This window comes from Haemaphysalis longicornis, unplaced genomic scaffold (assembly GCF_048455015.1).
Source record: "Haemaphysalis longicornis isolate Haplotype H1 unplaced genomic scaffold, Haemaphysalis longicornis Haplotype H1 scaffold_5, whole genome shotgun sequence".
Classification (NCBI taxonomy): Eukaryota; Metazoa; Arthropoda; class Arachnida; order Ixodida; family Ixodidae; genus Haemaphysalis; species Haemaphysalis longicornis.
Genome location: NW_027526385.1, coordinates 152,755,475 through 152,827,563, shown reverse-complemented (window position 1 = coordinate 152,827,563; position 72,089 = coordinate 152,755,475). Strand labels below are relative to the sequence as shown.

Genomic DNA, 72,089 nt, shown 5'->3' with positions numbered 1-72,089 from the left:
TCTAACCGCCTGTCCGTCGTTTTTGTTGGTTGGTTGGTTGCCTCCCACAATGGCACATACCCACGCGGGGGATTGGCCAAGAAGTTTTGTGCCTAATGAGGATGTGACCTATATTATTTTAGATCCCAAAATTTAGAAAAGAAAATACCCAACAGAATTTTTTAAATATTTATAATATGAAAGTAGATTCAGGAAGAAAAATGAGGTATGTGTGAATGTTTAGCTCCAGCTGCCCTGCGGAACCTTCGCCGCTCGCTCCGCTTCCCAGTCCAGCCCTCCATGATGATGATCCTCCCCTCGCTGGCACACACCCTCTAAGGGAAATTGGCCCGGTCTCCATCTTCTCCTTCCTCTCGAGGCACCTACTCTGCGCCATCGTCCGGGTTTTTCCCCACTCGTGGCACGCCAGTCACCACACCGGGACAATTAAAGGGAATCGAGAGATTCGACTCACCGCGACAACAGTCATCTCCGGGGGCGCCGCCTCAGCGCGCTCGCGTTAGCCTCGCTGGGACGCCGATGGCAGCCATTGTCGCCGTCCTTTTTTGCCCGACCCTCGAAGGAAGGATATGCTGGGCACGTCCTCTCGCCTCGCTTCCCGAGCTCCAACTTTTCACGCAGCCCGCATCCCGCGCGCGCTCGCCGGCCGAAAAGACATTCCTACGGCGAGGAGGTAGATCCCCCTCGCCGACGTCTTGCCGAGCATGTTCCCGCGAGGATCAAGTGGTGTGGCAAAGCCGAACCAAAGGGGACGTGCTAAGGTCGCGTTCCCACATCCCTCCAACCTTAAACGTTTACGTACGGTGCAAAGAATAACACGCGGGGACATCTCGACGCAATGTTCATAAACATAAACAAAGCAGGAAGGTTCGCCACGCGCAGTAGCTGTTCTCGCACTCGCCGTCATCCAACAGGCATCGTCAGCCGCATGCACAACCTAACAGCCATTCACGATCTAACAATGTAACGCTCAGGTGTCGCAGGTGAAACCGAGGTTAACACTGGTGCTATAGACGCTGAGGTGACGGGGAACAAGTTGGCCCGAACAGGCATGCCAAGCACAGATGCAGTCTCGTCGTTGACAGCTGTGTCCGGGGCTGCTTGCATGAAGACCCGCAGAGAAGGCATCAGCAGGCCCAAAGCACCAGTGGCTGCAGAGTTCTCAGCCCAGGGTTCGAGTTCTCAGCCCAGGGTTGGACGCAGCGCAGCGCCGGCCAGTTCGAGCAATTGTCACTCGCACTGGCGCCCTTCTCAGTCGGAGGCGGTGATCAGCTGGTCCCGTCCGGCCCTGGCCGAAGACAGAAGGCCAGCCCGAGCAATTGTAGCAACTGCGCTGACCGATGATGCCCGTACACCTGCTGTTTTCAGCCCGGACGCACCGATGACGCATCAGCAGGTCTAGGAGCCTCGCGACCGCAAAGTGCGGCCCAGCACCGAAGTGACGCCAAGCCATGAAGCTCACGACGGCACCGCCCGCAACTACACGCCCTCCATGGTGGAAGACACCAGCCGTAGGGAGCTCCCACGGTGCCGCGTCTAGGCCGCCTTCAAGTAGCTGCCACGCCAGGGCAGCTGCCAGTGGTCCCCAGCTCTCGAACGCTCGCAGACCGGGAGCAGCAGGTGGCAGCACAGACATCGCGCAGCAAGCAAGCCTGGGTGACTCAACTCGCATTACGCATCACATCACCATTCCCGCAAGCCCTGAACTCAGGCAAGGAAGAAATGCTATCCTTCAGCATCGGCCGCGCGGCACGACGCTAAACAAATGCGGCTGTCAAAATACGGTTTTCAACAGCGCACAAAAAACTCACTTTCTTGAGGTGAAGGAGATTTCTTCCCCGCTTTGTGCAGAACCACTTCAAACAAGCATTCCGACGACACGCACCTCGCCATTCAGGGAAGAAGAGGGGCCGTTTCCCGTCCGTCTGCTCCGGAGCTATGTCCCCCTTGGTCGTGCCCTCTCCCACGTGGTGCCGGCTACGAAAAGCCTTCGGCCTACTCGCATCTTTGACAACGACCAGCAACCCAGAGGCTTGCTCTACTGCCCCATTCGCACAGCCGTGAAGGAGACATCGGCTTTGTCGTCGGCCCTACCCGCTCGCTGCAATACAAACAGCTTAATGAGCGGCGGCGCCCATCGCGTCTCGCGATGTCGCAACGCCCGGTTCCGAGCCGCAATACCAGACAGCCCTCACGGCACCCGTGGCCCCTGGCCACGCGGCTCCCAGAGCCCGACTCCCGGAGTCGATAAAAGGGACATCAGAGAAAAGAAAATCGAACCAAACAACGCAGCTTCCGTAATCGCTCACTTCGGGCTTGCAATTGCAGCGCGGGCTTTACGTCCTAGCGCTTCAAGGGTACGGGACTTCAGAATTTCAGTGCCTCAGCTTGCCGCGGCAGAAACGTCCCGCCTAAACTGCGCACTGAAAAAACTCGGCGCTCACATGTTCTAGCACAATGTAGCAACATTCACTCCCCTCTCAAGAAAGTACGCCTGCCTCCGCTAGCGATCTGATTCACGCTAGCAGTAACACTTGTCAGGTTCGGACAAAGAACTTTTCTCACAGCGAACAAAGACATGTTCCATGTTCCGAGAGCCAGCCCCACGTTGATGCGCCAGATGTGGGGTCGTGAGTGGATTAAAGTAGTTTGGTTAGTTTTCCCATGTAATGCCAAAACCGGCGACGAGAGAGACTAATCCGTCTTCGTCTTCTCGTTTCGCCCAGCTAGCAAGCTATCTCCCACCCCACGGCTGCGCGCTGTACCGCGCCAGCCGCGGCGGGCCGTGGCTCACCGGAACAAAGGAAGTGACAAGTGTTTTCGCTCATTGACATTTATTACTGGATAATAAACATCCAAAGTGCATGCAGGCTAGCTGGCTGACGGCGACGGTCTAGTTCCTCACCCGGGCTATTTAAGGGAATCGAGAGATTCGACTCACCGCGACAACAGTCATCTCCGGGGGCGCCGCCTCAGCGCGCTCGCGTTTGCCTCGCTGGGACGCCGTTGGTAGCCATTGTCGCCGTCCTTTTTTGCCCCACCCTCGAAGGAAGGAGACGCTAGGCACGTCCTCTCGCCTCGCTTCCCGAGCTCCAAGTTCCAACTTCTCACGCAACCCGCATCCCGCGCGCGCTCTCCGGCCGAAAAGACATTCCTATGGCGAGGAGGTAGATCCCCTCGCCGACGTCTTGCCGAACAAGTTCCCGCGATGAGCAAGCGGCGTGGCAAAGCCGAACCAAAGGGAACGCGCTAAGGTCGCGTTCCCACAGTGTAAACAGAGCAAACAAACCTCGCCTGTTTTTTTTTTTAATTCAACGTTTACCACCAAATGAGGCGTCTTTTTTTTTAATTGAGTGTAATCCACAAACCTACACTAAGTCACATAATACTGCACTGCCAAGAAAATCCCGGCAACTTTCCCCTATAAAGAATATGGCAAGGAAATAGTTGAGACAACTACCTGCAAACGTGTACGCAGATCTTATGCCGCATGGAAAATGAGCCAGACCCTGCTCTGGCACGGACCAAAATGCGTAAAATTCATTTGCCCAATGGGATTTAGCTTTTGGTGTTGATTGTTCGGGCTGTTTTGTGCGTTCTTGCATCAATTTTTTTTGCTTTTGAGAGCTGGCTTATCATGAGTTCAGATAGAAATGAGGAGATCGGCAAATGATCTGCCGCCACGCGTCCACGCTAACATGAACGGAAGTGAACGAAATGAAACTGAGAGATGTAATACTACCAATTTATCTCGTCTCCTTCGTCCTTACCGAGTAAATCTGGTTATATTTTTATTAGTGCCATATTTCATATTTGCGTACCTAGCAAATTAGCTACCGCTTACAAGCCATGGCAAACCATTGAAGATTATATGAGCAGGCTTCTTGAGAAGCGTTTCGGAAATTTATGGCAAGGCAATGAAGTGCTTCATGAGTGTCTTCAGGCGTGCCCAAAAAGGACCCTAAGGAACCATTCCAAAACAGCTGCTAAGGCTGCCAAGAGGACTCACCGGCTCTTCGTGTATAGTCATACCAGAGTCTTTCAATGCCTTTCTGGTCCTCAAACTTCGCCGTCACGCCACGGGGCGGCCTCTCTCGCATCCACCATGGTCCCACGTAATTCGCGCCAGCAGCGCCAAATCCTCCCCTAGTAGTACGTGGCCTCTGAGAAACGTTGCATTAATCGCCATGGCAACGAGTGGCGAGGGGGGAAAGGGCGTTTGCTGACGTCGCGGACGCTGCTGACGTCATTTATCCCGCGGCAGCCGCCGCGCGCCGGCACCTGAAACCGACGCTCGTCCAACTTTCGCGTCTGCCGCCGGTCGCTGCACCGGCACCAGGCGCGAAAGTTGGACGAGCGGCGCCGATGACTCGAAATGGCCGCCGCCCGTCGTTTGTTATGTGTGCAGTAACGTGTTTAATAATTGAACGAAGAAAACATGTAGGTAATAGTACGTTTTCTGGTGTCCAATTGTTGTCTTTGTGGCGATAACAATTGGAGTGTTACACAAACATTATTTTTGCTTTGCATTTATTCAAAATTCATATGAGGACGTCTTTGATTCGAAGTCATGAAAACACATGTACTACACCCATATATTGCACATACATTTTATGTACACAGCATTGGACTAAGCAAAAATATGACATATGCAAATTTAGGCATACAATATTGTACAATAGGGAAAAAATGTGCTACATACACATTTACAATAACACGGTTAGGCGGGCTAGTTGGTATTCTGAATTCATGGCCGTAACTTTTGCGCAACTTTACACGGTGACAGGTACAGGTCTTCGAGTCCCTTTTTGTATCGGTCTCCGTCTAAAGTTGCGCAAAAGTTACAGCCATGAATACACATTTAGGTACACAATACTTGATTACGAAAGAAGAACTTCGAAAGTTCTAGTCCTTACACAGATTTTTTTTCGCGCACACCTCGGCGGGAGAAGAAAAGAACTTGAAAGTTCCACTCAATGTATACTTATTTCTTGGGCCCACCTCGAGACAGGAATGTTCTTTAGACATTAAAAAAAATTCGTTTCAGTTCAGAGACACAATAATCGGGAATCTATATGTTAAAAGAAAGCACGCACACGTATGCTTCAAGCCCTGCCTTTCGGGCGAGTTAACGCAAACTCTGAAAGAAAGCGTTGACCCACCCATTAACCTGCATACACTTCCGAGAAATCATGTTCACACCAACAAAATGCAGCCATAAAAAACTGTTGGAACACAATGACCGCACTGTAGACACTATTTGCTGGATTCTACGTAGAAAAACAATGCCCAACCATGTGCACATCGTAGAACACAGAACACAAATCGAACGCACCCGTCTTTTCTTTTAATGGCGCGTGAATTAGCAGTCTGCTTACCGGGGGTGGGAGGGAAGGCGGGTGGGAGAAGACACCCAGAAAAAAAAAAGAAGCTTTCCTGTATTTTAAGCCGCAGATATCGGCCAGGTTGTTACAAGCTACCCTCTAACTCGTGTCTGGGCAGCGCCTCTTATCTCATCCTGTCCGATACGGCATGACCATTCTAACTTCAGAACTATGGAACACCAAACCCATTCGCGATAAGATGACAAGGCGCGGGCGCGCAGTTTAGATTGAACAGCAAAGCCGGCAATGCTACTTGGTTTTATTTATTGTTTAATGAGCGAAACGCTTGCAATGGCGGCTGCAGACAACGCATGTATTTTGGTTTGACCTTCCACTGCTTCATGTGAAAATCGACTTGCATTGAACACCGCGGAGTTACGTCAGATTTTTCTGAGCTGTGAAGCAACGCTTGGCAGTAGTTTCGCCGCTAATATACGTTTTGGAGCAAGACGGGGGAGGAAAAAATGCTTAGGGCGCAGCACCTCCACGCCATCAATCGATGTGGTAGTATGTACGCCATGAAAGGCAAGAAGCGCCTACAGTTGAGCTTGCCTTCTTTGTGAGCAGGTGCGTCGTGATGACATTGGATGGATTGAGGAGAGTCACCGGAGGAAACGTCCAATGAAGTCGCAAACTGTTCTCGACTTGGGGCCCAAACCTAGACTCATACCTGCTGCACGAAACAACAAAAAATACCTTGATAAGTATACTGAATCGACGTTCCAGCAGTTAGTAAGGCAATCATCAAAAAACGGCAATGCCACCACAAATTGATCTTGCGAGCAAGTGTGTGCGTGCCAAAGACGCGTTTACTTCTACTAAAACTTCGCGTACCTGCACAGCTGGGATATATTTGCACATTAGTTTCCACTCCAAGACGAGTGACATGTCTCATTAACTTCACGTTACATGCGCGAATTATTTTGAAAACAGAAGAGTGCAATCACTCGGCTTTTAAGGAATTCACTATAACTTGTACAAAGCTAATTTGCTTACCTGTCGTCTTTGGAGAAGGCGAGAAACTTGGTCGAACTGTACCGCCCTGTATTGCTGCACCACAGAGCTGCGCAGGAGTGGTAACACCCCTTCCTCCGCTGCCCCATATTTAGAATACATTCGAATGTATTTTATAATGCAGCGAAACTTTCCGCCCGTGGAAGCGTTTAGGCAACCCGCGCAACCCTTCGCACGCCGGCTCGCTCACGCACGTACCGAACTGGCCCGCCGCGCGCGCCGAGAGAAAGAAAAAAAAATATTGCCGCCGGTGAGCTGTTGCGCATGCGTGAGGAGGCGCGGAAGCGTTGATGGTGTGGAAAGAAAGAAACACTGAGGGAAAGGGAAGGGCCACGCCGCAGCACCGTGCCGCTAGGATCGCCATAATTTCGGAAACCGAAACTAGCCAAAGTCGCCGACCAGTGGTCACGCTATGGGAGAGCTTCGTACGCTGCCGTGCCGCGGCGCTGGAGTTGATCGGAGGCAGCCGGGGGCGTGGTCAGAGCGCGTTTGGCAGAGAACGGACCACGGAGTAGGTTAAAACCAAAGTCCTTCAATGCTTCTCTGGTCATAAAACTCCCGGCCAAGTTTTTTACGGGTACAAAGGCTACCGCGAGGGGCGCCACCGCAGATCGGAGGGCATGCGGCGGCCGCCGCTGCTCTGTAGCCAGACCGGCAGGCAGAAACGCAGTAGCAGCATGCCCATTCGCACCAAATTTTTTCGCCACTCACAAAATGATAAGTCCATTTGAGCGGCCCCGACACGTAAAGCGAAAGCGCACTGCTGATAAGGCGGCGAGCGTCTGTTTTATCTTACTGCGTCCCCCGTTCCCTGCCACACGCGCTCTGACCACGCCCCCGGCTGCCCTCCGATCAACACCAGCGCCGCGGCGCGGCCTCCCTGGGCAGCGTACGAAGCTCTCCCATAGCGTGACAGCGAAGTTTTATGACCAGAAAGGCATTGAAGGACTCTGATAAAACAGATGCTCGCCGCCTTATCAGCAGTGCGCTTTCGCTTTACGCGTCCTGGGACGCTCAAATCTACTTGTCATTTTGTGAGTGGCGAAAAAATTTGGTGCGAACGGGCATGCTGCTACTGCGTTTCTGCCTGCCGGTCTGGCTACAGAGCACTGGCGGTCGCCAGACGCCCTGCCATCTGCACTGGCGCCACTAGCGGTAGCCTTTGTCCCCGTACGACACTTGGCCGGGAGTTTCATGACCAGAGAAGCATTGAAGGACTCTAGTTTTACTGTTCGTGAATCTTTGTTGCACGTTTATTGCCTTTCTTGCTTAAAACTCTATCGTACAATTCTTTAAAGTCAATCGCGATAAAGTTTTCATAAAAATGCCCCCCGCCCCAACTTGTCTCTTTCAACTGAGTATGAGCCAAATCCCAACATATCCTAATATTGCTCAAATTCTCCGCATAATTCTTAGTTACTTGTCGCTATAGATTTCCCCTAGCTGCCATGTGAACATGTAATGTAATTGTTTTGACTGCATTGCATTTACGTCCTGTTCCACATTTTCGTTTTTTTCGCCTCATATTTTCCTTAGGTGTATTTGGTCATTTCGAAAAAAAAAACGCCTCAAATAGGTATCAAGCCGAGGATTTATATGGCGGCGCTTTAGAATATGTGCGAGTTGAGAGGAGAAGTGGCGCGAGGAAGGGGGGTATAGCCCAACAAATTTCGGATGGGCCCCGGCCCCCTCGCCCTCGCCCCCCCTCTGGGTACGTCCCTGTCGGCAGTACGGGTCTGGCTCAGGAGATTTGTGGCTTGTTGCTGGGTGGTGACTTCTACCAGCAGCTCTCCAGTTCTTTGCTTTTTGGCTTTGTAGTGTTCTCCGATTATTCCTTCTATGAATTTCGAAATCAGAAACACGGACATTGAGGCAACAGGCTTGTCATTTTCAAGGGATTCGATGATCAAGAATCGGGGATAATTATCCGCCTTCGGGAGAGTGAAAGTTGGAAGGGGTGGGTAGGCAACATCAGTGCGGCCCCTTTTCAGGGACCGATCAGATTTACGGGGGGGTGTTGATTTATCTATGAGGCATTGAAAAAAAGCAGGGGACAGGGGTACTTCGTTCTCAAACCTTACCTTGATAGCTTGAGAAGTCCCGGAGCTCCGTGCCTGGTAGACAGTCAGGGAGCCCATTCGCCGGAGCTTGACCTCGGCTCCGACGTGCGCCGTTTGAGGTTTCTACGCTTCACCTTAAAACACATCGCCACTGTTGGATCCAGCTTATGGTTGGGGGATCGGGATCCGCAATGTCGCCAACACCGTCACCAAGGTTACTCAAGGGGCCCCGTGCAGGGGGTGGGGGGGGGGGGGGACGCCTAATGCCGCATTGACCGACGCTGGAAAATGCACACTCGCGCATTTCTCATATGGCCGAGTTAAGCGGCATGCTGTCTAGTTTTTCCAAATGGCTGCACGTTTAGAAGCTTGAATTAACGCTGCCACGGTTAATGTGCGAGACCTCACAGCGAGACGAAAGCAATGCCAGCTTGTTAGGCTGTTCGCAGACCAAGAACTGGATATCATTGCGGTGCACGAAAATAAAGTGGAAAGCCCGGAAACGACAGACCGAATGTTGCAACCTTTTAGAGCAAATATTAATATGTGTGTCCAGTGCCGGATTAGGGAACTGTGGGGCCCGGGGCTACTGCGTCCTTTGGGCCCTAATGAAGATTATGATTATGATGATGATGATAATGATTCCGCTTTATATGCGAAAATTTTCGGAGCCCACGTTACGCTCTCCTACAATGATAAATTATACATACTTTTACACTTTCCGGGAACTAATTTCTTTGCTCGATTTCTAGTATTATATAACGCATTTTATCAGGCGTAAAAGTTAGAATTGTTTGATTGCCGGTCCATCACAGAGTCACAATTAATCGAAGCGCCGTGCCAGCCTGCGCACGACATGGTACAGAAGAGTATTTTCTTACAAGAAGCATATTTTATCAAGCCTGTAAGGTTTTAGTTTTATTGTAAAGTTCTCCACCTGCATATATGGGAGGGCTCAAAGTCCGCGCAGGCAGCTGTCATTCACAGACATCTGCTAAACGGTTAGCCGCCACGGCTTACGGGTCAAATACTGTAGGTTACCCGCGCAGACCAGACGAGAAAGCACGCGGCGGTTAGAACACGCGCCTCCTTTGAAGGAAGTCGGGGTGGGGTCTCAGACATGTCGCGCAACGCAACCTTCCTATCGTAGCATGATTAGCACAAAGACGATAAGCGTTGAAAAATGGCGCTTTTTGGGCTTGGAAGCGGTTCGCTTCGTGCGTGGGTTTGCGCATGGCCGTCGAACTTTCAGCGGCGATGAACTCCTGTTGCGCAGCTGTGATGGTCTTGCTAGTCGGCAAGCCGTTACGCATTAACTGGTCCCCTTTGGGTTTGAGAGCAACAGGTGAGCACGAGAAATGGCATCAGACAACAGGGATAGAATGTCTATTCCATCAGATAGGGATGGAATGTCTCTACTCACCCCCGCGCTGCTGCTCCCGTCGGTGCTGCGCACAGTTCCAGCAGTCAGTAATTCGTTTCCGATCGGTGTGGTCGTTGTTCAGTCGTGACTGACAGTGTAAACACACTGAAGCTTCTCGTCTAGATTCGGGGACTACGACAGAGGCGAGTATGGGTAGACCTCTCGTTATCGAGTCCTCAACACGTCTGCCGCGTCCACTATTTTCTCGCGCTCCTTAAGGGGTTCCTCTCCTCCTGCCGCCGCGCCCAAGCGGGACCAGATCTTCGGGCCGCCCTTCGGTCCGCGCCGTCCGCCGGCTCATTACAAAGCGAAAAGCGCCCACGGGGAAAAACAGATTACAGTCCCCGAGTCGCGGCGGAGGTCCGTTTTCAAGGCGGCATCGAAGGGGCAGCACACAGGACGCGTTTTTAAGTGGACACAGCTTTCGTCATCCCGAAAGGAAACAGACTTTGTTGTTGCTTTGTTTGGCGTCCACGCCTGAGCTCTTCGCACCGCCTAGGCCTGCTGATTACCCAGCTCGAAGGGAGCAGCTAGGGTCGGGCTGGCTCGTCGGCCTCTGCGTCCACACGGAGCGGCGCCTAAAGAATTACGCTATAAATGGAGTCGCGCGGACATGTAGCTTCCGCAACGCTTGTTACTCAGACAGCCTGCATAGGCTACAGCACATAGGCGCGGGCTGAAGCTGAACGATCCCGCGAGTGGCTTACACAACCTTTGAACATTTAAATAACCATGTATACGCTGACCATTCAGCCAGAAATATCCAGTCGGTATCAATCCCGATTTTGCGATTCAACTAATAAACTAGCTTTATTGAACGGGTTGTCACCGCAGTGAACTTCCTGGTCAAGCGCTATGCATTGAAATTTGTGGCAGAAACTGTGTATGAGCCCGTAGGGCAGTGCTTAAGTTGTCAATAATTATATATAATGGCCCTCAGGCTTAAACAATTTACAATTTTCTTCAGACATTATTTCATTATTCGCATGCCTGACCCCTTCTTATACCGAAACGTGCGCGCACCGAAACGTCCGCGTACTTTGATGTCCGTGTACCCAAAAAGCTACCGAAACGACCTGTGCCGAAAAAGAGTGGAGCCGAGCTCGGGACCTTTTTTATGTGGCTTTTTAGGTCCGGTCAAGCTGTGTACCCACGACTTCTGGTCCAAGATGCCTTCTCATAAACCTCAGGAAAACAAGGAAGAGGAGCAGGAATAACTAAATTAAATTGAAATGGACTCGAAGGTTGTCAACTATAACGTGAGGGGCACACCACTACTCCCTACCTGTCAGGAGTTAGTCAGATTAGGTGGAAAGGTTGGGTTAAAGCTCCTACCTTCAACTTTCATTACGGGCTGCGAGCACATTCAAGATATTTTTTTTTCATGTGATCGAGTGGCGCTCCTGACATCTGGGGGCCCGGGGTGGCAGCCCCCGTAGCCCCCCCTTAATTCGGCCTTGTGTGTGTCTCGCACGCTGTCGAAACGTCGGCTGGGTTCGCCCTTTTTATTAGGCGATCACTAGGGATTGTTGAGGAGACCATTCTGGCTGATATGAGTGCCTGGATAGTTATGTGTATCTATGCACCGAACAGACAGGGTGAGCGAAGTGACCTTTTTTTCTAAACTATTAGTAAGCACCTTGAGTGCGAGAGGGTTTGTTATCTTGCTTGGGGATTTCAAATGTGTGTGCACGATGGAGGACAGAGTGTGTTAGAGATAAAAGCGCCGAATGCTTAATGGCCATCACTTCAAAATATTGTTTGGATGACGTAGCTTGCTGTACGACTAGATATCCGAACTGGTTTACATATTTTCAAGGTGCCAGTCACGCGAGGTGGGATAGAGTGTACATATCAAGGGAACTGGTGCCACTGCGTGACAAGTATAAGGCCTTGTCCAACAGCGATCATTGTCTTGTGGCGTTCTGTCTGGGAAACAAACAGAAAGCCACGAAATGTAATTGGAAGTTGTCGAAATTAAATAGTCGGGCACTTCAAGATAAACTTTTAGATGCGACGCATCTCATGGTCGGGGATATGTCCCTCCCTTGTCGTTGTCGTTGTTGCGTCGTCCACACCCCCACTGCTCGGCTTGCTGAACACCCGGGGGTGTCTTACCCTTCAATTGCTCTTGGAGCGACAGTGTTGCCGGTGTCTTCCTGGGCCGACACGAGACGAGCACGCTTCCCCTTTAAGGGCTCCTGGAGCGACAGTGTTGCCGGCGTCTTCCTGAGCCGGCACGAGACGAGCACGCTTCACGCGCTTTCGACGTTTCATCGCCGTCGGAAGCGGCGTGCGTCGGCGAGTCTCGGCGGGCCGTGATTACAAGCAGCCCACAACCATCCGGGAAACGTGCATCGACCTCATCTTCAACTTCACGGATCATCAACTACGACAGCCCTTGACTTTACATTTCACAGACCATAAGGCGGTCATAATCAAAGCGGAACGCCAACCACAGCTCCACGTCACCTACGTTGAACATGATCATGATAATGCCTAAATAAAGACAAACTCATACCATTTACAACGTCTCTCTCTCTCTCTCTCTCTCTCTCTCTCTCTCTCTCTCTCTCTCTCTCTCTCTCTCTCTCTCTCTCTCTCTCTCTCTCTCTCTCTCTCTCTCTCTCTCTCGCCCTCTCTCTCTCTCGCTCTGTCTCTCTCCTTCTCTCTTTTTCTCTCCATCTCTCTCTTAATGCCTCACCACTCAAACACCGCCTACCCCCCTCCAATAACATTACACCATCTTCCCGTAGGGCAACCCTTAGTAGTATGCGAAACAGCCATGGGGTCAAAGCAATTTCCCATTTCGTAGTTCCGGTAAGTGAAAAGTGCGGTAGTTACATGGAAACCAAACGGTAAATATCACGGTAGCTACGTACCTCAACCTTACGGAAACGACGAACTGAAAACTAATGAGCACTTGAATGGACCTCATGCCGGCTTCGCATACTACTCAGGATTCCCCTACAGGAAGATGGTCTAATTTTTTTACAGCTAGGGTGAGTGAACTGCTTACTAATATGCACAGTGATGCAGAGATAAGCTGGGGAGGCAAGTGGGATTTTTTAAAAGAACAAGTTAAAATAGGTGCAGCCGAAAGAAGCACAATTATCAATAAACAGAAAAGAGGAAGGAAAAAGAACTTTGTCAACAGTTAAGGACTCTATTGTTAGAAGAAAGTCCAAACGCCGGCGAGTTTAAGCAAGAAATAAGAGACACAAAAAATAAACTAGAAGTCATCGATACTGAGCGTTACAAGGAAGCTATCGTGCGAGCACGGGCAGATAAGATGTGTTTCGGTGAAATGTCTACAAAGCGTGCATTGTCTGATGAGAAACGTTGCACGCAGAAAAACGCATTCGGGGAAATACAGTACAAAAATGTTGCTACGGCCCCCAAAAAATGATTGAACTGGCGTTCGTCCACTATTACACTGAGCTGTTAGACAGGCACATTCCAATGAACGATGGCATTGCTGATGAATTTTTACCTCTTGTGCCCAAGTTAGAACCACAGTTTTGTGAAATAATGGAAGCACCGATTAGTGTGTGGGAATTAGGAAACGCAAAAGATAATCTGAACACCTGTAAGTCACGCGGGCCATACTGGTTAAACGCGCAATTTTACGAAGCTTTGAAAAGGAAGGTAGCGGTATCTTAATATGAAGTATTGGTAGAAGCTTACACACTACATGTTCTCCCGCAGTCTTTTAAGGAGACGCACATCATCTTGATACCGAAGTGTGAAGATGCAGTAAAACTGCTGTCCGTAAAGGCGTACAGGCCAATTAGTCTAGCCATCGCTGACTAAAAATTTACATGAAAGTTTTAGCTAGACGGTAGCAAAACGTAATTCAGTTTTTGGAAGGAATGCATCAAACTTGCACTATTAAGCGTCACACGATCAGTACCACTGTGCACGTCGCCAGAAGTTTGTTTCGAGTGCTCTGATGCCTCCTCAGGTCATGTGACGATGGTGCAACTCGACCTTTAGAAAGCCTTTGACCGGGTGTCCCGTGACATACTTTTCAGAACCTTAGAATACACGAATGTTGGGCCTGTTACCTCGGAGGGTATATCAATGGCGTATGCCGGATGCAAGGCGAGCATAATTAAGAAGAATTTAAGTGAAGGAATAAATGTTGGTTGTTTGGTCAGGCAAGGTTGTCCGTTATCGCCACTTCTTTTTGCGTTCTACCTTGAGCCTTTTTGTTTAAAAATAATCAAGCATGAAGGAATACAGGGGTTCGCATTACAGAACCCTGAAGTAAAACTGCTCACATACACAGATGATGTAGCTCTTTCTGTCGCGATCAAAATAGCATAAGTGAAGCAGTTTAGGTGGTTAAGTCTTTTTGTGAAAAATCTGGGGCTTCAATTAAATGGGATAAATGTTTGGGATTTTGGCACGGGAACTGGTGCTCAACCCCTCCTGTTTTTGAATGCACACAATGGACCACGGCACCAACCAAATATCTCGGTGTGCCTCTGGAGCATTATAGGGATAGCCGAGAGTAGTGGAGTAACGAGACAGAAAGTTTAAGGGACAAAACAAGAAACTGGCAATGGCGCAATTTTTTTATATGTGCGTGTGCCACTCTCTACAACCTTTTTTTAGCCAAAGTGTGGTACGTGATGCAAGTGTTGTGATCTCGCCTGCTAATGTCAAAAATCCACAGAGTATTTGCTGTCTTTTTTAGCCTTCCAGCTGGGAAAGAACCAGTCGCTCTAATATTTTTCGGCCAGTCAAAAAGGCAGGACTTGGTCTTTGTCATTTATTTTTGCGACAAGTTGTCGCAAGGTTTTGTTTTCGGCAGGATCAAAAAGACGCCTTCTTGCGCACTGTAATTCAAGTGCGAATGAAAAATATGCTACTTGACTTTGTTGTTTCCTCAAGTTATATTGTTTGCATGGGGGTATAGAATATTTACGAGAAATGAGAAATACCTCTGTCTGTTGAATTCTTGAATGTACGGTTTTCTTTCGACTACATGTGTAGTGTTTCCAGGAAACGCCTGTACAAATATTTAGTGGATGTTTGTTTACCGGTGCCACTGTATAGGTCCTGATACGGTACAGGCACTGGGGTTGACGTTTTAAGGAGGGTGAAACGTTTGTCGTTGAAACCTGCAATGAAGTCTTTCTTTTTTAAACTACACAGGGAAACCCTTCCTGTAAATACTTGGTTAGCAGAAAGAGGCATTTTTGTGCCGTGGACCACCGACTGCAGTCTGTGCAAAAAGCCGGAAACTATTAAGCACGTCTTCATCTACTGTTGGAACCAAGTGTTCCACTGGGACGTCCTCCAACGTACGTGAAAGAGAGACTTACCCATAACACCGGACGGAATTCAATTCCTACTCGTGAAAAATGAGGGCGGTGTGCCGTACAATTTGATCATGCTTCTCAGTCTCCATAGTATATGGACGACGAGAATGGCGGTAAGGAATGCGGACATGAATGCCCGGCCTGTCAGGAAAAATTTCATCCAAAGCGTGCAGTATATTCGGGAAGTGTTTCGTGCAGAGGATCGCCCCCTGAGTGGTTGCCTGCGCTTGGGGATTTAGTGTGTCTTAGAAAGTTTTAAAGCCACTGAGTCAGCCAAGTAGGGTTGATGGATCTTAATATGAGATGATGTGTGACGTAGTTTAAAAATGTCGAAGCAGGCAATAAAAAAAAGCCCCGTCGCCGAGTGGTTTGGGGAGCTAGGTATGTTATTCTGAAAGTCCCACGTTCGAATCCCTGAGCGCAGATTCTTTTTTTTTGTAAGTTGATTTTTTCGTTTTCGGCCGATGTTTTCTATACTAAGGTCACTATTTTTGGGCCATAACGTTCACTGCTCCACGAGCGAGTTCGCAGAACACGCGCACACTGACACTGACTCGCTAGCGAGTTCTCGTCGGCGCTCTGTTGCCATATATAAGCACCGACTGCTTGTCCCCAGTTGGCACAGGTCACAATCAGCAGACCCTAGGTCTGGTGCAAACAGGCTTTTTACGATACAGGCAGGAGTGAGGCAAGTTCCACATATGGGGGAAAAGCGCATGGTCTTTGAGCGTCTGCAGTGACGCAGAGGGCGTTCATCCACTGCGCAGGCCTCGGCTAGTGATTGCTACGATTCCAAGCCGTCCTGGGAGGCTTATCTTAAGCGTTTTACCGCCGACAACATAGCAGAAGCGCGGTATGACGATTATTGAGATATTGAGAATGCCCGTCCCACAGAAACGTCGGATGTCAAGCATGTTGTTTTACAGAACGGAAACCGAAACCTATTTGAATGCAAATCCTGGACATCGTCAAATCACGGTGCATCTTCTACCGACGTCACAGCCTTAAATGGTGCGGCTGCCGCAGACCGCGCATTGTAGTTTTTCCTCTTTTGGGCTTTATAAAATAATTACTGACTTATCAGCCTGATAAACTATGAAAAGTGTGTTAATGTGAGCTAGTCTACGCAGAGCGAGCAAAAACGGGACCTCGACAACTTAACTTCAGAGTCCCTTTAAAGAATTTACAGGTGTTTTGTCAAGCGTGGGAATTCTCCGTGTCCCCATAGGAGAATGTGTTGCGAAGGTGACAGTTTTTTTTTTTGAGTGCTGCGTATGCCCCTTTTTTGTGAGAACGGCTGCAGCTAGTGTTTGACTCACCCCGAGGGGGAGGCCTTCATTCGTCTTTCCGGCAGCACAAAAGTCTGCGTTCCCCCCAACCCCGTTCTTCCATTTGAAAGGCAGCGTGGTCCTACAGTTCGTCCCCTGCTGCGCTAATCCACGCGTGCGGACGCAGGTCCCTTCGCACGGTGAGCTGTCCGTTTTTACTTTGTGCTTTTGTGCAAAATATTTTGTCTGCGAGGAAATTCTTTTGCCGGAACACGAGCTTTTGGGTTCCAGCTCCGTGCCGGTCAGGACTGGTTAAGTATTCTTTTGACGATTTAGCCGCCTCGCAATAAGAATGCTTTTTTCTGACTGACTGAATTTTGCTACGACTGAAAGTCGTACCAAAATCCCTCTGCAACGACGAGAGTGTCGGCGGCTTCTTTAGCGCTATGACGCACCGGACGTAGCGCATCGCACAAGTCCTCGTCGGACGTCTCATCCGTCACACCGAGGGCAGCGCTGATGATTTCGTCATCGGTCAAGCGGCCGGCGAGGACAATGCCGTCATCAATTTCAATGTAGTCGGCAAGCTGTACTTAGGAGGGAAGCAGACTAAAGTATGCTATCGTCGTCCTCCTCAGCTGGAGCTGCGGGCTCCGCACGGTGTTTCAGGGTTTTAGTAGCCCAGGGCGGCACAAGTCTATTGGGGCGAAAACGTTCGCCCCTAATTCTGCCAGACTCCGAAAACACGTTTCAGCTACGCCGTCCTTGGCTTGCCTCCAGTCCAAAGTAACCGGTGCGTGTCAAATTTTCCGTCAAATCAACGAATGTTTGGTGCCATTCGGCTATCTACGTTTCTCAAAGGAAGGTGTGGGAATAACAAATTATACGAAATTTCGAACTAACAGGGGCCGAATTAACGAGATTCTACTGTAATCGGTAAAGACAGACACAATTTTAAAACTAAAAACGCGCGTGCGTCCTTCTGGTACTAACATGATGCGCCCTGGCGCATGAATTTTATCAAAGGCCACGGGTCGAAATAGGATACCGTTTAAATTAACGTTATCAAAGTAACATGGGTAGAAGTGAACTATAAAATGTACATAAAAAGCGAATGCGGAAAGGTAGCCATGGTGAACGAAAAAGCGCAATACAACCCGAAAACCAATAAATCTCATAAAAAGTGAATAAACATACCTATTTAAAGAAGTATTAGCATGGAAGTGTGTTATTAGAGAAGAAAAATTATTCTTTAGCATTCAAGGCCACAGAAGTGCGATATTAGACAGGGAAAATTACGCGGTAACGTTCGAAGTAGCTCCTTCCTTTTCTATCCTTAGATAAGTTGGTTGAGAACGAATTCCAGCACTTTATAAGAAACTATACCAAAAACTACCTTGCGTGTGGGGTATGTAAAGAGTTAAAGAAACGATTTGGCCAGTTCTGTTGTTACCACAACAAAATCTGTGCAGGGAAATTTTCACCTGTTCCTAAGCCCTCGAATTTAAAATAATACACAGGCCCTAAGCGACTAAGACCATGAGGTGGCGAAAGAGGTCGGTGTGTTGCCCCGCCCATTGCGCCTAGGCACGAGAAGCCAGAGGAGTAGGATTGGAGACGTTGGTAACACCGTAAATACTACTATATTTCATTAAAGTTTTCAGGGAACCATGCCGACTTTAATTTAAGATGTTAGAAACTGTCGTAACCCTTGGACAAATGAAGAAACAAGAAACTACCCGCTGACAGGAAAAGCGCAAGGAGTAACTTACAAAATTGCTTGTGTGCAATGCCTCGCATATCACATTCGCAATACGCGCAGCTGCCCGTAATATATGCGACCACCAAAACGACGTGCAGAAGTCGGAACTACTGCAGAGACATTTAGCTGAAAACTGGGAAACAGGGCGGGGGGTACCGTTTCTACTTTTCAAGAGTGCAGGTCAGTTACATTAAGGCTTATTGCATGAATACGATCATGGCTCATAAGACCGAGTACAAGAAAACTTCGAAGATCACTACGTCTCCATCTGCTGGTTTATGCCCACGCCCATTGCACCTAGACCCGAGAAACCAGACGAGTTGGATTCGAGACGTAGGGAACACTGTAAATACTGATATATTTCATGAAAGTTTTCAAAAAACCATGCAGAGTTGTATGGGAGATGTTCCTATCCAAAACGTCGCGTGTTTGTTCAGGCGTTTTTTTTTAACATGTCGTCGTAGGCGAAGGACACTTGCGCTACCTTAACACTTTCGATACATCAGGATGTATGCCCAGCGCCCCCTCATTGTGCACAAAGCTTGCCCGCCGAATCAATGCACTGTACACGGGCCCGTCCCTGAAAATTAGCAGAGGCTTAGCTTGGCTATGCCAGGATATACGTAGCGTGAGCCAAGGTTCAGCAATCCAATCCAATCCAACCCAGTGCCATCCGGTACAGTCCAGTCCAGTCACTGCTCCTCGCGCATGCGCACCACGGCTTTCCGCGATCCAGGCGAAACGGCTATCAAGCGGCTCCGGCGCAGCGTCAGACTTGGCTGCTGCGCAATGAAGACGCACAGCTGGGCACGCGCCGGCGCCAGTGTGTCTGCCGTGGCTACGACGTCGCTCCTCGGGAATGCGCAGACCAGACCGGATAATGTGCAGGCCCGATTTTCTACACACCCGTACTCCAATCCAACCCAATCCTATTTATACCAATCCAATTCAATCCAATGCTACTTGCGCTTGCGCAGCACGGCCCGTCATGGTACACGCGAAACTGCTCAACTTCAGCCAGTGTAGCTTACGCTACAAAAATATTATTTCAGACCGATCGTCCAGCGGACTCCGCACAGAGGATGGTTTTGAAGAGTCACGAACCAATTGCGAATGAGCGCTGAAACGAACAAGGAGATGTATCACGAGTGATTCGCCCGAAACTGCTGAAGTTTAGTGTCTGGCTGAATGGGTGCGTGCAGACAGGCCAGTATGCCAGAGTCTGCGAGGTAGAGAAACACTATCGTGTAGCTCCTATGTTGGTTCGATACGATTACGTGCACAAAGGGAGCGGTTTTTCGTATTAATAAAACAGAACCGCATTTCAAAGCACAGTCGAACCGGCATGATTAGGGAAATGCAGCTCACCTTTCACATGATCCTCATTATCTTCATCATCATCAGCAGCAGGAGCGGCAACCACGATGCTCAGACCACGACTGCGAGGCGTGCCGGAGAGAGCAGCTGAGTCCCCCACACAGATGGGGTGACAAACAGAGTAGGAGAGAGAGAAGAAAACATGGGAGATGGCAGCTCTCCTCACTACCGAAGGGACCCGTTGTGTACGATGGAAGGGCACGGTGACGGATGGTCTGTACAGGTTCACTTTGGACTCTGCTTTTTCTTATGGTCCCTACTTTCGGCTAGAGGGATTGATAATGTTGCACATGTTTGTTTATGGCCACCGTGCAGTGCAGACTGGGTTTTTACGAGCTCGTCTGGTTGGAGGAGGCTTCGGCCTTTGTTTTCGCTGAACACTCGGTAAGGTGCGTCAGGTGTGACACTTTTGCTTCCGTTTTTTTACAGGTTCTTGTCAGCCTGGCGACGCCGTACTCGGTTCGAATAATTAGTGCCCGATTAATTCTTGACTCTCCGGGACCCTTTGTCAAGCGCACTGCACCGACTACCTGGCGTGTGTCGCGTCCCCCCGGGCCTCTTAACAATCCGATGGACATCCGTTGGGAGGCAAGGCCGCAGAAAGGCGAGTGTTTCGACCGCCCGCTGTGCCGGTCGTTTGCGGAGGGCGAGGGGGGCGTACCGTCCCGTCGAATTCGGATGCCGCAAGCCCGACTTCAGCTGAAACCGAGACTGGGTTCTCGGAGCTACGCAAGCATAAAAAAATGTGTGGAACTCGAGCCTGAACAGGGGAGATAAAAAGGCGCGGATAGTCGGAAAGCCAAAGGAAGCGGCAGCCAAGGCAGCCAAAGGGAGCGGCTGCCTTGCACCCAAAAGCCCGGGCGAAAGGGATATATACGGCACGCTCGTCGTTGCGCAATATACCAGATGATAATAGACCAGTTAGGAACAAGAATACAATCGTCAAAGGCAGGTTGGTCATAGTAAATGTTGGTTTCTTTCGTTGTTGTTAATGATGATGACGATCTGCGTGGGTGCCGCCTGATGGTTGCGGCACTGATGACACGACGATGATGGTTGATGGAGGGTTTTTAAAAACTGTATATTTACACGGAAAACGTATACAGAATATTGACAGACTGAAGATAGGGTTAACAAAGTAAGAAATAAAGTGGCAGTCTTATGTCAGCTAAGACTTTGTGCCCGCGGCACCACCGTCGGCGACGGACCCTGACCTAAGACTACCCAAGTGGTGAGATCCTCCCTAGCCTGACCTAGCTAGCCCGGCAATACGCCGGCCGTGCATAGCACATTAAAACCCTGAGGATTGAACCCCGAGACCTCGTGTCTCATGGTTTTGGTGCGTTACTTAGGCTCTACCCCCCATACACAGGCCAATCGGTATCGCATGGCTCCCTGATTGGACGGATTACCAAATCCGGGCCTAAACCATGGTGGGCAACGCACCCCGTAACCCTGAAAGGCTGGTCACTCTCTCCCACCAGAAAAAAGGAAGACATCAGAGCAAACCAAACAAATGCAACAAACACTCAAACCCCCCAGGAAACACGTGCAAGCGCCCGGGGCAAGCTTTTACGCAAGCGGCCTGCGTTGCCTGTTCCCACGCCCGCACTTTACGCGTATAACACCTCGTCCAAAGTTGGACCGCCACCACAACCCCCGGTTGACCCGTATCCGTTCCTCCTAACGAACGCAGCGCGCCATCGAGGCTCCCCACCATTGACAGGCGATCCCCTGCCGAAACCATATGGGACGCGCGGACGCCGCGGAGTCGCATTCACGACGAAACATCTACGCACTTCCTTACTGTGCGAGCGGGCCAACAAAGGCACAACCATCACCCCAACTCGGCCGCCGTCCAAGCACAGTTGACAGCCCCTTTCTACCCCGTTGTCAGAAGTGCGTCGGGCCACTTGGTTTTACAACTGTCCCTCTGGCTAGCCGAGCGCGAACGCGGTCCCCGAAGCAACCATCGCCACGTCCACGCAAAGCGCATCGAGCATCCGAACCACGCTTTGCCACGCTCGTACTGTGCTTTGCAACTCGCCGCTCAAAACAACGTCACAGCCCAGCCGAGGCTCAAGACAATTCGTCTCCACACAGGCTGAATGATCCAAAGGCCGCCTGCTGTTGACAGGCTGGCTGCCCTAAAGCCCTTCATGCGCCCTTCAGGGAACCGCCGCTTCCCACGCGTTCCACTGTACAGTGTCGCTGGCACCTGCTACCCTTACAGTCATGTAGAAAAGTAGGTCATATGTGTGGCAAAATGGTGTCCATGTGGGTTCTGTGTTTTTAGAGCGTGGGAATGGTGACTCCATGCTCTTCAGTAAAATACAACGAGCCGAGATTCACCGGCTAATGACTCAACAGGAGGAAGCTAAGCATTTATTTGTTTATTTATTTATTTATTTATTTATTATTTATTTATTTATTTGTTTATTCACAATAACCCGAAAGGCCCTTGTGAGGGGGCATTATAAAGTGAAAAATGAAAAAAAAGTGTTGGAAGACAGTTTCAGGCCCTCCCCACCTCTGTTATAGTCACCTTGTGCCTTTGAGCCGCACACGAGGACAGGAAGCTATTGTCGCGACTGAACACTGAATGCTGACCAGACACGTCAGAGCTCGCGGCTGTGGCTCAGTGGCTAAAACTTTGTGCAGCTGAGCCGGCGAACGCGGGTTCAACTCCCGGCCGCCATGGGGATTTTCAGATGGAGGCGGAAAACGAAAACACCTATGCGTCGAAATTTGTGCGCACGATCATAACCCGCAGGTGGTCAAAATTAATCCTGAGTCATCCCTTACGGTGCCCGTCACTACCCAGGTGCCAAAATGGCGACCAGCGGTTACGGTGTTCGGGCCGGAAATCATTTATCTACTTTTATTGAATCGCGGAATTGTGTGTTTGCTTTAGCACTCGGTTGTATGCGTTGATAAAAATAAATGTTCTTTTTTGTGTGTAGGATGTTGCTCTCGGTTTTATCATGGAACTGCTACCCAGAGAGAGAGAGAGAGAAAATTCTTTAATGAGACCGAAGAGGTCAGCCCTGCATAATGCTGGGCTTGCTACTTCAGATGGTTGGTGAAAATGTGATGAGGGTTATATGTTTACATGAATAATACAAATAAGAAAAGGAAAAAAACGAAAGAAACTACACCAAACAGACACATGAACACACTTAAAAAAATAAAAGAAAAGTCAGAGGCAGTCACAGGCTGGAGTAGAGTCCAGAGTGGCTCAGAAAACGCACAAGAGCTTTAAAACCCCGCACCGCACTGTCTTCGCTGTTCCACGGACCGAAAAAGTCCGCCATGTTTCTCGCCGAAAAAGTCCTTCTCGCCCGTAATAAACTTCGCGCTGTCGTTCGCGCCGAGTTAAAAGGTGGACAAACGCAGAACAGGTGATTAGTGTCTTCTCGTACACAGCAAAGCGGACACAGAGGTGATGCCATCAGATCGATTTTGTTAAAAAGGTTTTTGTATAGGCTACTTTGAGGCGCAGGCGATGTATAGCACACTCTGTTTGCCTCGATAAACCGTGAGGTGTACGGAACGTACACTGCGGGTCGATAGCGTAAAGGGGGGCGTACTGCAGGTCCGGGTTCCGCCAGTGCTGCAATTGCATGCGCCATCCAAGAGTTGTGGCTATTCTGTTGACGTCCTCCTTGGATAAAGGGAGTTTTGCTGGTGAGCTCGTGGAATCCCCCTCGCGTGCGAGCCGATCCGATATCACATTGCCCGTGATGCCACAGTGTCCTGGCAACCACTGCAAAGAAATAGTGTACCCGTTGCGGAGTGCCTCAGTGTGTATGACGTTGATGTCTTGTATCAATTGGCCTTGATTACTTCCTCGCTCGAGAAGCGTTTGTAGCGCAGACCGGAAGTTCAGGAAAATTACCCAAGATTTTGGAGGGCAGTTCCTGATAATCTTCAGCGCAGCCCTTACTGCTGCCAGCTCGGTTTTTGTAGCCGATGCCTTGTGGCTGAGCTTTTGGCTCACAGAGACCCCCGAAGATGGCACCCATACACCTATGGCGGAAGATTCAGAAGTCACTGACCCATCAGCATATACGTGGGTAAACGCGCCATAGCAGCGAGATATATGCTGAAGTGTGTAGTAGGTCAAGGCCGGGGGAGGCATCGCTGACTTTTTGCCGATTCCAGGCACTGTTGTTGTTATTGACCACGTAGAAAACTGCCAAGGTGGTAACTCGGGTCTAATAGGAAGTTGATAGTAAACCGGCAGGAATTCCTGCACATGACTTCTGGAGCTATCTGCCAAAGGATGGGCAAACGAACCGCTAACATGGCGGAGGCAGACACGGATATTTTCTTGTCTTAATAGTACACTGGCTGAGAGGCATCTCGCTTCACAAAGTGCCCCGGTCGTTGAAGTGCACTTAGGGCGTCCCAGGCAAATACGCAGAGCTTGCGCCTGTAGTGCCTGTAGCTTCTTGACGTTGCTCTTGGACAGTGAACAGAGGGTAGTTAGACTGTAGCGAAGCAGACCAATAAAGAGTGCCCTGTAGAGTCGTAGCAGCGAAGCAACCGAGCAACCCCATGCAGTGCCTGCACGTATCCGTAGGATGTGCACGAAAGACTGTAGTTTGTCTTTGAGGCATCGAATATGATAAGTTCATGACATTGACCTGTCAAATACAATGCCTAAGAATCGATGGCATCGCACATACGGTATGGTGCAGCCTTCTACAGTCAGGGCATAACGAGAAATGTCGCGTCTTGCAAATGCCATCGCAGCGCATGTTTCAGGCGCGATACTACCCAGAGGTGATCTGTGCTATCCATTCGCACGACCAATGTTCATGAACTCCAATCACGGGTGAATAATCCTTGGTACATTGAACTTCACGGCCAAGGGTCGGCTGCACAACGCAAATTTTAATTTAAACTGTAAGCTCTCTACCCGGTATGTAAGTGGCCGTCATTTCACTGTCATTTATGAGAGGTCGCTGGTGTTTAGGTTAATGAACAAGACTGTACTAGCACGAAGTTGAGCAAAATATTTGATGCAAATGTTATACATGCAATCAAAGCAAGCGAACATCAGCATACTCGCATTGCAGCCCACAGTATCTTGCAGCCCACAAAAAAAAAGTAAGGAGAAATTGTAACCAAAAATTGGGGGCCCGGGTGGCTATAATGATCACGGCACGAATTGCACTGTGATTATGATTCATGATCCCATGTGGCCAAAGGGCCTGTTACCTGTTATAAATCGGCCTAGGACGATTTGTGACAAGCCTTGTGACAAGGGGTCTTACACTCTCTACGAAAAAAATTACCGCATATTTACTCACTTCGCTACAAATGTCGTACCAAGATGGTGGTCGTTCGCCGCCGCTGCCTCGTAAATGCCTCCCTCTTCTCTCCCTCGCACACCTCTCACGTTCTTACCCTCCTGCCTCGCTTCTTTCACGATAAGCACGATGGAGGTTTGTTCAAGTCAGTTCAAATTTCTTGCGTTTCACTGCTCGCGCGCCACAAATTGGGACTTTTCTTTATTACTGTTGGGCTCGGAATGCCGTCACGAAGTATAGACATGGACGCGAACTCTTTTTGTATTTTCTGGCCAACACATTGTTTCCAACGCGTATATTCTTATTTTCTGTCGCAAATATTAGGGCAAGTCCATTTTTATTCAGACGAACACCGCCTAGCAACAATAATTGTAACGATGTTTTGCCTCAAGTATCCTTTAAGTGCTCTTTTTGGTGAACAATGTTGATAAGTAAGATATATGGCACATGAATTAGCTACTCTTACCATGCAGAGCTTGTCTACACCACATCCACCCTGGACCACCCATGTTCATTCGCGTCTCGCAAATGTCCCCAATGCGGCCAACGGGCCACTCTGGAACCATCCATGTGGGCTTGCGCTCACAACCCCTTCATTGAAATGTCCAGCAGCGAGCTATAGAGAAAGGTGTTGCGTAGATCTAGCCAGGTGATTGAGGAGGCCCGGGTATGCATTGCGATTTGCAACCGAAGTGGCGGTTGGCCTTCGCCGAGCCCCCAATAACCCTTAATTACCGTCGGTCAAATAAAAGTGTGCTATCTCTCTCTCTTTCTCTGCCTCTCGGTAAGGTTTGGCCGATATAAACTTATCGCTTCAGAACATCCTTGACTTTAGGTCGGGTGGTTGAATCAGGGGACAAACAGACCGACAGACAGACAGAGGAAAATGTTATTGTATCCGAATATATATTAACTTTGGTCGAGGGGTTCAAGCGATAGGCTGATCGACAGACACAGCAAAGTTCTCTCACTAAAGGGGGACTCACCGGATCACATTCCGATGAGACTGGCTAATTCATCACCCGCGGGCTTAAAAAGCATCGTGTACCGACAGGAACGGTTTTCTAGATTCATAGAAACCTTCCTAAAGACATAGTTTCTTCAATCTAACTAGGCCGCTGTGAACATTTAACTGTTTGTAAAGCTTTTTGTACTACTGCACGATGGTTTTTAAGTCCGTGGGTAATGAAATAGTAAGTTCCCTAGGAGTGTTAAAAGGTGAGTTCCCCTTAAGTAGCCCAAGAAATACTACCGTTTTTGAAGATGATGCAGCAAAAACTTTACCACATCTCCTTAAGGGGGGACGCGGGTCTTAGAATGGTCAAAAATGGCCGAAATATCGATTTTGAGAAAATCCAATTTTTGGAATTATTGTACCTTCAAGCACCTGCCTTCAAAATATCAACGCGAAATTCCATCGGGAAATACTCTAAAATGATGTTTTGAAACGCCTCGAGGGCCACGAAATGCCCCGAATTGGGCAAAAGTTGCTTCAAATTCCCGCGCGCCCCGCGGGCGAAGCAGCCGACCGATCGCCGCCATCTTGGTCTTGTTTTGAAGCTTGTTTCTTTGTGCGCATTTTGCGATATCTCAAAATGGCGTCGCTTGAGTAGAACGACCGCCCTTGCCAGTTTTCCGAAGGCACCTTCTCGGCCGCCGATTGGCTAGAGCGGGCGCGCGCGGTTTGAATTCGCCGTACGACCCCTCCCATTGGTCGGCGCGACTGCTGTCATGGCGGTCGCCATCATGGCGTCTGCTACGCTCGTCTGACGGAGTCCGCTCTTCTGGCGCAGCGCTCGCTCAGAGCAGTTTTTTTTTACAGTTTCCTCTAATTCTTCCATCGCGTACTTTCGTGAATGATGCCACGAGACGTACGTTTGAAGAAGACGACCCGTCATGCACACGGGAAGCGAAAGCGTCGTCCGCCTATCCCAAGGTCGCGTGGTGCGACTTCGGGCCGCTCGACTCCGCCGGATGAGAATCGTTCGCCGCCTCGTATTGCCTCGCCTGCCCCATCGCCTGACCAACCACCTCCGGAATCCATACCTGGTCCAAGCACGTCCTGCCGGCTTGACACGAGGTATTACACGGCGGAGGAGATCGCCGCGCGTACGGAACAAGCGGACGAGGTCAAGCGCGGAATGGAGACCAAGTCAGCAACGCAGCGGAAATTCGACCTCCTTGAAGTGGATTTGGCGCACTCAGAGGAAGAATCCGGCACAGATTTTGTCTTAGTGATTTTGCAATGCTGAAGGACCTTTTTGCGCACGTCAGGTGCGGCAAGTGCGGGCTGGCGGCGCTGGATTTGAGGAAGCCTGACCGGCAGTACGGCCTCGCCGTGAAGCTCGAGGTGACGTGCTCGGTTTGTGAACACCGTGTAGAACGTTTTTCCTCGCCAACGACCGAAGGATCTGGCAATATCACTCTTTTTGAAGTGAATATGAGGGCTTTGAAAAGTATTGAAAGCATCGGGAAGGGGGTGACTGCTCTGTCAGATTTTTGTGCTGGTATGAACTTGTCCCACAGAGGCCTGCACCACAAGACATTCATTCCAAGCGCACTTGAGGAAAGTGGTTCAGGTTTGCGAGGACACTGCAGCAGCCTCTGAAGCTGATAGTGTGCGTGCCATCAAGGACTTGTACTCGGACCTTGGTCAGCCGCCAAACAACGTAGATGTGATGTTTGATGGCACGTGGATGACAAGGGGATGGTTGTCACACATTGGAGTGGGCTGCATCATTGAAGTGTACACCGGCTTGGTGATTGATCATGTAGTCCTCTCTAACTTTTGCTTAGGTTGCGCCATCGGACCCAAAGCTTCAGATGAGGGCTACGAAGATTGGCTGGCAGACCATGAGTGTCAGCGAAACATTGACTGTGGTGCAGGACGCATGGAGGTAGAGGCAGCCATGATAATGTTCAAGCGCTCGCTCTCCAAGAATGGGCTGCGGTACACAACCGTGATGTCCGATGGAGATAGCCGCACCATGCACGGCTTGAAGGAAAAAGGCGTCTATGGGTTTATCCCCATAGGCCAAGAAAGTTTGCCTTTCGGCTACATTTATTTTCCCCAAAAGACCCTTTTGAGGCTAACAACATGATGCATTTGCGGAAAACACACTGCGCAGTGTCCCACCACTGTATCCTCTCAAACTTCCAGCATAAAAACCGCGAATGAAATAGCCTCACCAAAGAACAAAAAAAAGGGGGGCACCTAAAGCAAGTTTCACCCTCACACTTTTGCCGTGTACAATATTCTGGGTACCACAGTGCACTGTAATAGATGATGGCACTTCACGAAGGACTGTTGCAGTTTTCACGACGCCAGCAAGACGCCACCAGATTTCACAACGCTAACAAAATGCCAACCGATTCGAAGTCGATAAATTTTGCTAAATTCCTGATGGGGTCCGTTATTTGGCCTTTTGTATCTGCAGTTCTAGTTGGCATTTTTGGAATCCAAAGACAGATTTGAAAATGGGAAGAACATGTCTTTGTTACTGGGAAATTTTGAAGCTACACTACTGGCGGTTCATCTCATAACACATGGCCAAACTTCAAATGCAGTTTTCTCAGTTTCATATTTTTGGTCACTTCCCTCAGCCTTACGCAGCTTTTTGGAAACTTCTTTTTGCTTCATAAGGTCAATCTTGGTACCATTTTTTTCAGTACAGCCTGAGGCAGCCGATGACATTCTTAGTTTTTCTGTTTAGGCTACGCATAAATAATGACTTGCAGTTATTTTGATGAGCCAAAATATCCAATACTGCCATTTTTTGTACTTGACATATTTTTTTAGGATGCCGTGACTTTAGAGAAAAACGAAGAATGTCATCGGGTATGGGAACTCTCTGGCTATCCATTCATGTAATTAAAAGCGACAAAATGCAATGCGAAAGTTCATTAAAGCTGCGTAAGAAATTACCTAATTGTGGTTTAGACTTTGTATGATAACTTTTGAACTAACAGCACCAGCTCAAATATAATTGCATATTTGAAATCTACAGAGAAAAGCACATCCGTGTGCAAATTTTCATAAGTTTCTACCCATAAATAAAAAAGTTAGTTTTAAGACCCTCGTCCCCCCTTAAGTAAAGCTGAGAGGAGCGTGAAAGCGTACTGACAGGAAAATTGCGTCAAAAGTGCGCCAAAACCCTCGCTAAAAGCGCGTCCAACATTTGCTGAAAATGCGTCCAACCGATTGTCAAGCCTTGAAAAACCCAAATGGCATACAAAGAACGAACCAATGCGCCGGTTGTTTACGCAAAAAGTAAACGCATCTACGAACGATCTCATTGTATTCCGATGCTGGGCTAATGAGATGAAGGCGTAATATTGTAGTAGTTCTTCCTAATCGTTGTGTATATTGTCTTGTGAAAAAATATTTCATTTTCGCCGTTTTCCACCAACCGTTTTAACAAAACGGGAGCTAGGTTTCAGGCACGCTCCCTGTGTACGGAAATCTTTATCAGAACTTTTCAGTTAACGAACCTGTTCATGGGGAAATACGTTAGTTTTCTGACATGACGTCACCGGTCCCACTAAGAGAGCTATAGCTTTAAAACACGCTTCCTCGGGCTATCATTCATGTCACGTGCAGCGGTGAAACTAGGCAATCCAGTCAACTTAACGTGCTAGGTTTTTGCTTGAAAACAAAAGCGGGAAATACACACACCGCCATGCACTGCCCGCATAAGTCGCTCTGATTAGGTTCCGTTACGTTTGGGAGAGGTTACGTGGCCGAAGCTACTGAGATAGATGCCGCAGCACACTATCTCTTTGGGTCGCTATGGTCATTCATTTTACTTTATACTGTTTCGGTGTCCACCCTCGTTCGCTTGGTGAAGGACGCTTCGACTTAGGATGATGCTCGTGGAATTAAACTTGCACTTGTCGTGTAATACGAAGACGGTTTGTAGAACGAGACTAACGAGTTCTTCCTGCGAGCGTCCTCAGGTGGCGCTCGGAAGGATCGCCTAATTGTTTTTCGAAGCCTTCCTGGAGCGTCTGTTCTAGACAGATCTAAGAAAAGCCGAATTCCCTGTAGCGGCGACAAATGTAGGCCTAGAACCCGTAACGGTTAGACCCGAGGAACCCCTGCTACCGAATCCGCTGGATAGGCCTCCTTTTCAAATGCGTCTGGTGATCCAACTGGCGACCTTTCCCCATAGACTGCGAAAATTTTGCAACTACATCAATTTTGTAAAAAGATCACTTTGGGCTTCTCTTTTGTCCCAAACTGAACAGTAAGCTGCAGACCTTGATAAAACGGTGTTGATTTTTTGCTATATATGCGTTGGTAAGCTCCACTGTAAATAAACATGTGGGTTTACGTACACTTTGTGTAGACCGTGCTTGAGTAGTTAAACCAACAGGTCGGCCCTCGTGTGTAAACTTCACGAGTGAATTAATATTATACATTCCTGTTGTAACAATTACCTGCTACTTCATTACAGTATGTATTTTGGTGTGAAGATTGTGTTTTGTTTCTACGTGCAATCATTTGTGTTACGCAGTATTTGCCCCTCTTATTCGAGAAATCTAATGATATTTCGACTCAGTGACAGTAGCTGTTAGTGTTACTGGTTTGGCGCTGCACGAGAATAGCGAATTCCATTAGATGCCGATGGCATTGACAGAGCATGTTTGCATTAGCTTCCGACCGGAATGTATAACCCCGACTGCAGTGGCACGTCACTAAATAAGAAAGTCCACAAATGAAGGCGGCGAGCGCCGTGTACAAACAAACTGTCAGTAAATCTGCATTTCTCCTACCATGTTGTCATATAGAAATGAAGCCAAGCCACACAGTCACAAAGCTCCTCCATGTTTGCTGCAACCCAGATTCGGATTTGTTCTTTACACAACTCGGGTTGTGACATCAACATATTCGCCTATACCAGCCATGCATGGTTTTTATTAAAAAAGATTTCTTTAGTTTTTTTTTAGGGAGCTCAGTTGTAAATCGTAATTTACGCAGACGTCTGGCAGCCCTGAACCGGGAGATTGATGACTATGCAAACCAACTAACACGGCAAAATTGGTACAGTACATGCGACAGCATGGAACCCCAGATTGGCCTCGCGAAAACTCGGAGCATTCTTCGCTGGCTTATTGACCCGTAAAATAGCAAGAAACTCAAAAGCACAACCTGAGCATCTTACTGCACCGATTCGAAGGGTCGGACGATGACCGAATAGAAACACTTCGTGTGTCGAAACTCCTGACAAAGACGTGCACTCCATACGACGGTCAGGAAGGGACAGGCTGGTGTACTACCGAGATATAATTGACCACTATAGGCTGCAAAAGACAAAATTCGCAGCCCCAGGCAAGACACTGAGCAAATGTCAGTCAGTAGCGTCGCGACGGCTGCAGACCGATTGCTTCCCCAATCCAGTGGCTTACAGCCGATGTTACCCAGGGCTCTATTCAGATAAATGGAAGGCGTGCGGTGATAGGGCTGACATACATCACATGGTATGGTCTTGTCCTCTCCGGAGAAACGACCCCCAAAGCAGCAAGGCAGGGCAGCCTGCACTCATCATAAGTGCGAAGGAGCAGGGGGAGACCGCGCTAATCAGCTCCGACTACACTGTAAACGCAAACTAGCCGGAAATGGAGTTTTAATCAAGTAATGTGCCCTGAAAAGTACTTGTAGCAAAAAATGTACTCCCTAGGCATGGTCTAAAAATGTGGACGAACCTCCATGGTAGTACAGTTGCCCATCCGTGTAGCAAAAGGGAGGATTTAGAACCGCTTAACACCATTTGTGAGATGGCGTTCAGTTCCTTGTATAGTACCACGTCCAAAATAAACTCCCCATCTGGCATAATCATCCCAAGCGGGCGGTCGCCATGTTAGTCTTGTGTTGTTTCCGTGTATCAGCACTTCAACCGTGGCCTAATGCTAATTAGAACGAGTAAGCAGGACGCGACGGTTGCATGCAGCTACAAACCCCATACCGTACGTATACCCGTATAGATGCTTCAGCCAGCGCGATCACAGGCAGACAGCGCGGCCGTGTTGTTTCAATCTGTTTATTTTGGCGATAGGTGTTGTCAAACTCTGCTGATAACAAAGAGACAGTTCTCGCCGTTGCAAACAATTGCAATGCTCATCTGCTTCGCTTGCTTGCGCATATAGGCCTCCTGCGCTGGAGTTTTGGCGACATGCAGCGCCCCTAGCGGCCAACGCCTCTGGGTAGTACAAAAGCAGACGACCCTCGCCGCCCTCCATGTGTTTTCAATTACAAGCCAGAGTGAAAGTTGGTTATGGCGCTTTGTGGTGTGTTTAAATGACTGCATACTGTATGAAATAGCCCTTAAAGTAGTTGCAGAGGCTAAACAAAATAATATCCGCTAAAAGATGACGATTTGTCGGCTTTCTTTTGAGCGAGCTTTCGCGGTGGCCGCGGCGTGGGACAGTATCGCCAGGTCGGGTGGTTTAAATGTTTGACGACAGTTGCAGTTTTTTCTTCTTGCGTGCGGTCGACAAAGGAAAGTTCACGAGTAGCATAAACACGGAACGCTGCTCATCCTATATCCTCAGGTAACTGCAAAAGGTAGCTTCAGAGGGAGCATGCAAGCGAAGAATTGCGCAGCCGACTCAGCTCACACTGCTGGCCTGGCACCGCCTTGAAAACGATAACCCCTTTATGGGCCACACTGCTCACACTGCACAGCTCACACTGCTGGCACAGCATTGAAAACGAGTGGAAATTTTGTTTTGTATTTTCGCAAACTAAATTATTCTTGCGTAACGTTTTACGCCGCACGATTTACGAACGGCAGGGTACATGTATACTAGCGAGTAGGTGATGCAATAGCGCCAAATAAACAAATTAAGCGATATTAAAGGACGCAAAACATGCACCAAATCACACGCCCGCTGCCTGCAGAGATGTGTACTTCTGTAACATCACATAACACAGCCGCATACACGGCGCGGGGCCCCGGATATTTACATACGATCACCACTGACTGTGTTGGTTTTCTAGTGCAGGGGTCGTCGAATCTGAACGCCGACCCGCCAGTTTTGACTTCAAATGGAGTTAGACAGCGAGACAAGAACAGAGAATTGGCGTCCTCCAGTTGAATTGCCTCCCCCCCATCTTCACACTTCGCCAGATTATTGTCAAATATTATTAGAAATTCGCTGAATTCAAAGCCCCCCCCCCCCCCCTTCCTCCCACCCGATTTGCCGTCCAGCCCTCCGGCGTGTCGGCTGCATGGAACTCGGCCGTTGCTGACTCTCATTCTAGGCTATTAAGTGCGAAGTGGGAATGTATGCTGCAAGAGCGTAATTAAGTAAAGGGAGAGCAAACAAGGAAAGCGAGCGGCCTCTTAGTTCGCCCGACCACTTTGTTTTACGGCCACTAATTTCGGAATCGCAAAACAGATTTCACGCTTCTGACGGTCGCGGCATTTTGTCACTGAGACACGCAACAAAACGGCAAGCTAACGCTGCACCGTGCATTCGTAACGGCGACGCAAACGAGTACTGTTTAATGGAAGTGCACGCATAGTGTGCAGGTACGCAAAAGAGCGGCGTACCGCAGCAGGCGAGCCTGCGGTCCGCCGGACTCGCTGGCTTTTTAAAGCGCGATCATCGCCGATTACGTCACTCTACTTGGCTGTTTTTGAGAAGTCTTTGTCACCTAGAGCATTAGTTTAAACTAGAAATTTCACTTAAAATTTCACTTCGTACGACCATCGATGGGTGAACCTGCGAGTAGCAGACGCCGTCACGATCCCGGCACTTTCGTAGGCGCTGTAAACGTGTTTAGCACTGGAAAGCTTTCCCCCCTAATGCCAAGTTGATCGCTGAAATAGATCGGACGCGTCGGGGATGAGCTGGTGACCACGTCGTAAAATAATCGGGAGCGTCGAGCTCATTTTGCTTCTGTCAACACGGGACCCTATGGGACCCGCGCAGCTCTGTACTACCCGGAAGTACTGCCCGAGAGCCGCTTACGCAGCGCCCCCTGGGCAGCGCAGGAGGCCTATATAGACGATTGAAATTCTCGTGCCAGCGCGCCAACGCACCCGACTGCAGCGACTCAACTTGCCCTGGCGGCACGACTTGCTGCCCGGATGTAAACAACGTCCGTGCTATCGACGCAGCGCGGCCGGTGGCTCGGTGCGGCCGGAGCTTCAAGCCTCGCCTTGGGCCATCGTTTTTTTCTTATTTGAGAAGGACTAGTAGTGCCATTTGGTGGAAAGATTTTTATGTGCCCCTGTCACACGAGGAACAGCCGCTAACAGCATTTGGATACGGCGACAGCTGTGGACAGCTCGCTGGTAAGTGGTCTGTTATCAGTCGATGCGTTTGCCAAACGTTTGAATAGGGTTAACTGCGAAGTACGCGTGCCGCACACAGCACGTACACGCACGGGTAAAGAAAAAAGCGCACACTCGTTTTATTGTACTTGTTTGTGGCTTTTGGGGTATGCATTCGCATTCTTTTGTAGGCCGGTTTGTAACAGGGCATTCGAGATGAAATCGTCTGTCGCGTGCGGAGTCGTTTCAAAGCAACGTGACGGTTACTCAGGTAGCCGAATCGCCTCCGACAGCGGTGCATCGTCGGGCCCGGTCGGTGAATATTGTGGGATTCTGTCTCTCATATGCATCGAACTGCTCGTGTTCTTTTTAGTTAACTTCTCTACTTTGTAATATCTATTTATTAACGCTCCTGATGGCTTGCCTGTCCAAATATAAGTCTTTGTGTTGTTTTCGTTCAAGGCTCTGACTCATTCTTAGCGCTCTGGTCGGCGAAAGCCGCAGATCAGACGGCCACCCCCTTCGAAAACTGTGCCCTGTAGATTCGGTGGGGTTGTTTGCTCGCTTGAGTCGACTCTTCACATCTAACAGCGTACCCTATTAAAAAAACGGTTACATGCGTAAAAGATGCTATGAGCCTATCGAACGATTAAATGCATATAGTGTGGACCACGACGGCGACGTGGTTCGAAACCGAAATGTTTTTATTCCCTTTCGGATGATAATGTGGGGTCTGTATACAATCGGGGCCCGTCAGTCGCCAGCTAAGGCCACGTAATTAAAAACACAAATTCATGCCCTTATGGAAGAGAACCGAGTTTGCCGTAGCATGACACAAGCCTGCCGGGCATAAAAAAGGATATCATTTTTTAGAAGAACAATGCACACACTTTGTTGGTAATAACTTTGTCATAATCAATAGTAAGATCATACACAAAAATTACTCGATTCATCTGATACTCGATTTTGACACGGAGCTTGCAGCTCCAAAAAAAAAGTGCACTGTGGTTTTGCGTGACGGAAACTTCTACAATCCCGGTAAATTAACTAAGGTAGGTGTGGGTGGCATGCAGCGTTGGTAAGTTTGCGAGAATAGCGTTTCCATTTCAGCTGTTTTTTTTGGTTGCCATGCAATCACAAGTAATTTGGTGCCATGAAAGAGGTTTACGTTAGCTAACAAGGCTGTAGCAAGGGTTGCGGCTACAAATGACCTTATGCACCAATCATGCTTGTCAGCTCGGTGACACAGAATATTAAGTTGTCAGAATACGGATGACTGAGTCGCCTAGTTTATCACTACAGTAAAAAAAGAAAGTGTTTTCTGACCCAGTGAAGGACTTTCCTGTATGACTAGCTGTGTTATGACAGATGACCATACTTGATGAGACAAGCCGTAACAAATTAGGTTTGGATGTAACACCAGGAGGGAAATAGGTGGAGGTATCTGCAAGTATAACTGAAACAGTGGGTGCCTGTCCGGCATGAATTCATTATTTGCTGACACGATTTTCTTCTGCAGATCCTGATACATGATCGAGTTGAATGACTTCATAGATCTTAAGGCAGGATAGGCTGTGCTGTACAAGGCAAGGCTGCAGTCGGAAACTAAGTTGGCCCCTCCAGCAGAAGTGAGTATTGCCACAGCTTGCAACAGCTGTCCAGCTCGAAAAAGCTGCACTTTTTTTATGAAAGTGAGCCACCATGGTAGGGGAGAGGCAGTGTAAGGGTTTGGATCTTTAACAGTGTGCCCATTCACTTGAATAGATGCAAGCTGGCATCTTAAAGCAAGAGACAGCAGTTAACAAAATCATGCAATACCAGAGTGTTTTTCAGTCAAAAACAAAAACTCATCTATCAACCTACAGAGACTTGCATTTTATCTTCACTGTCATTTAAAGTTGTGCTCGAGTATATTGTGCGGAAGTAATATCTTTTTTATTGCTGCCAAAGCCACGACGGTTAATGTACTGGCACTTGGTTTTATGAAGCCTTTGCGTTCCTAATTTAGGTACTGGAACTCGCAAGGAACCTGGCCTTACAATTTTATTACTGTACCGAATTATTAAGTTCATTTACCATAGTGTCTGTTTGTAATTTTACGTGTGGGGCATTTTTTTAAAGTGCGAATGCACTTCTTAAGCGAGCCTGAATCGTCCGCCGCCGTCGTCCGCATAGCAACAGCTGCGGGTGCGCGCGCTCCTCGTCTACCCTAGCAACGGGGGGAGATGGGGGATTGGCCAGGGGGATCCATTGTGGTCCATTTCACGGACCACAAAGCGATCCTTCTAGCAATCAAGTACAACGACAACACAAATAGGTGTCTGTGAATAAATGCATCTTTCTTTCTTTGTAGTTGTGTGTGTGTGTGTGATCTCTCTTTCGCGAACATTACCGAACCGCGCAAATTCAACTCGTGCATTCGCACTTTCACATTCTTCCCCTCGGGGAAATGCAGGGAATTTTTTTCTTTTTTGCTTTTTCAGACAGATGTTCCTCTCACTCCCTGCCTGCATTCCGTGAACGGGGAAGTTAGCCTCCACATCGATGGCCAGCGTGTCTTGACTGCATCATCTTTACTGGGAGGACTGTGTAGTCTGTTTGCATCGTTCTGGGTTTTAAACATTCAATATACCAAGAAGGCACACAGAGCTCTAACTTTTGTGGAACATACCTTTTTGGACCTTGCCAGCACCAAACCACGTGTGATGGATTTAGAACTAATTAACTTTTATCGTATCAATATCGCTCACTAATATTTGTTTTCAATCCTGTAATCATTGGATAGTAGTCAAAAAGAATTCCGTATTATATTTCTGACTTTTTCTTTTTCTTTTTTTACAGAAAAGGGGTATTTGATGGGCCGTTCTGTATGCTGATAATACAGGTATCTTTCAGTGAAGCAATAATATTAACCAACTAATTTAACTTGAAACAATTATCTAAATAATATTGGCAACTGGTGCGAAATGAATCAACTAAAAATTATCCGAAAAAAACGAATTTCATGGCTTTTTGTTCTCACTCTAAAGAAGCTGTCGCGATACCACCCATTCTGTTCTATATTATTGCAATTAACCTGTCAGACTCGGTCACTTTTCTTGGCGCATTTGTGTCTTTATCAAAATGCACTGGTATTTTCCGCAGCATATTTTTCGTTCTTTATATTACTCATTTATCCATAGCCATTTAACTGCAGTCTGTCTCCTACATCATTTATCTCTTGTGCCTTTACCACCCACAAAATGCTTGTTACCTTTCAATATCAAATCGTTGCACAGCTCTCGCTCATTTCACCACAAATTGAAAAATTGTTTTGTTGTTGGAAACCACTGCAACCATTTTTTCTTCACTTTGTGTACTTAGTACTAATGCGTACTGATAAGTTCTGATAAATACTGACGCGTTCTCGATCCTCTAGTATTATATAATGATTTCACTTACCATGCGGTTGTGTTTGTGCCTATTTGTTTTTCAACTATTTTCAGTTCTTGTATTATTATTGTTTCTACAATTTGTTCAACTAGCACACAGCTCTCGCTCATTTCACCGCCTACTGAATTTTTTTGTTGTTGTAAACCACTGCAACCATTTTTTTTCACTGTGTACTGAGCGCTGATGCGTACTGATAAGTTCTGATAAGTACTGACGCGTTCTCGATCCGCTAGTATTCGATGATGATTTCAATTACCATGCGGTTGTGTTTGTGCCTATCTTTATTTTTCGCGTATTTCCAGTTCTTGTAGTAATATTGTTTCTGCGGTTTGTTCAACTAGCATCGTATTGCTGTCTTCAATTCCTAACTGGCGTGTTATTTAGCAATGTACCATTTGTGATTTCCAATATGAGGTCGCCATAAGTATTTATTTCGAAACCTCCTTGTGTACACCATGTACCATGTAAACTCGTCTGCGAAAGTTCGTTTGAAATAAACCTGAAATCGAGAAAAACCGTGTGAAATCAGTACTCCCGCAGGGAACTAGAAATTCTCCCTTGTGGCCTTGAAAACCTCCTTTCGGAAGGCCTACAAAACACCCCAAGCTTTCGTCAAACTCCATTCAAAAGAAGTAAATGCTTCCCTTGAACCTCCTAAAAACGCCCCTAAACTAACATAAGTACTTCCAAAAGGAGCCGTAATAGGCTCCTATTTACCCGCCTAAAAATTTCATAAACATCACATAAAAACGCCCTTCAGGATGTAAAGAATACTCCATTTTGACCTCCTTAAAATCTCCCAAACATTTCTTAACACTCCCTAAATACCTCCTTTCTATAACCTAAAAACGCCCTGTTTTGAGGAGGTAAACAAAAGTACTGTAGTAAAAAAACTCCTACAAGGAGGACCACTAGAGGACAGGCGAAAAAGAACCTCTAGGGAGTATATGGGAGGAAAAAAAGTTTAGAGTGTAGGGTATCCAGACCCGGCTCGTCCTGATGGCCCCGACCGCCGCCAGAGACCAAGGACTCCTGACCGACGGCTAAGCGACAAATTTGGGAAAATAAAAAGTTGTTCAATCCAAATTCAGTTTGTTTTCAAAATTTTAAAAAATGTGTCAATACATTATGAACACATTTACATTAGAATCATCCAATTCGGCGACGTGACTGCTCATTAGCAATAATAATATTTTCGCGTGCTATAAACACGCAGTTGTTGAGCCGGGGTCCTTGAAGGCGACGGCCAGGTGAGCAGAAGTAGTCGCAGCCTTTTCAGGAGACCCCAAGCACTAGGTACCAAGCGCGAGCGCCAGAGCTATGAATGACGATGATCACAGAACACGGGTACTTAACCACTTCTTCGTCGTCAGAGTCGCCTCTTGGCGCCGGTGTTGGGAAACACGTGACAATAATGTAATTAAATGAAATTTATTTCTCCGTGTAGGCACTACGGAATAACTAAGTGTCAGTATCAACTAATGTCATCCGTTTTGAATGACATTAGCTGTAACACGGGTTAGTTTTCCGTGGGACACAGGTATCGCGCACTCACTTTGCAACAGTCGGTAAAAATGTGTTATGACTTCTTATTAATGGATACAAAAATAACACCAAGGCAATATTTCGACGTGTAATGGCTATAATTTTATTGCTTACACAATCAGTTCACTGTCACTTACCACACAAGAAAAGCGGTAAGAATGCCATTGTAACTGAGAATGATGGTGGTAGTTTAAGGAATTAGCGAAAAAAATTCACGTTTATTTGGGGGCATACAACACGCGATATTTAACTGAAGAGTAATTGAGATGCCATGCGAAATTGAAACATGAGAAACTTCCTTGTAGAAAACAACATAACGATACAGAGAGGATTGCAGTCACGAAAACCGGCTCGCATAGAGGTTTCGTCAAGTAAGATGACTAATAACGGCGCCTCCCTAGAACTGCGGCTTCTGCACTCCCCTGAGTTTCGAATGCACGTATGAGTCACAGGAATTAGAGCCCTAAGGCTGCGCGTTCACAGGCCGGGCGGCGTTGCTCAGAAAATGGCGCCAGTACGAAGCAGCAGCACCGAAACGAGGGCAAGGAGAGTCGCTCCCAGCAAGGAGGGCTTGCTCACGTCCGCGCTGTTGTACGGGCAGCCGAAGCTGGCCACATAGGCAGCGAGAAGATCCCGGAAGTGCTGGCGGCCCGCAGCTGCGTTGCCCTCTGGACACTCCACCTCGTGAGACTCGTCGAAGCAGCTGCCGGATAGGGAGGACCACTTCCTGCGCGACATCGCAAAGTTGGTGCAGTGCACCCGTGAACATTGACGCTTCTCAACGCCAAAGAGAGTTTGTGTAGGTTTGCGCCATCAACACTGCTAATACAATTTGTGGAATTGATAATTATTCAAACAATTTTGCCGAAATTAAACCTCGTACATGTGCCCGTTTTTAAGCGTGCGGGCTCGGCGTGTGCCTTCGATAATTATGGCTTACCAATTTTCAGCTACCTGCCACTTGGGGCTATGTGCTGCCAAGAAAAGCAGGTGGAGGAGCCGTAAAACAATTTTCTTTGAGTAGTTTCATTGCCACAATGAAATAAAAAACCCGCAGACAACCGCGGTAGGTGAAATGACGTTTACCGTGACCGGTATTGCCTTTGGGATTCAGTTCTTTTCCATCTATTTTTGTTTTACGTTTAGGACGAATACAGAAACTTACGTGTGTATATTCCGGGGACGCGTGTTGTCCCGAACGTACTCCTGCTCAGCTTTGTGTAAAGGCTGTCGGCCGACTCCTTTTAAATTTGGTGTTCCTGAATTCAATTTTTACCTGACAGCTTTGCACCTCCAGCTCCCGTATGTATGCCCGGCAAACGTTTCCAGGGTGTGTTAGGTCCGTGTCAGGAACACGGCACGTGCCAAACAAGACAGAGGACTGCGGCGGACGGGAGAGGAATAGTGTGCCGTCAGCTCCCGGGCAGAAGCCCTGCGCTCCTGTAGTATGAAGTCGCGCACCCCGGATGGGCAGGACATAGAATGGGCCAGCTTCCGTACCCAATAGCGCCATATTTCCGTCCAGTGGATGCTAAAACGAAACTGTAAGGTGCGGGAGCAGCCGCAGTACTTGTTCGGCAGGTGCGTGCGAGGTGCCTTGTCCGCGGAGGTGCTTGTGTAGGCGCACTCTGGTGGCGCTGCTGTAGTAGTACGCTGTGGGCCCGTTATACGCAGTGGGAAAAGGCGCTTTCATTTATGTTATTTTTGTAAGCCTCATGGTATTCTCTGGAGTACGAGAAGATAAGCAGCTACATGGCTTTCCGCATTCAGTGAGTGGATTGGCGCCAAATTTTTCAAAACCGTCTCGTGTCCCACTCGCAGTGCACGCAGCAACGGATGGTTGTTTAAGTTCCGATGATATTTCGGTTGACCGAATCAAAGGGGTCTCTTCACATGATCCGTAGTTCTTCGGATTTACGTGAACGCTCACCAGGACATCAGCAACGCAGCCTCTGCGCACTTATGCCCACCCTTGCTGCCATACGCGCATCAATAGTGGCCGAGACCGCCATTACTGCGCTACATCCTGACACCTCCATTTATTTCAATTTTTGCAGTGACTCATGATCTTTACACAGCTGTTGTCGCGGCATCAAATCATATCAAATCAATTGTTCTTTCCAAATAAAACTGGGTGGTTTTATGGACGACGCATGCCGAGTTTGATTAGGAGCTGATTAGTCACGCCACCGCAAAGCCTCTTCGTATACAGAGCTCAGTCATGAGGAAACTTGGCACCGCAATAAAAGTTCACGCCTTTATATCTTGAACCCAGAGTGCTACAGACTTATGCATGCCAATCCCCTATAGAAGGCTGTACGTGTCGTACCGGTATACTATAGTGTAAAATGCGTCCATGTATCCATACATCCAGCGGCCACAGCATCAACAGCAGCGATATCTGGCCGTCCACGCAAGTGCAATGGGAATACTCCGCGGCAAAAGACGAAACGATTACCCTCCGCAGTGGAAACTCCAAGCAGCGCTCAGCGGGGTTCAAGAAGACTTTATGCGTTGGCATTCTTATCCCGTAAGAAGGCCTCAGGCGACGTCTGAGTTATTAATTCCTGCGACGAATGTAGGACAGCAAAATTTCGATGAAGGATTCAGCTTCGAAGTAAACATTTAGCTGGTCAAACTACAGATGTGAGCTGGTACAGGCGTAAGGTTAGCTTTACAGACCAGGAAACTGTGGCGAAACTACTCGTCACGCCGTGGGACGTGCGTACAGTAGTGCGGACGCTGGGGAACATTTAATTTTTTTTCATTTCATTTTTTAGTTCCTTAAGGGCCCGAAGGCATTACATAAGGGGGGTGGGCAAATACATATAGGAAAGACAATGCGCAAGTGTATGATATATACAACTGGGCAAAAAAGAAAAAATAATACAAGAAAAATAGTGACTGACATGCATCAGTCAGCACAACTAACAAGAACAAAAAAAGCAGATCAGGGAAAACTAATACCAAATTACCAAATACACATGTTAAGTTATCAAGCTAAAAAAGAAAAAAAAGAAGAAAAAAGCACACATAAATAAAAGACAAGCAAGAGCAATTGTACAGGTTAAAAAAGTCAGGAGCTATATTAGACACAGCATTGATGTTCGGAGTGGTGATAATGGTTGTTCAATTTTTTTCGAAAAGATGCGTGGTCAGTGCATGATACTGTATTGTCGGGTAGCGAATTCCAAAGGGGTATTGCATTGGGAAAGAACGAACTTGTGAATGCCGATGTTCGACTGGGTAAGTGTGCTTTTGCCTGGGTGTGATTTAGGCGCGCTGACATGCGATGGGATGGTTTTAATAATTCGTGCCCGGATTTTGGATGATAGTAGGCCCCATGAAGCAGTCATAAACGTGCGATATGACGGCGCGATACAAGTTACGGTAGGGAAATGGACTGTTTTAATGATGTGACGCTGGTTCCGGAGTAGTATTGGGAGATGATAAAGCGAGCTGCACGATATTGTATGCATTCTAGGATAGTGGTCAAATATGCTTGGGATAGATGCCGGATTGATTGCGCGCATTCAAGTTTTGGCCTCACGAATGTTAGATAAGCAAGTTTTTATATTTCTATGGCCGCGGATTTCAGATTTCGTCGGAGGTAACCAAGTATCCTTGATGCTTCGGAACAGATTGTGTCGATGTGTAATTCCCATGATAATGATCGTGTCATGTGAACGCCTAAGTATTTATACGATGTTACAGAGCATATGGAAACAGCATTAATATTGTAAGTGTGGTGGGTGATGGAGCGTTTACGAGAGAATGAGATTAGTTTGTATTTCTATAAGTTAAGGGGCTTGAGCCAATTATTGCACCATAATGCGATAGTGTTAAGGTCATCTTGTAGGGTGCTGGTATCGTCGGGGCTTTTAATTGCAGAGTAGAGGACACAATCGTCGGCAAATAGTCTTAGTTTACTTTTTATGTTAGTTGGCAGATCATTTATATCAATTAGAAATAAAAGTGGCGATAGACTGGCACCCTGTGGTACCCCCGATGTAACAGCTGTAAGCCGTGATTGGTTGTTATTGGCGAAAGTGAATTGCAAGCGGCCTGTAAGAAAGTCCGGAATCCGATTTATTATGTTCGTCTTTAAACCGACGCAAGTTAATTTTGAGAGTAGTTGGTTATGTGGGACGCGATCAAATGCCTTTGCAAAGTCTAAGAACATGGCGTCCGTTTGGAGGTTGTTATCCACGTTAACTTGAATGTCGTGCGCAAACTCAGCGAGCTGTGTTTCGCACGACTAAAATTTCCTGAAATTCATGTTGGTATGGGAAAAAGTAATTCATGCTTTCCAGATGATTCATGACATGAGATGCTATTATGTCTTCGAGAGGCTTGGACGATATGCACGTAGGAGAAATAAGGCGGTAATTAGCTGGTGAAGAGTGACTGCCTGATTTAAAGACGGGGGTTATTTTTGCTTTTTTCCAGTCGTCTGAAACCTGGCCTCTGTGTACGGATTGATCAAATATTAGACATAGGATTTCACTTGAGACGAGGATAGTATTTTTTAGTAACTTACTGTTAATCTCGTCACAACCGGGCAGATGAAATTAACTTCAGTGTACTAATTAATTGGGCTATACCTTTAGGACTAAGTGGAATGTCGGGTTCTGCACTGGATGGTGTTTATGGTTGAGCTGTGATGGATGCGTTGTTAACGGGAGTGAACACAGATGTAAAGTAGTCGTTGAGAAATGTAGCACATTTGTCACTGTCTATAAGTTGACCGTCCATGTTTGTGAGTTCAAGTTGATTAGTCTTCGACTTAGGGGACAGTAAGCGCCAGAACTTGTTTGGATTAGTTTTCAGTATGGATAGTAGGTCCGTTGAAAAGAATTTATCTTGGCATCGGCTATTTCTTTTTCGTATTGAGTCGCAGATGGCTGGCAGCGGTCCCACGCTAGTGGTTCATTTTTTGCTTTGGCTGATAGGTAGAAGCGTTTTTTTTCTATTCCGAATTCGTTTTAGGCAGTTATTAAACCATGGGTTATTAGAATCATATTTCACAATAGGCTAAGAATAAATATAATTTTTAAAGTTTAATAGTTCATTTTTGTACAATTCCCAGTTAGCATTAGGAGTGTGTGTTTCGTAGGTTTTACAGAAGGACGAATAAAATCGCAGAAGTTCATTGTTAATGGCGTCGTAATTACCACGCTTGTAGTTAGTAATCAGTTTCGTGCTAGGGGATTTTCGTGCAAACGGAAGGGCTAGGGAGATGTCGAGCAAACTGTGGTCACTAATGCAGGCAAAACGTTTACACTTTTAATGTCAGCAGGGCAGGTGGTTAGGAACAAATCGAGTGTGTTGTTGCCCCGTGTAGGGCATGATGTAACTTAGTAGAGGTTAAAGTCTAAAGCAAGATTAATAAATTGGTTGGCTTCATTAGTAGTGGTTTTGTTCGGTTTCGAAAGCAGAGTCCAGCTTATCTCAGGGAAGTTGAAATCGCCAAACACGAAAACGGGAGTGTGAGGATGTTTGGTTTTTATGTTAGTTAGGGCACGTGTGAGTGAATCACATAAGGATCGGTGGCTGTGAGGTGGCCGGTAGCAGAGGCTGAAAATCGCTTTGACCGCGGGATTTTGTAGGAGGGTGCAGAATAATTCAAGGTTATCATCCTGTAATACAAGCGATGATGACAGTGTGTTTTTGATAGCGATAAGGACGCCACCTCCTCTGCGACAAATACGATCGCGGCGAAACACATTAAAGTTTTGGTTAGAAGGGAGGACCTCGTTTTCACTAATGTTGCTGTGCAGCAAAGTTTCGGTTAGTACAAGGAGATCGGCTTCAGTGTCATCATTGAAACTGCTAAGTTCGATGGGTTTTGGCATTACGCTTCCCATGTAGGTGAACATGACGTTAAGCTTCAGGAATGATAACTGTCACCGTTGAGATGGGAAACTGGTGGAACGATCTGGTTTACGTTATTTGACGCCATTGTTAGTGCCAAGAGGTGGTTTGTCATGACCCGCAAAGCTAATCGAAAACTTTGTGCATTCACTAATGCTTTCTGTGGCAGCGTTGTAGATGTAGCATTTATTGCCAACGAGCACCTTGTCTAATCTTAGATTGAACGCGCAGTTTTTAGGTTTTATGAATTTTTGGTTGCTTGGACCGGGCTAGGCGTGTGGCCGATGCGAAGTGTTCCCTAATCGCGTAGTCAGTATTTTTTAATTTTTGCCCACATGATAGTATGCTTTCTTTTGTTTTAGTTATTAAACTTGACGATGATAGGCCGTTTTTTGTTGAGAGAGGCGGTTCCGATACGATGAGCCCTTTCAATGTCGCCTGCATTAAGTTGGAAGTTTAAGTTTGTCTGGCAGAATGCCACAACTTTTTCTTCCGATTCCTTCCATGATTGTTTATCTGTGTCGTCTAGACCTAGGAACAGCAGGTTATTTCTTCTGAGGCGTTTGCTTAAGTCGGTGCTTTCGGTTTTTAGCATTGTTATTTCCTGGGTTAACTGGTCGTCAGTGGTCATTTCGGCATTCGTATTACGGTTGCTTAGTTGGGATTCGAGCGCTAGCAGTCGATTGGTTAGAGTGGACAACTGGCTGGGATGTGTTTCATGGGTTAGCTTGAGCTTCTCTATTTCGGTGCGTAGGTTGGCTTGCCCTGCTTCTAGCTTTAGAATAGCGGTTAGGATAGGGTCAGGGGTTGTTTTTGGTGGCCTGGGTTAAGTTTTACGTCACCAGATAGCACTAAGAGCAGGTTTGACAGTACAAGACAAGCGCCGGAATTTCACAGTAACGTTCAGTGGTCTGTTTACAGCTTAGTGATGAATGTCCTAATATTTACATACTCGATGTACTACGTAACTGTGCGGCAGAAACAAAGGAAGAGCACAGCAATGGATTAGATGATGAACATATTAAAGTTCGCCGAGTAATCCGAATGAGGCGGGTAGGCTGGCAGCGTTAGCAGGAACTTGCAAGTGAAGAAAATCGAGAAAAGTGAGATAGAAAGTGGAGGAGTAGGGCATATGGTGTCTAGATGAAACCGGCATTGCACTTTGGTACCTTCCGTGGCGGCTACTGTGGAGGATAAAAACTTAGGGGATGCCCAGTGCTGGAGGTGCGAAATGATGACACGAGGTTTCCCCGCTCATCAGGCAGTCGCGGCATGTACAAGATCTTTTTAATTTTTCACCTTTCTGCTTATGCAGAGTTTTGGGGAAGATCAACAATGCAGTCGATACAAGCCATTCACCAACTGCTGCTGCTAAAGCGCTCTGCTAGAGTAGAGGCTGTAGGCGCTGGAATCCAGCACTGATAGTTACCGAAGGAGACGCAAGGAATGGTATATATAATTGAAAATAGGCGCACGTCTGTCACTAGTGTTAACCCCATTGCACCACAGATTGATATTCTCCAACGAGCTCCGCTTAAATTTCCGAAAGAAGGGAGGGTAATTGTGCACAATTTCTTTCATCGGCTTGTTCTTGAATGATAGAGCCGTGCAAGAACTATTTTAGCTGAAAGGAGCCTTAAAAGAAAATACCACTTTGTTCAGGTTCAGAGAACCAGCCATTGGCAACTCGCGGAGCTAGATTCTACCCAGAAAATACATTTAGCAAAAAAAAACGCAACAAATATTGAAAGGCTCTCAAATTTTACGCTACTGTGCCGCAAATGGGCAGCAGTGGCCTAATGTGCGGCAGCAGTGAAAACATATTCTTCAGTTTGTCAAATACACGTAAGCATTTAGATGACACGATTAAACAGAACTCAGCCCCCAATGCAAAAGGCTAGTCACGTGTCTTCGCCATGGAATTGGTGGGTGGCCGCACAATCGTACAAACAAGTTTCGTTAATTGCATAAACAATCGGTGGAAAGTGACCGAAGGGGTGCCACTGCTTCACCGGTTTTCATTATCATCTGCATTATTTTTTAGAGCTGGCGATAAAATTGATATCTTTTTTATCTATACATAAGGGAGTCTTTTGAATATAGCAAACTTGTATTCTGCCTTCATGGCCTCTTTAAAATACAGGTGGTGGTTCAATGATTGAATCAATAATTTGGGAAGATTCGACATCGTTCCGGCATAATGAACAAGTAGCGCGCCCTAGACGCGGAAAATCCATGACGAAAATGCGTCGAGGTGCGGCCAACTCACTTGCAGATCCTCGACCTCTGAGGGTTGTCCTGCTGCCCCGCGTCGATGTACTGGCGGATTAGCGTATCCTGGAGCAGGCTGGCGAAGCAGTCACGGTACTTGCGTCTGTCCCAGCACTTGTACGCCGAGATCATGTCTGCGTGGGTTCACAGGAGTACGTACGGATGCTGAGCACATTTGGCCTAAGGGTATGCGTCCTTTATACCGCCGCAATGGGGTTAAGGCCGCTAGTCTCCATTGCAGCATACTACAAGCGCCGCCGTCGGTTACTTCAGTGTCGCCCCCCGCTGTCAACTGTATCAAAGCTCAGCTCTATTCATCATCATCATCACCATCATCATCATCGTCGTCATCATCATCATCATCATCATGAAACGTAACCTCTGATCGTCATCGATTGAACAGCGTAAGAAGCTGACGTTGTTGTTCGGACTCGGAAAGCGCGCAGACGCTGTTCTTAACCCTACGGCCAACTCGCGGCAATCAAGCCAGATCTGTCGTCTCATCGGTGAGAGAATATGTTGTAGGTGGCGTAAATCATACAGCGCCATTCCCGAACAGTAGATTCTTTTAGTTAAACGCTTAACGAAACCAAACCTCAAATGGCAAAACCCAAAATGCGTTTATATTTAAATACCGACTAATAAGCGACTAGCTTAATTCAACCCATTATCAGGGCCCGTTTGCCCGAACACGATAAGTGGGCTAAAGTTCATAACAACTTAAGCGCTCGCTAGGAAATAAGTCGTTTGGCCGAACCCGAAATAAGCGCAGTGATAAGTTGGCCAACGGTAGGGTTTTCCGGCAACCGACTTATTCGCCGTGGCCGACTTCGACTTATGGTAGTCGGTAATCACTGTCTTATTGTAGGCGGGAACTTATGAGGTTTGGCAAACGGCCCCAGATGTTCCAAGTCGCAGCGCGTGTAGAATTCACTTGTTTATTTTCGGGCATTTTCATGGGTAAACAACAATCACAGGTGACTTTGTGGGTCCTTGGAAAGTTACAAAATGTTATCAAATACGTCTAGCCTGATGTACTCCGGCGTTGTACATATTCTAAAACGACGACTAATAGACTTTACTTGCACCGAGGGATAATTCATTTCTGTAGCCATTAAAACCGGAGGTCTTAGAACAGAAATCACTGGGCGGTCGCAGCTGGTGGGAGCCTTTTATACCAGCCGAAGCTGATCGCCAGGGTACGGGCTAGCATGCCTTGCCACTGCTCATGTCTAAGGAAAGCGATGGAGTAAGAGGAGGAGTTCGCGAACACTTTCAGGAAATGTGGTAGAGTGTGCAGGGCTGGGGACATAACTTGCAAGTGTCGGCGTAGAGGTTGGGGTGGATGACTTGAAGGCTGTCGTGTGGGTATGGGTTCATCTGAGGGCTGCGGTACGTATTGACTTCATCGGTAGTGGCTAGCTTGTCGGGGTGGGGTGGTGTAGAGTTCAAGGCGGTAGTGTAACGTAGCAATTTCACTTTGTTTTTGACACTCCTGCAATCAGTCATTTGCAAAAATTTAGAGGCACCTTCAAGGCATTTTGTAGCCTCCCGGTTACAGAGGCCTCGCCGTTCCAAATGCCACCTGCTGGTTAGTTCATCATAGACATCTGGGTCAATAAAAACACTTAGTAAAAACAGTGGGATTGCACATATTCCAAGGTATTTCATATATCCGCATTACATCAGCGACAAAGAGATTTGTTTATGTTTCTTATGCGGCTCGGACGTTTTCACTGGCGTATCTTTACACGCGAGAAACCCAGGGAGAACTTGCTTCATGTGTGAATCTGGATGTGCGCGAGGAGGTAGTATAAAACTCACCCCTGAGGGATTGGTCGTCGCTGACCGTCCTCTGGAAGACCTCGTACACCGCTTCGAGTCGGTCCAGCTGCTCGCGCTCCGCCTGGGTACAACGTCCCTGCTCGCCCGGACGCAGCTTGCAGGGTGACGATGAAGCAGGGTGCTTGCTGCAAGAGCGCGGGAAGTTTTAAAAGGCCGCCACATATTCGTTGGGTCGGTAGAGTGCCAGACAGATTCCGAGCAACATTGCTTCGGTGAGGCAGACGTGTACGATTCTTTTTTCTCTCATTTATTGGGATAAGGTTATAAAGATAAGGTTCCACTAATTGATTGCTTGTAGGGTTTAACGCACCGACGCAACGCAGGCGATGAGGCGCGCCGTAGTGGAGGGCTCCAGATTAATTTTGACCACCTGGGAATCTTTAACGTGTGCCGAAATCTCGTACACACGGGCGTTTTTGCTTTTCGCGTCCATCAGAAAAGGGTTCCGCTAATTTAGTGCCGTTAAGAAAGCGCAGAACGACATGCCATGTAACAATCCACACGGGGAATTAAGGGTGGACCAGAAGTAGCGAAAAGGCGAGACGAGTTGGAAAGAATTTTTGATTCTCATTGATGTGTCCAGGTGAAGTAGTGAATAGATAACACTTTGGCTTCCGAGCCTTGTTTCGAATACGACAGTGTACAGGCAGCCTGTATATGATAACACGCTTTTTCGTTGATGTCAAACGCTGTTGCAAAGTACGTGCACGCCTATTTTTTCGCTTTAAATACGAAACCACTGTTTCAAGGCGATAAGTAATGAGGCCGCCCCGCATTTGCCAATTACGGAGAGCGCAGTTGCTACGGTCACATATAAAGGGATCATCACGAGAAACAACCTCTCTAAGAAAGCATGAAGGGTGGCTGTAATTATTTCCAAAATCATCGGTGGAACACCTAAAATACAAACACCATCCAATAGGTTATGGAACGCGCGGAACAGCGAAAGCCAGAATTTGAGGTCTTGGCCCCTGGCAAGCAACGAAGGCCACTGTTTGCTCGTGCCGTGAACAGCACCGGGTTCAATCAGCCGGGCCGTTGGCCTGCTGTAGTGTTGTAGGTAAGCATATGGAGTTCGTAAGAGCACAGATGAAAACTCCGGGCACCGGAGGGGCACACATGCTTTCTTGTGATTCTAATGTTCGCTTACATATTAGAACGTTGCTCAAACTAAAAATTTACTTTAACGTTAACAGTGTTCCGGCCCCTAATTCCGCAAACTTTCCGCTAACTACTCCAATACCGGTGAAAACAGCGCAAACACCGCAGATATACAAAATTGGTTTGATTGCAGTAGTGACAATGCAATATTCACCAGGCCAAAGTATATATTTCTATTGTTTAGATTTAACGCCTTCATGGCTGTAACCCTTACCTAACCGTGTTATTGTAAGTTTAATGTCCGCCTCTAATAAAATGAGCTGTGTTTGTATAGAACGGGTATGAGTCTCGTTCTTGTTTTTTATATTTTGTACTTTTAATCCACAAAAAATTTGAATCAGCAGTCCCAACTCCAGTTTAGCAGACCAGTTGCACATTTCTTCTTATGCATGTCGGCACTATTTTCATTACCAACAGAGAGAACACTAATACACGTCCACCAGCCACGCTTCGCGGTACGTTTTTATTACCGAGGCACCCGCTTTTTGCAAACAATACCACTGCACTTACAAACGATAAAACTGCGTTATAACCACCTATATGTTTTCTGGGACGCATGCGCACCACCGGGTTCCCACAGAAATGTCTAGATAGCATCCAAACGTCTTCACCTCGAGGAGCCTAACGCATGAATGCGTGCCCTACAACCAGACAAAACAGACCCAAATTAGCGCTCTACCGTTGCGAGCTTTGTGTTGTCGGCTTTACCGAAAGGCGAGTCGCACTTGTCGTCAACTGTCACCCAAGACTGCGCGATTAAAGCCCTAAATTACGCTTGGTTATTAGACGTAGTAGCCTTGGATCCCAACCTTGTGATAGAGATAATTAGAAAGATAAGAATGGGGAGGAGTGCATACGGCAGACATTCTCAGATAATGAATGGCAGCCTACCATTGTCCCTGAAGAGGAAAATGTATGACAGCTGCATCTTATCGGTACTCACCTACGGGGCAGGAACTTGGAGGCTCACTGAGAAGGTTCAACTTAAATTGAGGGCGACTCAGAGAGCAATAAAACGGAAGGCGATAGGTGTAATATTAAGGAACAAGAAGACAGCGGAGTCGGTCAGGGAACCAACGCGTGCTAAGGACATATTAGTACAAATGAAGCAGAAGAAATGGGTGTAGGCAGGGCATGTAATTCGAAGGCAAGATAACCGTTGGTCATTAAGGGTGACAGAATGGATCCCTAGAGAAGGCAAGCGTGGCAGGGGTTGGTAGAAGGTTAGATGGGCGGACGAGCCCAAGAAGTGTGCGAGGATAAATTGGTCGCAGTTAGCACAGGACCGGTATAATTGGAGATCCATGGAAGAGGCCTTTGCCCTGCAGGAGAAGTTGATAGGCCGATGATGATGATAATTATACGACACATTCTTTCACCTGTCAATTTGCCAAAAACAGCCTTCACGGGGAAAATGTAACTTTCCAAAGAAATTGCGAAACCAATTTCATATTTTCTTTTATTCCGGACGTTTAAGTGACTCAGTGCGGGAGTGCACTGCAGTGTCGGCGTGGTTCTTTAGCGAGTAAAGGGGAAACAGCGCTCACCTGGCGAACGTCCTGAGCGCGGCGTCCAGCTCTGTGCCGTATTTGGCGGTCAGTCGGTCCATGTCCGCCTCGACGCCGCTCAGAAGGCCGCCGTAACAGCGCAGCACCGGGACAGGGTCGCATTCCTGCGTCTGGCCCACGACTGCGCGAGATAGAAGTGCCAATAAGCCCTATTTATTAATAAACTGCCGTTGCAGTAACTGACAGTGCCACCTATCAGCAAAGAGGCTGTTTTTTTACGTTTTTAGCCCCTAACGTGGTGTTTGACTTATTTGAGGTAAAAATTTTGTCAATACACGCTGACATACAAGATTTGTCAAAGTTGTCAAGGCCAAGACAAAGGTTTGTCTTCAAGAAAGAATTCCAAGAATATGCTTAACGCTTAACTGTGAGCAAAGTATTTTATTGCAGTAAGAAAGGTGTTTTCTCTGGCTTTCGGGTATAAAACGATTCAGACTCGCTCGAGAGGCGACCTTGTACTTTGGTTGTTCTTTTTTGCAGCCTATCCACTTTCGTCATGGCCTTGAAAATTTTGTCAAAGAGTGTACATACGTCATCATCGGTAGCCTTACTTCTTTCCGAATGCTATCCTCACCAGGGATTCCCCATAAGTAGCCGTGCTGCTTATATAATAGCGGATCCACGAGTTGGGTTGCAATCGCGTTGGAATCAGTGATAGTTATTAGCGATCAAGAGGGCTAAACTATCTCAAATCAAAATTAAAAATTGAGTCAGTCAGGAAAGAGAATCCCACGTTTCAATAGCACGTAACGTTTTGGGAGAGGCCACACGCAACGCGCTGGAGCTTTTGCACGAATAAGTTCGGAATTATCGTCCCTTAAAAATAAAGTTAAATGTCCATTTAAAAAAAATTTCGGCATGAATGTGAGTAGTGTGTTTTTTGCACTGAGAAGAAATGCAGTCATCTTCCACCCCCTCAAATACATAGATGCCCAGTGGCGCTCTCAGTGCTCCATGATTCGAAGCAGCGTCGTAATCACATGAATTCTCTTAAGGAGACCTTGCAACACTTCTTTCAACCTTTTCTCAAATCCTTAATTCTTTCAGAATGTACTAAACAAACGCATCCAGCACTTAACGTCACAAACTACCTCAGTCAATGATTGCTCCTCCATGCCCATCAGATAGGCCCATCAGATAATGTCGGAGTCTAGAAGGTGAAGGACGTGTATTTCTTTTTTGGCAGATTTAAAAAGTTTTCTGGAACATTAGGACGTGCAAAAAACGCTGTTCCTCGCTCACGGAATCCTTGGTGGATTTGACGTTTTCTGCTGTGGCGACACACGGGAACCAGGTGCGAGCAAACAAAATTTGATACTAAACAAAAAACACAAAAATTTCGAAGATTATGGAAGCGCCCTGAGCTTCATTACGAACGAATGGGACGTCAGTACGAGTTGTTCGGTGGGGAACCACTTAACATGCATGCCGTCTCCCTCTTTCGAGGATTTACAATTATGCTGACCTTTCCAGAGTTATTTTAAGCGGTGACATAAGACTAGGTTCTACAATGCAGCCTGAATAATTAGGACGACAAATTATCGGTGTCAATTTTTATGTAGCACCCTTTCTATTGAAATACTATTCAACTGTAAAAAATGCGTTAAATCGGTAAAAAAACACCGTTCAGGTTGGAAGGTAATTAGCTGCTGAAAGCGTTAAGAACTACAAATCAACTTCGAGCCATCACACTGATCTTGCATACTACATGAGGGACTCTACTGTAATGTGAATCGAGATCACCGGGCGGATCTGCGCACGCGAGTACCGTATTTGTATTTCTGAAGGTTAAACAGCCTTCGAAGGTGCGTGCAAAAAGGCTTTTACTCATTCTGTTATGTTTCTTCAAATACAAATAACGAACAGAACCATCTGAGGGCAGAAGAAGCCGCCTTGTTTCATTAAGGCGAACGCCTTGAGGGCCCCATTATGAGAGAAACCGTTGTGGCTGTTGCTGTCCTGTGAGAGAAAAGGCCGCCACTGCGAAAAGTAAATAAAACGAATCTAGTGCGATTGCATTTGAACCCGGGTCACCCCAATAGCAGACCCATGCATGTGCTACCACCGTGCAATATCCGCAACTTCCCAACGTTAGAACGAAAGCTGTCGTTGTTGCTCGCTCTTTCCTGGCACAACCACTTGGTGCAGGAGACAGCCATCCGTGGGGGGCGGGGGGTTTAAGCGGTCATTTCACCCGCCTCCCATATTCCCCTAAATATCAGTTGGAAACGCAAAGGCTTCACAACAGTGCGCGCCGCCTTGCACCTGAACGTGACGGCACGGGAGTTGCGCGGGTGCACGGGCACGGGAGTTGCGCGGGAGCCAGACAGAACCCGATTGCGGGAAAGCTGTGGTGTGTGTCAGTCTGTTTGCTGACGCAATTGGCGCCGAAGGACGCAGAAACGAAGCGGAGAGACACAAGCACGGAGTAAGCGATAAGAAACCGGTCGAAAAAATAGGACCAAAAACAAAGAAACGGAAGAGAATAAGGAAACTCTAATGCGATATAGCAGTAAAACATTTAATAAGTATCGCCAGGCTGTCGCCTTCAAAGCACGCAAGCGGGTTTTATTCTCCTGAGGAATTCTTTGCAGGGTCAACTGTTTTAGCCGTGAGAAACAGAAGAGGAACATTAGCTCTCCCGCCTTAAATCTAGAAAGGTAATAAGAACAACTATGTAGATTTAACTCAAGTTATTTTGTTATTATTCTTATCACGAGTTACGAAATCCTACAGTCGGTCCTACGAGAACGGAAATGAACGTTCACCTAAAGCAAGGGAAAACAAGAAGCGTGGAAAAGTATCTATCGATATATCGATCGAATAATTGATTATCTGATTAATAATGGTTTAATTATTAGATTAATAATTAATTAATTAATAATCAATTAATTATTCAATTATTAATTGTTTGTTTACTTATTAACATTTCATCGATCGATTAATTGTTTAATTAATTAATTATTGATCTATTGATTGCCGAATTAATTATGATTGATTGATTGATTGATTGATTGATTGATTGATTGATTGATTGATTGATTGATTGATTGATTGATTGATTGATTGATTGATTGATTGATTGATTGATTGATTGATTGATTGATTGATTAAGTTTACACCTGGGCTATTACGGGTGCTGTGGTGGGGCATTCAGGATTACTTTTATACCTCTGAAGATATCTAGCGATGCCGAAATCTCCACAACAAGCGTTCTGGCTTTTTACCTCCATTCAGAACAGCAGCCACCGCTGCCTGGATCGAACCTGCATCCTTGGGCTCAGCAGCACAATGCCATAGCCAATGGGCCACCGTGGTGGGTGTCAAAGAATTGATGGTGCACCACGAAACTGTTCAATTTGATTGCGGTAAGCCACTTCCAGCAAATTACAACTCCTGCCTTGCTCCTCACTGCACAAAACTGGCCTCAAGCCCGCAATGAAAAGGCGGGGGAAACATTTTGCAGCGTAATGTAATATTGTGTCGTCGCGTGGTACTCCACCTGTGAAATAATCTGTAATTATGCTATTTTAATGAATAAATATCTTAACATGAGGAATGACAGATTTTGTACGAATACAACGCATAACACTTTTTCTGCAGGGATATTCACACGGACTGGTTAGGCACTGCGAAGCCTAAGACACTTATCCCCATCGGAAAGGATTTTGTTTGAAGGCCACAGCGTCCTGTATGCATTCCTTTATGGAATCGTGTTCACTTAGTGTAAATCAACCGTACGACACAGATTGTCGCTCCTTGAATCCTTGCCAGTTGGATCCCCAGGTTTGTGGTTCGCCGCCATAGACATAAAAGGAACCAGTGCGGGCTCAGTTATCGGCACGTATAAACAGAAGACTGAGAATTACACAGACCGAAGTGAGGTCCATGTTCCGTACCACGCCTTACGCCATCGAATCTTCCGCCTCATTAAAGCCGCTTTTTCTCCCAAATCTTGGAGGTAACAGACAAGCTGTTTTAATAAACAGGTAGAATGCAATTACCACTTCTCACTTTCCTTTTCCTACACGTGCTGCTGGTACGACATTCGTAACGCCGATACAGAGTCACGAAAAAGCAATGTCATCCAGGTAACAAAAGGTTTGCCTACGTGATCTGAAAGGGAGGATTCTTTGTTTGCCCTTTTCATTTGAACGCCCCTTTGAGGCCCCACCCTACATCCTCGTTAATCAACAGGTGAGTTACACGCCAAAGCCAACCTTTAGCGTGTCGAAACGTGACCCTCTTGAAACTGCATTATGTCCGAAAATAATAGCACTGCTACACAAACAGCTCACCGTAAAATTAACGCCAGCGCATGCTCATTCTTTTCCCCATCCTGTCGTGGTGCACTCTCCATCCTGTGTCGTATTTTCCACCGCGATGACGCTATCTCAAAACGTTCGTGTCGCAACCGCCGTTTAAGCCGGCTATAGGGAAAAGCTATACCCTGGAATGAGCACAGCCTCGGGCATTACGACTCTCCGCTCAAGAGAATCGTCACCGAGCGCCAGTTGTTTACTTTCTCGAACACCGGTGGTAGCCAGAGAGCTCAAAATGACTTTCGCCGCCTTCCCTAATTTGGTAGCCACAAGCGGGCACTTAGCGGCCGCTGAACAAAAGGACAACAGGCATGGCGGCCTTCGCGAGCCGCCGCGCCCGCCTCGCATGCTAAGTGCGGTTGCCGCCGAACTGGGCGCGGCCCCCCGGTGCGTGATCGATGACAGCCGGCAGCCGTTGCGACACTTTGGAGTAACGCGAAACGGCGTTCACGTCCACGAGTTGGCAATAATCTGCGTATGCAGGACGGTGGCTGCTTAGTGGCCCGAGGAGCTGTTAAAAGGGCTGCGGTGAATGGAATTCCTCAGCGGCTTTTGGCAAAAAGCAGGAATGAAGCTTTGTTTCACATCAGCGAAACACGTAGCTTCTGCAGTTTACTGTGGTAATATTCTTTGTGTTGTGTTTTGATGCGGACTGCAACAATGTGCACTTTAGATTCCGTAACACCGTACAGGTCTCAGGTTCCTGTTACTCTGTATTCATAAAATTCGAATTAGCCGTAAAGCGATGCTGAATGTATACGAATATTTAAAGAGATATGTGTTCAAATTTTCAGGAATATATATTATATAAGTACAATAGGTGAGCTATACTAAAAAAACTATTAGTATTACAAAACTAAACTACACAAAAAGCAGGAAGAAACACTATCATTGTTTACAGTATGTCAACGTACCTCGGTTTAGACAAACCACGAGAGAAAAACCACCAGAAAATGCACCTCTTAGCGTATCGGGTACGAAAAATTTCGCCCATTTTCCCGGTTGCCTGTTGTGGTCATCGAGGTTCCAGAATTGGCTCATATAGCACTTGATGCAGCTTTTATAATAACAAGTAATTATAGAAATATTGCTCGCAGAGAAGTGGTTGGGTATGGACATTTCGGTATGTTACTCACTATTTTTCGTTATTGCGTAGTTTAATTCTTCACAGCAAATACATAGAAGAAACGTTGGGAACGTACTACTGCCCTAGGGGCGTCAACCATCGGTCAGGTCTAAGAAATGCCGATCTGGCGTGCTGCTACTAGACCAGATAAGTCTACAGGCACGCATACCGCCAGGGGGATCTTACAGTAACAGTGACGAAGCAGTGGGTGGTACGTATACGCATTGTTCCAGCTGTCACGGCAGAACCTAAAGGACATTGTTCAAATCTACTATGGAGATGTCCTGCGTCCAAGCGTGTAACACTATATATACCAGATAATAAATATGCCCCTTTGCTTTGAAACGTTTCTAGACAAATTATATCCCTTTGTGCAAAAAATTGCAGAAGTCTGTTATTCATGCCTTGCTTAACTGCCTTGACTCCTAGCTTAACAAAATAAATAAATAAATAAATAAATAAATAAATAAATAAATAAATAAATAAATAAATAAATAAATCTTTCGCTTGTGTGCCTGTGTTAATAACTATAGTAATTTCGCTGAAAACAAGGAAAAGGGCCAGTTTTATGAGTCAGACGTCCGTTGGTGACACAACACATGAATATTTGGCTATCACAGCTTTCGTGCACCCGCGCGCCAGCTTATCGTCTACTGCTTCACTGCTGGGTTAGTTTTTTCAGGAATTATTTCTCCCTTTTTTTCTCTCTTCCATTCTGGCCTTTCCTTCTTGTTTACGCTACCTGAATGTACGCTTACTTTGGTTATATCTCATCACCGCTCCTTCCCACTTTGCAATACTCTCTTGTAAGGGTCTTTAGGGGCAATATAAGTGAATAAAAAATATAAGCAAAAACTGTTGGCTTTTGCACAGTTGTGCTTCCGCCGGGGCAAGGACGTAAGCGACTGCGAAAATGGCGGTTACAACGGGACCGCAATCACCGGGTTGAGCCGTTCGCTCGTAATGGGCGGAAGAGGCGTGCGCCGTCTACGGTTCGGGACCGCTCAACAACACACTTGCCGTTGGACAACGAAGAAAGGTCGACGGGGGCCTTTGGGAGGCGAGTCCATTACTCTTTCGAAGAAAAAAAAAATCGGGCCTTTCCGCTGGTGTGAAGATACGAAGACCGCGGAAGATGTTACGTGTGCGGGGCTACTTACGACAATGATCCAACAAGGACGCACACACACACAATCCTTAAAACAGATTCTAAGATATTTGCAATGTAATTTGTTTTGTTATAGTTGCGATAAAACCAGAGTTGCAGCGGTTTATGTGACCATTCTGCCTCGGTAGGCGGACATGTATTAAGAGCAGAGTGGAATTCTGTAAGGTTTACAGCTTCAGTGTGAACTACTTAATTCTGACGAGTAAATAAAACTCGGCGTGATTACGGAGCCCTCTTAGTGAAAAGTTGCCATACATATTGATTTGGGATTGTTCAGGTGAAACGACACCTACAGCTTTTTCGTGTTAGCATATACGCCCCGGGTGGATGGCCATGCGTGACAGCAGACGGGAATTCTGTAACGACCAATACTCAACTGTGAGCTAATAAAGATAAGCAAATGAAACTCGGTGAAATGATAGTGTAGTCGTAGCGGCTAAATTAAGTGCAATTTTTCATCCAAGATAGTAGCTAATGGATACTTAGAGCTGCAGAGCATTTTACAACAGATCTGGAGCAAGCGAGTGCAATTCTTTGTCGATGCGACCCGGTAGACGCCCCCACCTTCGGTCACAACCTACGGCACGGCAGCATAGCTCTAAGATAAGGTTCTTTTAACGATGTGCTTTTCGAACAATGCTCCAAAAAAACTGTTTCACGTCGTACTGCTTCATTTTGAAGACATAACCTAATGTGTTGGCTTAATGAAACTTGAATGCCGTAATTTTTTAATCCATAAAATGTCTTCACGGCTGTGCGCAGCAAACGTTCTAGGGGGTAGGTTCCTGAGATTGCGCTCGTAGACTTTTTATAGCACGCCTAAAAAACAACTTTTAACTTATCAATCCCAGATTTAAAAACTTTTAAAACCTTTATAACTGTTTTCGAAACTCCAAACGAGAAAAGGGGCACGATTTATTAGAGAATACAATGGTATGAGTTCTGAGTTTAATCGGCATGTTTTGAAAGATATTAGAAAACCTTAGGGGTGAACAATTATGTTTAGTGCTTCTGTATTTTTCGCACATGAAGAAGTCATTTTTTAGCCATATTCAACCTCAGCAAAATAAGTATTGGTAGTTAGATGCGGGCTATATTGCAGTCAAGCTAAGAAAACTAGCCTCCGTCGTATAAGACCTCCATTTCTCTATTTTTTAGCGTATAGAACGGGAATTCGGCACCCGATTAGTTATTGTGGAAGCGTTCATCAGAGACGACCATAAAATAGCAATGGTTGGTAATTGATACCGCTGCACAGCGCATAAACCGACAACAGACAAAGAAAAGAGACACGCACGCAGCACGTACGTCGGCTTGTGCCCTGTGAAGCGATAGGAATCAACCATTGAAGTGTGTTCATAATCCCCTCACAATGGCCGGTTCTTATCATTTTAGGCGGGTTGCTCGCCGCAGCGAGCTATATTGTAACTAAACAGATCAGGGAAGAATTTCAGGAGCGTATCGTGGTCATTCGAGCACAGTCAAAACCAGCCTCTTCGTGCTTTGCGACGTATCAGAACCTTCCAAAGACTTCGGCAGACCTTCCAAAGAAATCCGTTCCGTATCCAGAGGACAATTTAAAGCTTCAGTCGCACTTAAACGCCGTTCCGATGGCAAGCGTCCACTTTTGCAAGCGGAGGACTCTGTTTAGCAGTTAAGCCGTCAAGTTCGCTCGCTAGTGCGGGTGCGCAGTTAAAAAGCTGGTGAAATGTTAAAGCAGCACGGCCTAAGTTCGCAGGTGAGTGTGAAAACCACAAACACCCGTATTTACAGATGTGGGCGCCAAAATAAAATAAAATCAGCGTCGTCTATATCATCTGAAGGACAATGTGCACCAATGCTACGCGCAGTCCAAGTAGTGCACGAAACCAAACACGTTTGTCTGTCATTTTTGGTTGAGCATACTCTCAAGCCAAATTAGCTGAATTTAACTTGGAAGGACGTAAGCTCTATTCTAGCGGACCAACTTAGGGCTGTCGGTATCCCTCCCGCGTCGTGCTCGTCATACGGTCTGTGTAACACACCAACCCAAACCGCTCGACCTCGGAGGACAGCAGTCAGGTCCCAACGGGCCGTCAAACGACCACGTTCAATTTTCCCGCCACCCCAAAGAGCACGTGATTGGTGAGTGCGTGAAGCCTAGCTGCACGTGCACGTCCCCACCATGCACGCAAAAAGGGGCGACGGTGATGTGCTTGTGCTTAGACGGGTAAGACGCCAGGCAAAAGAGCGCTTCGGACGGCTTCAAGAAGGCAGCACAAAACACAACACCAAGAGACAAACAAATTCCGTTCTGTTCGATCTTGTTGACACAACCGATGTGCGGAAGCCGAATCACTGAAAGGTTCGGTGTAAAAAAATAGGCGAGAACTCTGCACGCCTTCGTACGTCTTGCTTGTTTTCAACCTGGACGTGATGCCAGGATACAGCGACCTTGAAGAACGATGGCACAGAAGCCGCTTCCGAAAATGGGGTGTACGCCGTGGGTGAGTGCCAATGACAGGCCTTGTTTATTTTGATGGCGCCTCTAGCCTCGCTTGGAATTCTTCGCAGCATATATTACGCCCTCGTTTGCACCACATTATGCATATCCGCCCTGCTGCTCCGTTGGTTCGCGCTTGGAGTGAGCGGAAGTGTGCGTGGCAGAATGTAGCTGAAGCAGCATGTACGTGAGTGGGTTGTCAATGCACTATGATTGTTGTTTGGTGTGCTGGTGAGAGCTAGTTCAGAAAGAAAAGCGCAAGCTTAGCCAGAAATACGTGCGGCTTGCCATCAGCGTTCCTTGTGTATTTAGAAATGCGGCAGGTCTCGCTTTGAAGAGTTACCTGCCAACAAACCGTAGTGTGGACTACAATGACCTCAAAGATGACAGCTTCGCAGTTGAACACTGAGTGAGCTGTCCGCCGTTGGTGACGAAGCATAGGAGCTTTAGAAGTAGATATTCTGTTCGGATAAGTCGTTCGAAAGGGCAATTAGATAAATTGAGAGCCTCTGATAGCAAACGTGTTGTCCATATTTCGGAACAATCGGAGCTGTAGATTTGGGCTAGCTGGTGAGCATTAGTTTCAACGATCTAATCAGATATTTTCATCATTTAATGCAGGCAATAAGTATACAACAGGGTCGATTGGTCTGAATGAAGTTAGGGCACTGTTTTTAGGAGTGTAAATGAATACTAGCCAGAACATCTATTATTGAGGCTAAGAGCTGTGTCTCACAATAATACAACTCTGCCACTAAGGAAGAATCGTTGACGAGTGTTTCTTGCATTATTCACACTACTGAATGCGCCCACATTCCTCAGGATGAGAGTGTAAACACAAAATGGTGTTAGGTATATAGGTGAAAGTATCTGTATCGGATCATGGCCATTTTGTATTGTTTGTATATAGATGTATAAAGTTTGTTGTTTGTTTAGATTACATTCCGCTGCACTAAGGAAACGAATATATACGCTGCATATTATTGGAATATTACTGATGGATGAAAACATATGTACCATACATAGCAAGTATTTTCCTCAGCGCGCATGTTATCTTTCAGCCGTTGCTCTTCCAATGTACTTATTCCAACCTTGTGGTTCATCAAGACAACCACTGTACCTTTTAATTATTACAAAGTTTGCAGTAGCCAGCTTTTTTAGGTAGGGGCTAAACTCTACAATAAATCTATTATTTCTCTCCCTCTCTCGAATGAGAGAGATGCGTGACATGAAGGTTTCGTATATCCCTCCGGTAACTTTGCAAAAAATCAATAAGAGCTGCCGGAATAACAAAATCAATAACAGCTGAGTGTTCCCACTTTTTTTCACTTTTACAGCATTGACGGCTGAGTATCAGTGCCCTCTGTAGGTTCTACAGCGTACAGTCGTGCAAAAAAGTGTGCGGACCATGAAAGTGGCAATTGTAAGCTATTTCTCTTCCGGTAGCAGCCCACCAACTCTGGTGTACATGTGAGATCTCGTATAATTACTAATATATTGCAAAAATACCGTACATAACACCCTATCCTGCCGTGCGGCAGAGAAGATATAAGTGATTGTTGGGGAGGATGAGGGGATGACGGTAACTCTCTGGTGTGGCGCCGCCACCTCAACCGGCCGATCAGGAAGGAGGAGGGAAGGGGGTTGGGGGTATGGAGACGGGCGGGAGTAAAGGTGGGTGGGTAACAGTGGCGAAGGAAAGGTGCTGACAGAGAAGGAAGAAGGGTAGGGGGACTAGAGATAACCCAAAATTGCTACTTCAGTGGTCCGTACACTTTTGCTCCTCCAGGTACAGAACAGCGTTTTCAGATTTGTATCCGAATTCCACCATCCAGTTCGTAGCCGCCAACGTTTTTTTCTGGTCAGGCACAGCGAGAAGAATATTTTTCACGCAGCATAAATACAGAAAAGCTTGTGCGCATCGTATGATAGAATACAATTCGCAGTCATCCACTCCAGTGTAGTTGGTGCTTTTGGTTTGAACATAAAAGTTTAGGACAGTACCATAGGTTTGTTAAGAAGGTTTATGCGTGTTTATTAGACATATACAGGAATCCTTGAAAAATATATTTTTTTGTTATTGCTGAGGCATAGACAAGGCGTTAGCGTAACACTACCTCGACACTACAATACTGCGTAGTGCTGCAGCCATGCCGCATTTGTTTACTGCACTTCATAAAGTAGCGGAAAAAAGTGTCGAGGGTTAAATTTTGTTCCTACATCTTACCACCTCTCATGTTTGTTTCTCTGTCCAATATTTTCATTTTTGATTTTCCTCGCACGAGCGACAACGGTAGGCTCTTGTAAGCGTATCATGCAATCTTGTGAATGACATCACCGGCAGCTCTCAGCTCTATTTCTCCAATGCAAATATCACATGACCACCCCCGCCCCGCGCCAGCTTTCCGAACCCGACGATAACCCGACAATTTAGGGGTCACTGTAACCAAAACAAAAATGATTCCGCCGATCCAAGGTCGCTACGTTCAGAGCCGACATCCGTTACGTCACCAATTTCTAAGCAATTTCTAGACTACTGAAGCGCAATTATGCATCGCAAAAAATTTGGTGTTCTATTGGTTGAGGCTGTAGCAGGGCTATGAATTGCATCGCAGGTATCCGCTGCACATTGCTTTCGACAAGCCACGGTTCCTCAGAGGGAGCAAAAACATCATCGTAGAGGCGAGTGCTTTTTTCCCTTCCTCAGTTTTTGAATTCACCGCCAGCTTCCAGAAATCGAAACTGGCGCCTCATTGGCCTTAAACCTGTACCCATGAGACATCAGGTCCATTTTTGCCCTGTTTTTGTCAGAACTGTATGCTTTCTTAAAACAACGAGAGGTTAATTGGAGGGGGGTAGGCGGAGGTAAAGGTGCAAATGTGCGTGGAAGTACTTGTGCTTGGGGTTTCCAAAATATTACAGAGCAATACGCGTCTTCAAAGTAACGGTAAGTACAACTCAATAGTTCCGAAGGGGTAACACATCCCTTTTTTTAAAGTAGGACGGAAATATACTAATTCAGTCGTGGCCTCCGGAGCATACGCAAGTTCAATGCACCAAAGCACACGCCCATCGAGGCAAAGTTTCACTAGGTAGCATTGCCTAAAATTTGGTACGCTCTTCATCTGCGTGTTTAATTTAGAAACGGATCCTCTCCCATTTGAAATAAATCATGGCAACATACTTTCCCCACTCTTTACTGTTTTAATGTTGCATCGAGAAAAACAAACGACCCTGAAGAATATGTTGTGTCGGAACAAATTATTTTCAATTGCGATGGTATTCCCGCTGGCATAAAGTCGTAAAGGTACAAGTTTACTCCCTTTGAATGCATCCGGGGGTGTGAGAGAAAAAAAAATAAAATTCGGAGTTCACGATTACCGCTTTCAGTTTCTGCCGTAGCTGTGGAGCCACGAGGGTGCCTTTGTGCTTGTAAAAGACGCGCGATCTCCAGGAACTTCTCATATATATGTACTTCTCGGCAGAACTAACTGGGATATTTATTGAACAACTTCATGGCACTAGAACCGCTTAGGTTCCCTTAGTAACTTTGTGTTCTAACGTTTAGTCAATATATATAGCAAAAGGAATATCACTGCCGCTATATATACGAAGCTCTGGTGCAGAAACGTTGAATTGAAAAGTAATTTTTAGGCAGATACGCTAGGCATAATAGTCAGCATTCTATAAGGGGAACAAAAAATATGATCCTACGCGGTACAAGGCAGCAGATGAACGCATTTTTGTTAGTAATAACACAGCCCAGACAAGCTAGTGAATTCAGCTATCATAATTTTAGGGGCGAAGCTCCTTATGGCGTGGGTCTGTCCATCCTCGACGTATGTATGTAGCTACCTCTAGTTTAGTTCTTGGATTGTTTACTAGATGGCGTGGCTACTTCTAGTTTAGTTCTTGGATTGTTTACTAGATGGCGGGGAGCGTTGTAATAAAATCCGTTCGCTGTTGGCGCGCGCTCGGAGTCGCCCGATGGATAAGGCTGCAGATGTGCGAGCCTGCGAGGCAGAAGCGCTCCGTGAAGCTGCGCGACGCCGCCGCCAAGATCCTGCCGTACGAGAGCGGGAGGCCGAAGCGTGTCGTCTGGCTGCGCGACGACGCCGCCAAGATCCCAGCGTTCGAGAACGAGAGGCCCAAGCGTCACGGCAACGGCGCGAGGACCCTGCCGTACGCGAAGCGGCACGGCTGCGGCGCGAAGAGGATCTCCAAAACGTCAGAGAACGGGAAGCGGCGAGAAAGCGCGCGTATCGGCAGGCAGACCCCGATGCAGTGAGAGCTCGTGAGGCGTCTGCAAAACGCATCAGGCGAGCTCAGCCCCAAGGTGCCGACGCGCGGTTTAAGCGAGACTTTCTAGACGTTACGGTCGGACCCAGATGTAGTGGGCGAACTTTCGCTGAAGAGTCACGGTTTTACCGATGATTTCCCCTCAGGAGCTTCGCCCACTCATCATCATTCACCCCGTGGATATGCTGTGAATTTTTTTTTCCTAAAGACGATAGTCTTTCTTGGGTTACTTAAATCCAGAAATTTTGGTCTGTCTGTCTGTCTGTCGGTCTGTCTGTCTGTCTGTCTGTCTGTCTGTCTGTCTGTCTGTGACTCGATTCAGCCACCCGGCCAAAGTAAAACAAGGCATCCGCAATAGTCTTATATAGCCATAGTTAAATGTGCCCTTCTAAGTCCGGAGTAAAATCCACACTTGCCAACATTGTTGCACAAGAACAAGACATTACGCAAATATAAGACAAAAAACTAATACAGAAGTGATATTTGCAGTGTTCCTTTATAAAAAATCACACATGCTTGATTTTTGCGAAATTAAATGCTTCAACAGTGCAGAAAAAAAATTCACTCCGCCGTCGCCTGCTGTCGCCCGCGCTACGATAGCTTCTGGCGCCATTTTAAGAAATCAACCGGCAACGATTACGAGAGGTTCCACTAGAAAGGTTCCCCGTTCTGCTTGGAACACACGTGCAGTAGGGCAACGTGGTTCTATCAACGTTGAAGTAGGGCGCAAGCTCAATTCACGCGCGTCTCCGCCGTACGGCAGCGTTGGCATCGAGACACCCGGCCTGGAGCAGTGGAACGCGGTCAATTTAAAAGGATTCAAGCAATCCTTTGGTGTCTTTACCTTGGAAGGAGCGCGACGCAAGAGGAACAACATGAGAGGTGAGTGGGAAAGTGAAGGGGGGCACTTACTTGGCAAAAGTCGAGAGACTATCGTCTTTTGTCGACATTTGCAAAGAAAGGAGCAGATACGCGGCCATTTTTTTTGTTCGCGCTCTGCTCGTTCCTCTAAACGTAAGTCCCCACAATGACAACGCAACCACAGACATTTCAATAAACAATGAAGCCACTGGCGGCAACATCGACCAAGCAAGAACCTACGCGTAACGTCAACCCTGAGAGCGTTTTCTAAAGAGTTCCGTCCGCTTTTTGCGCACTCACAACGGTATTTCAATATGTCTCTGACTGCTTCCTTTAAAACTTGGCTGATGTGGCAGCCAAGGCCTCTTTGGTACGCATTTACACGTTTTCAAATCCATTTTGTTTTTTAGAAATTGACGTGAAATTTACGTAATATGTATGCAACAAGTATTGTGTGTATTTCAATTGTTAACCCTGCGCGGTGGCGCAGTGGCGAAGGCATTGCGCTGTTGAGCACTAGGTTGCGGGTTCGATTCCCGGCCGCTGCGGCCACTTTTCTGATGGAGGCGAAAAGCAAAAACGCCCGTATGTACGAGATTTCAGCGCACGTTAAAGATCCCGAGGTGGTCAAAATTAATCCGGAACGCTCCACTACGGTGCGCCTCATCGCCTGCGTTGCGTCTGCGCGTTAAACCCTACAATCAATCAATCTCTCTCGTGCGCTTTTGTGTTTTGGGCGCGAATTCTCTGACCACCAACTTTTTTTTTCTACTATACTGCGTTCGCGTGCCTTCTCTTCCGTTTCTGGGTCTTACGACGCGAGTTACGTCAGCCAGCAGACGGGCACACGCTACAGCTTCCCTATAATAAGGGTTCTGTGTACCTATTGTACTCACGTGTCATCCCTTTCATGTGTGATGCGGCACAAGCTATTCTGAAATTTTACGTTTTCATGAAAGCTTTGGGGAATTTTGTGAAGCGAACACATTAGCCGCCCAAAGCTCCCTGTTTCAGGTTTTTTCTTTAAGTGCCTATGTGCCACGAGGAAGGGTACAACAAGCACGATAACTTTTGCTTTACCGAAGGCAACGCGCTGAGATGGCGTAATAGTAGCGAATCGCGATGCAGAGACGAGGTCCAAATTGCATCGCATCACGCATGTGCGTTTAAAGCCAAGCTTGAAATAACTGACCCAACGTGCGATGTGTGTATGCGAAACGCTGTACGGTAAAGCCCATTTTAAGGAGCTGTAGTGGTGGTTGACGAACTGAATCCACCTTTGTAGGTCTTTGGGTTGGCCCCGGGTGATTCGTTCGGCTGAAGAACTAGAGGTTATGTAGGACCGCACTCATTGGCGTGATTGTGAGCATCCTCGTGAGCAGCGCGCGAACACCGAAGATCGTCCGGGGGAAGAGGAGACCAACAAGGGATGAAGGCCTCGGTTACTGATGTGCATTGCGTGTTATGTGATCAAGGTTCGCATGTTCTACCCTTTGCTTCCGAATAGAGACGTTTGGTTTTTGTCCTCTTTTTACAAGTGTGGCCATTTTCTCGACGATGGTTTTTTAGATGCGAAGCATCTCATGCTCGGGGCTGTGTCCTTCCCTCCCTCGTTGTTGTCCGCCGTATGCAATCTACTGCGCATGCGCGTCTGTTCAGCCCTGTCAGCGTTTGGGCTGACGTCAGTGCAGTCCACAATAAAAAGAAATAGTTAGGCGGCGCCCGGTTTCGATCCCACGACTCTCTGGCCGCAACGGGAGGTACTGTATGTGGCGCTCTTCCCACTGCGCTACAAAACGAGACGGGAGGATGTGCTACGAACGCGCCTTATGTCGTTCACTCATTCAAACTACGTCAAGAAGCTACTGTTACAACGAAGGCACGCGAAGCTGAACGTGAACGGAAACGACGAACTGAACACTAAGGGGTACTTCAGTCGACCCCATGGCTGCTTCGCATACTACTCAGGGTTCCCCTACGGGAAGGTGGTGTAATTTTTTTTTCGAAAAATGGGCACCTAAAACATTTGCATTAAAACAGCTTGTTAGGGACGGCAACTAAAGTGCACTGGGACTTGCTTGGACGTGGTACGTACTGTCATTTCGCCATAGTCTCTATAATGCTGTAAGCCCATTGGTTCTTAGTAGTTTTCCAGCGCAATTCGCTAAACTGTTTTTTTTATTGAAAAGAAGTACGCATATGGGGCTATTAATGCTTTAGTTTATGATGTATTACCGTATTCTTTGTTTAAAATGCCTGTATAAAATCCCCGATGCTACAAAAAAATGCGTATACTTCAGTCTGAATGCGGCAGCGTTTCCGAGACGGTTAAAATAACCATAAATTGGAGAATTTCTGTTTGATATGCAAACATAAACTGCGATTATCGGGAACAAAACTACTGCATCGCGATTATCGGGAACAAAACTACTGCATCACGTAGAAATTGAAGAATTGATCTTACCTCGTTAAATTATTCGACAGGTGTCAAGAAAACATTCAGTATTTTGGCCGTAGGCGTAAAACTACGCCAACCTGCTTACCAGATTAATAAATCGAGAAGGAAATCTGGGCTAAGCGTGTCCTTAATATTTTTATTGGACGGATGTGAATTTTGAGGCTACACTCGAGGTAATCCTTATCTGCGCGTGTTCACTTTTTTTCCGAATAATTAGGTAGTTTCAAGGCAAAGTTGGAAAATGGGCCTTGAGAACAAAATACAAGCTTGGTTAATTATGATGCTTTTTTGTCGCGATAACAAAGCAATTTTATCGCGAATTTCGAAGGAATAATCGAGACATTAAGGGGAACAGGTGAAGCCGTGTCCACTCACCAGTCACTTCCTGGCAATTTTTTGATCACGACACAGAATTGTGCTTCTGCGATTCGCGGTGGCCGACATAAGCCATTGCCAAGACACATGACTCGACGATTCTAGCATGTCCTCTACTTCTGTTTGAAGGTGTCCCTTGAGCTAACGTGCAGTGAACAGCCAAAAAGCAATGCATCTAATGTTGGCTCAAATCACGTCACCCAGGCTAATATTATGTCGCTGTGGCGCGAAATTTGAACACTTTTTAAAATTTTTTGTTTCTTCTGTTATAAAGCGGGTTTCGTGGTTGTAATGGAACTTAGTGAATTACTAAAAGGTAGGTCTTTGAATAACGTAGTATTTAGTTTTCATGAACCCTTAATCATATTTTCTGGAAGAAAATCATTACCGCAGGGCGGAAGACGACGAAACTTTTTTGTTTCCGAGCCATAAAAAGAAGCTGCAATCTCAGAACATGTAAGTAGTGTCACACTTACCCGTTCCAAGAAAGCAACAGGCACTCAGAACAGTCCAGAGAACTGTTCCCATGACAGGTTCCATGCCTTTTGGTTTGGGGCCCACGCTGAAGTTGTCGGCAGACGCGCCTAGAGGTTATTCCTCCGCTTCTGTTTGCTGAGTGGCTAGTGGCGCACAAAGCACTTCGGCCGTTCGTTCGTTTTTCGGGGGAGAGTGCGCCAAGGTGCGTCTTAAACGTGACGCATGCGCGCGCGTGTTACTTGGCGGGCTCCCTCGTTCATGGGCGTGGAGCTTCGTAGCCCGCGCTGATGACTACGCACGGGAGCGACGCTCATTTTCAGTCCGGCCTTCGGTGACCGCCAATATCCCTGCGCAGCCAGGGGTTCTTGTGTGCGCTCGTGGGCCGTACACTTCCAAACAAAGCATAGAACATAACAATAAAAAAGCTAAAAACTTCTTCTGTCCTTCCTTCCTTTCGTACTTTCTCCACAATCTCCTTTGTTTGTGGCTTCCTTCCATCATTCACTCTAAGGCACTACCCTGGGCTGAGTTTCACCACAATGCACTAGAGTTGCCAATACGTGTCGCCATCGAAGCAAATTCAATTTCACTCGAAAGTGTAAACGGCGCTGTGGCACTCCGCATAGGGGAAAGTCATGATGGTATTGTGTCACACAGTCACAGCGTAGACCGAACTTTTTTATTCAAACCGTGCGCTCGACATCATTCATCGACAAAATTTCACGGATTGGTTAATCAACTGCATTGTGATGAAGCTAAATCACATGAATGGTTCAGGGCTTTCTTTTTCTCATACCCTTCATGTTTTCCCTCCTCTCAACCACTATATCTCGGTTTGCAGCTAATTCACAGTGTTTCGGCGGCTTGTTGTGTTTGCTGCCTTATTCTCTTTTCTGTTTTCCTATTCGGCATTTTGTCTTGGTTCCATGCTAAAATCAAGTTGAATCTCAATTTGACTGATTGTGTCGTCTCTGTCGACACCCTTTCGCTTCTTACTCCTTCTATTGTTTCCTTCGGTAAGAACGGGGAAAAAAAACTTCATATCAACGCAACATTAAGCGTCAAGAATGTCTCGGGTCTGGTTGATATGCACCTCCGTTCTCCCAGTCTACTTGTATTACCTTTATGATCAATATTTCTGTCCTTTTGTTTTTGGTTTTTTTTTTGTGTTTCCTTGTCTTATCGAAAAGTGGCCTACACTCACAATCTCTGCAGTCTCTGCAGTACATGCCCAGATGTGCTTTAATCGTCTTATAATGTAGATAAGAATAAGATAGATAAGATAGGATATGAAGATAAGAATAAGATAAGGTAGGAATAATGTAGACAAGATGATTAAAGTACATCTGGGCATACACTGCAGAGACTGCAGAGATTGTGAGTGTAGGCCACTTTTCGATGAGACTAGGATTGTAGCCCGACACGAGAAATCATCGAGGCCTACCAGATAGTTTCCTTAAAAGCCAACTGCGTTAGCACAGCTTCTCTAGCATTGATAAAGAAAGAACTGCAATTTTTATCAAATCATTAGATTTTACAATGAAAAAGTGCCTTTGTAATGCTATCGTTTGAAATGTCATCCTTCACTTTTTGTTTTTTGTACTTGCTTATGCGCCTCCCCCTTTCCTCCTTTCTTTCATTAGCTGTGTATGTTCCCGTATAAAATTGGACATCACAGTGAAAACAAAACGAGTTGATAGTAGCGCCATATCTCGTTCACTTCGTTCATCCTTGTTCATTTTGCGCTTACTTACACTCTGATTGTACTAACCTCACTCTTGCTTTTTGCACCGGAAAAAAACGTTTTATTGTGCAAACTCAAGTGAAACTACGACCATCCTTCTATGTATTTTTCTGTTGTACGTCGGAATGAGTTCTCATGGTTATTAAAGAGCTTCAGGTGGAGGTGAAATAATAAAACGCCCGTATGTCCACATTTCGGTGCGCGTTAAAGATCCCCAAGTGGTCAAAATTCTATATGAAGCTCTCCATTACGGTGTATCTCCCTGCCAGGGTGTAGGTTTGGCGCCTTAAACTTTATCACTTGAATGTGCGGGTTTACAAAAGATATATTGCGGAATAGATTAACTTTATAAACATATACCCACATGTATTGAGGCTTATTCCCATGCCAACCTAAGACTTAACTTCGACAAAAAACGTAAATTTAAGCAAACTGAGCTTGTAATAAGCTGTCTTTTTGAAAGGCTTCCTTTCCACCGTTTCTATTTTTAGGGTGCACTATGTTTTACACTTTTGTGCTTGCTGTCTGCTTCCCTCCATGTACAAACGGACATTTCTACATGATCTTTTAAAATTAAAGCATGCTGTTATAGAAATGAGGCATAACAAAACGTAAGATGTGCTTCTGGTAGTTTTTCAAGGCGCACGCGTTTCTCAAGAATTAGAGCCCTTTCCTTTAAAGTGTACGGGGCAGAGCAGGGTGCGTCAATTTTACTCCGTTCAATGCGTGAAAGATCACCAGAGAACTTCTAAGAGTCTGTTGTGTGAAGGCGTAGAACTGTGGCTGATGGGATAGGGAAATATGTTCTTCGGTAAGTTTCCCGCTGACGTGATAACGTCAATGCATCAGAAGGCAGTGTAGATA

At 46.8% G+C, this 72,089-nt stretch overlaps 1 protein-coding gene across 1 annotated transcript; it reads right to left on the bottom strand.

The window, feature by feature from the left end:
- Positions 1-39,064: 39,064 nt before the first annotated feature.
- Positions 39,065-69,653, bottom strand: LOC144139462 (uncharacterized). Its single transcript, XM_077671797.1, has 5 exons — positions 69,481-69,653; positions 51,893-52,034; positions 49,164-49,309; positions 47,338-47,473; positions 39,065-39,921 (listed from the first exon to the last, which is right to left on the bottom strand). The coding sequence occupies exons 1-5, from the start codon at positions 69,542-69,544 to the stop codon at positions 39,693-39,695; spliced, it is 717 nt and encodes a 238-aa protein (XP_077527923.1). The 5' UTR covers positions 69,545-69,653; the 3' UTR covers positions 39,065-39,692.
- Between the last annotated feature and the right edge of the window lie 2,436 nt (positions 69,654-72,089).

What these genes read in the sequence shown, in the direction of transcription:
- LOC144139462 (XM_077671797.1), bottom strand. Translation starts at nt 69,544, where the DNA reads ATGGAACCTGTCATGGGAACAGTTCTCTGGACTGTTCTGAGTGCCTGT. An exon ending in CTGTTGCTTTCTTGGAACGG is followed by an intron (nt 52,035 to 69,480) that starts GTAAGTGTGACA and finishes TATCTCGCGCAG; the next exon opens with TCGTGGGCCAGACGCAGGAA. An exon ending in CGACGACCAATCCCTCAGGG is followed by an intron (nt 47,474 to 49,163) that starts GTGAGTTTTATA and finishes GAACCCACGCAG; the next exon opens with ACATGATCTCGGCGTACAAG.